Here is a 57813-nt window from a genome sequence, read left to right on the forward strand (position 1 = left end):
ACCCAACTGCAACAACATCTCAGAAGCGCTCAAACTAAGCCTGGGTGCTTACTTTAGGCCATATAAAGACTTTTTCAGGCGACATACATGTGAGGGATCACTACAATATCTAGGCGGAGGTTTCATATAGACTGTCTCCTTTAGTTCACCATGAAGGAAGGCATTCTTCACATCTAATTGGTAAATGGTCTAGGAATAAACAATAGATATGGCCATAAGAGTTTGAACTGTGGTGATCTTAGCAACCAGGGCAAATGTTTCTTCATAATCAATCCCATATTCCTGACTGTATCCTTGGGCAACTAACCGGGCCTTATATCGATCAAGAGAACCATCTGATTTCAGTTTGATTGTATAGACCCAACGGATTCCAACAATAGAAACATCTGGAGGAGCTGGCACAATATCCCAAGTATCATTCTCATGGAGGGCTTGAATTTTGGCATCCATAGCTTCTTTCCACTGAGAACTTCTAATGGCTTGCTAATAAGATCTAGGGATGTCTGTGGAAGAAAGTACAACAGTAAAGGAACTATGATTTGAAGGAAAACCATAGCAGTCAGGAGGTCGAGAGATACGGGTAGAACGACGAAGTGGAATAACCAAACTACTATCTGAAACAAGAGGATTTTGGGTCAAGGTATCACTTACAGAGGATATTTGAGATGAATGCTCTGGACCGGGTGGAAGGGGGGTTGTAGGCATAGGAGCCGGGACACATAGCCGCTTACGGGTGAAGACAAGAAGATCTCTCTCAGTTGAGGAAGTAGTAGTGTCATTTGAATCAAAGTCCTGCAAAACAGAGATGGAAGGAGCAGACAATCTAGCAACCCCAACAAAGAAGGAGATATGTTCAAGAAACACAACATTCCAAAAAATCCAAGTACGACGAATAGCAGGATCATAACACAAAAATCCTTTGTGGTCAGGACTATATCCCATAAAGGCACACATAGCAGACTGAGCAGTTAATTTAGATCGTTCACGAACAGGAAGATGAACAAAACAAAGGCAACCAAAAACGTGAAGGCTAGAGAAATCTGGGGGAAAACCAAAAAGTTTTTGGAAGGGAGAAGTGTTGCCTAGAATAGAGGATGGAAGAAAATTGATCAAATACATGGCTGTACTGGTTGCTTCTACCCAAAACGAAGTTTGAGTACGAGACTCCTGTAGTAATGTCCGCACAACACTGAGAATATGTCCGTTCTTCCGTTCAGCTACACCATTATGTTGTGGAGTGTCTGGGTAGCTATGCTGAGACTGAATTCCATAACTCCTCAAGTATGCTAGGAAGTCTCCATCTCTATATTCTCCCCCTGAATCTGAGCGGAGGATAGTCACATTGCACTTGAATCGATTTTGCACCATAGTATGAAATAATTTAAAAGCACCAAAGACTTCTGATTTGTGTCGCAGAAAATAAATCCAAGTATATCTGGTACAATCATCTATAAATAATATGAAATATTAGTACCCCAATCGTGAAGTAATAGAAGGAGACCAAACATCACTATGTATTATCTCAAAAGGTTTAGTGGCATGTTCAGATGTATGAAGAAATGGTAAAACATGACTTTTACTCAAACAACACGTAGTGCAAGAAACATCAAAAGTATCAATAGGGGGAATTTTATTCTTAATCAAACCAGAGAAACAAAAATTTTAATTTTTGGGGATATGGATAACCCAATCGTTTATGCCATAAATCCCAAACATTATTTCTATAACTCAACAGAGAATCAGATAAAGAATAACTAAGTAAAGCTGAGGATGCCCCCGATTGAGATTTCTCAAACTCTAGTGCAAACAGATGGCTTAGCCTACGCCCCTTCCCTTTCACCTTCCCAGTGTACCGGTCCTGTATCAAACAACCATCATGAAAAAAAGTGAGAACATTTCCTTCATCAACAAGTTGGCTAACAAAAATCAAATTAGTAGTAAGGTTGAGTACTAAGAGGGTTTTGGAGAGAGGAAAGGATCTGGTTGGTGACAGTTGAAGGGATAGATCATTACTACCAATGATGTCTAATTTTTCACCATTAGCAGTAATAATATGTTTATGGTGAGTTTTAGTGGAAGGGATTGGGTGATTGAGGTAGGCTCCTGTCATATGGTTGGTGGCACTTGAATCTATAATTCAAGCATGTGAAGGGGAAGAACAATATGTAGAGGACTTACCAGACAAGCCAATAGCAGAGAAAGCAGAGGAAATAGCGGAAGATACCAGTTGCCAAACCCTTTCCTCATCCATGACACCTGTTGAATCACCTTTCACTGAAGACTCACCCTTGGTAGATATGGTGACTGTTGCTGGTCCATCTGTTGCCTGATAGGCCCGATGCTAAGTCTTTTTCTCAGAGCCCTTAGCTGGTCGGACTAGACAGTCTAGAATAATGTGACCATGTTGCTTGCAATAGGTGGCTTACATTCATAGCATTGGGTTTTGGAGAGGTCCTTGGAGGTTGGCTTCTTACCCCCATGAGCAACAAAGGCTGTTTCAGCCCCAACTTCAGCCATATTCCCATCAAGCCCGGTTTCACTGAGAAGTCTAGTCTCTTCCCTCAGAAGTTCCCCTAAGACAGAATCCATATCTGGAAGTGTTCCCCTGCTCAGAATGTTGGACCTAATTATCTCATATTCAGGTCTAAGTCTCATCAAGAACTGGGTCACCTTTCTCTTCTCAAAGTGCTTTTGAAGATATTTCACACACTCTACTGGATCCGAGGGTTCAATGCGGACAATCTCATATTCAGCCCATAAATCAAGAAAACCAGAATAATACTCCTTTATCCTCCTATCTCCCTTGGCTGTAAGAGAATATTTCTGATTCTATTTGATATTGTTTAGATACGTTGGGCTGTTGATAAACTTTTTCTAGATACATATACATCTTATATGCTGTTTTCATTCTCCTCATAGGTATAGATATATGATAATCAATAGAACTCAGAATCCTAGAAACAAGTTTACCATTATCCAACTATCATTGTTGTAAGGTTTTGGCCTCGGTCTTAGCCGGTTTGGTGACCGTTCCATTCAGATATCCTTCTAAACCCTTTCCCTCAACATAAAAGTCGAAGTGGAACTTCCACATCCCATAGTTCTGTCCATTCATCTTTACAGGAATGATATCACCTCTGTTTGAAGCCATTTCAACAAGAAAATAGCACAAAATAGGGTTCGACTGAAGTTTAAAGAAACTAAACTGAAGTAAAACTTGATCCAAAGACTAGAAATAGGTTGTAATCAATCTAAGAGAGTAAAAAAACTGAGATAAAGATCCCTTACTTTCACCGGAGATTGTTCAAGATCCAAAACAAAGAAAAACTGAACACAGTCTAGAAAAGGAAAGTCTGAGTGCAGCTGCCAAGAAGAAGAGTCCAGATCTTTCTCAAAACATCACGGATCTCCGTAAAAAATTCAGAATATGTTGAGAGGGGCTAGGCGACAAATCCTTTCAATTCTTGCTGCAAGCGGAGATCAGACGAGAGAGATCCAATAAAATCTCTCTCTGGATGCGCAGAAAACAGAAAAGAGGTTCCTGGAGAGATCAAAACAGTCCAGAACCACTTGGCAGAGATGTAGGTTCTCAATAGATCACAAAAACAAAGTGGATCAGAGAAAAGGAAGATCAAAGAGTAACCTGCTCTGATACCATGTGAACTGAATTCAGAGCAAGAAGAAAACTGATTTAGGGGTGTCAAGAATAGTTGACCCCCACCCCAAAGAGTCCCTTTTATATTAAAGAGATAAAAGGTATGTACAGTTACAAGAATGCCCTTACAGGGCTGAAAGATAAAAAGAACAAATAAAATAATAGAAATTATGATACTGTACAACAAGGACTACTCTAATAATGTACATTAAGATATATCTTCACATATATATCAATGAAAAGCTGGTGATTCTTTTGTTTGGCGTGATCCCCCAAGCTGGTTAGACCTTTCAGTTTGCATACCTTAAGTTTGTTAGTGCTAGTGTTATTTTCATCTATCAAAGAAAAATATACATCAATGAAGAGAGGGCTATGGCCACCAGTTTTTCCCCTAAATATTTTATCTTATCCTTCTACTTTTTTCTCTTATCTTATCAAATTCTGCCATTATTTTACTGTTTTCCTTACATAAATCAAATCTGAATTGCTTCTCTCCATTGATAATTGGTACGCAAGCAGGTTCAATGCAAGTTGTGTATATTTTATGTATCCAAGTAGATTTTATGTATCAAATCTGAATTATTTTGACCATGAAAGTTTCTATAATAGCTTGTTTTCTGTCTGGGAATGAATAAGAAAGTCATGTGGTCTAGAGAGCCAAGAACTACTGTTTTCCTGCACTTGTTTCATTGAACAAGCAATGTGTCATAGGCGTTTCATTACACATGTTAAAGACCTGTACATGTGAGAGTAACTGGGTTTGACAGTCATGAACACCTGTCATTATCATACACTGATTACATAATGCAGCAAGTGTGGAGGAAAAGTGCAGCAGATATGGATTCTCTTGCCATATGTATGAGAACATAATGCAGCAAGTGTGGAGGAAAAGTGCAGCAGATATGGATTCTCTTGCCATATGTATGAGAAAGTCTTAAATTCGATGTGATAACATGTGTTTTCCATCAGCCAACGGTCATAGTGTTCTTCTGCATTTTTTGTAGTTTACTGGTATTTTTCTGCATTTCTGCAATTTTCTAGTGTTTTCTGCACAATTTATGCATTTTCTGCAACTTTTTGGTATTTTCTGCATTTGTTTTGCAATTTTTCTGCAAAAGCTATGCATTTTCTGCATTTTTTTGCAATTTTCTGGTATTTTCTGCATTTTTTGCAATGTTTTGTTGTTTTCTGCCTAATTTCTGCATTTTCTGGTGTTTTCATGCATTTTCTGCAACTTTCTGGTATTTTCTGCATTTGTTTTGCAAATTTTCTGCAAAAGTTATGCATTTTCTACTATTTGTTTTTGCAATTTTCTGGTATTTTCTGCATTTTTTGCAATGTTTTGTTATATTTCTGTATTTTTCTGAATTTTTTGCAATATTTCTGTAAATTTTTGGTTTTGTTTTGCATGATTTCTGCATTTTCCTGGTGTTTTCATGTTTTTTTGCAATTTTCTGGTATTTTCTGCAAAAATTATGCAATTTCTGGTATTTTTTTTTGCATTTTTTTGGGATTTTTGGACTGCAATCCCCTCAGAAATTGAATTTGCAGCCCCCTCCTAGTCTACTAGTAGCCCCCCTATAAACCGCATACTGCCCATGAATTTGGCATCAATCCACGGGTAGGATTCAGTCCACCCCTAGTCTACTAGTAGCTCCACCTAGGGGTGGACTGATTGGTAAAACCCTTTTTTTTTCAATTTCTTGGAGTTCAGTACATTGGGAACCAGAAAAGATAGAAGGCCAAATTTAAGAATGTTAAGGAGTAGTGGCAAGTTATTAAAACAGAAAACTGTCTCGTTTAAAGCTTGAATATCTTGTTCAAAACTCTAAAAAGAATTTCTTTATTTTCTTTTCTTTTTAGAAATCTATATTTGTCCCATTCAATGATTGTGTAGCTGTGGCACTTTGTCATCAGATACGTCATGTTATTCCTTTTACTAAAAGCATTATTGGTCAGGTGATTTTGTAGGAAACAACAAGGGCCCTTCCAATGAAAAGGTGTAAACATTTTCTAGTTAACAAATGAATATAACATGTTAATATTGACACATGAAGATGAAGGGATGGGAGATCTATCATATGGATGGCTGAACCATGCAAGATGGTTGGGCGAAATTTCAAAAATTTCTTTCTCCCATCCGAGAATCCTATTCCCTAATTTAGAAAACTGCATTTTCAAGGTTCGCTCTTGAAACAAACCGAACCAAATCTGAAACCAGAAGGAAGCAAGTAGGGATGTACTTGATGCGGAATAACAATAACTCCCAACGTAGGTGCTCACGCCCAAAGAGGTGACCAAAACTCGTCTCCACTGGAGATGACAGCGTATGATGAGGCAGGATCAACAAAGTGGTTCTTCAGCAAGAATCACGCAAAGGGCTGGTGAGCACGACTTTAGATTGTTTCTTCTAGCAAGAAACAATATCAAGAACTATTCTTGATCAGATCCAAGAGTGGAGATCGAATTGGGTCGGGGCGGCGTGAACTGGAGGAGAATTCTATAGATTGCTGAGTGTATAAATTGGTGAATTCGCCCCCTATTTATAACCTTCTTTGGATAAGCTTCCTAATCCAATTAGGAAAAAGTTTCTTGATCCAAATCTGATATTTGGATATGGACTCTTAAATGGATAAGACTTATCTTTTACCTAATCCTGATCATATTATAAATCAGAATTCGCCCCTTTTAATTAACTGACTTAAGCCTAGTTCAAAATGGGCTTTAGGCCCATTTAGTCACATAGCTCACTTTCCCTTTAAATGTTGGTTAGCTTGGTTCTCTTTGTATGGCGTGGGACCCTAGCATTGATCTACACATCAACCACATGGGCTTAGCTCAGCCTCTGTTACAAGGCCTGGCTGAATTCACTGCAGAACATAGTGAACCCCTGAGTCCATCAGTATGAGCTTTTAATGGGCCCAAATTTACACTAAATGATTCTTGGGTCCAGCCACCTTATTAAGGCCCAAGGACTGTGGGCAGATGCTAGATTAGCTCATCAGGTATTACCCTCAATGGTCTTATACTTGACCTCTCAGTCCATAATGATCAAACACTACCCGACAAGAGAGGACCTCTCCCTCGACTGCAAGGTACAATGTTGCACTCTCTACTCACATGGATCCCGAGAATTAAAACCTTTTGCAAACATTTCGTGAAACCATAATATATATGTATATCTCTATGTAAATATACTTTGCAAAACAAATCTCAACACTTTGAAATCAACTGCCGGTAGTTTAGGTTTCCATCAGAGAGAGTGCATTCCCCAATCATTCACTTTGTCCGGCAAAGGGGCTGATCCTGTCATTATGATCACCCACTCAGGTGAATTCTCAAACTGTCCCAATATACCTAGGTTTTGACCCCCGCTAAGGATCTCACTGATTGACATATCAAAGACAGCCTAATCCGACACCTAGTGCAGTAGCATAATCGAGTCTAGGGGTCAGGTGTAACATTCCAGTTTTGCCCATCTGCCTCCAAGGTCCAGGGCAATACTAGAATTTGGTCCGGTTTTAGGTTTCAAGAAAACCCACACTGCATGTACCTCAGGTCTCATCCTGGCAGCTGAGATAAGCCACACCAACCCACTTGGCGGCACATCAGTGTTAGCCTTGGCAGGATAAATCTCCCTAGATCTATCCAATGGCTGTGAAGGTTCTAAACTAACATGAGTCTTATAAGTGTCTAGTTTAAGGGTATTACACAGAAACACACCAAAATAACATGAATCAATTATGCACTTTATTCATTTACAATAAATGTCAATAAGTACATCAATTTGATTGGCATAGTTGTCAAGGCGACGCCTAGGCGGGCGCCTAGACGACTAGGCGATTTTCCATGGGCGCCTCGCCCAAACGCCTTGAATTTTGTATACTAGGCGCTCGCCCAGAGACTTAAGCGGGCACCTACATACATCTACTATCTTTTTTTTTTTTTTAATTTGTTATTTTATTAGATGTTTTATTCTTTTAAAATAAAACCGGTTACATACTATCTTTATTTTATTATTAAGACAACAATACAAAGTGTTTTTTTTCTTCTTCGGTTACATGCATAAGGGTTTCTTCAATTCCATTGGAGAGGGAGGAGAACCGAAGACTTCATTCCCCAGCCCAACTCCATCGCACCTCAGCTTCAGCAGGTAAGTTTTTTTCTTCTTCTTCCAACCCAGCTTTTGTCATTTTTTTCCTTTTTTTTTTTCGAAAAACAGGGACTCCGCCCCTAAACTCCCTTCCTCCACAGCTCCACTCATTCTTCTTCTTCTTCTTCTTCTTCTTCTTCTTCCACCCCTGATTGTTCTCAGTCACTAGTCCTAGTCTTGGTCCCCTATTTGTTTTTTGAAAAAACAGGGGCAATGCCCCTATACTCCTCTCCGCCCTTGACTGTTCTCAGTTGATAGTCTCAGATTCTCAGTCCCTTTTTTTTTTTTTTTTCTGAAAAAACAGGGGTCTATACTCCTCCCTGCCCCTAATCCCCTATACTTCTTCTTCCCTTTCTTCTTCCACCCCTATACTCCTCTCCTCCCTTCCTAGTTCCTGCACTTATTTATTTATTTATTTTTTTCAGTTAATAGTTAGTGTACATGCTTGCTAGTTAGTGTATAGTTAGTGTACTGTGTACATGCTTGCTAGTTATATGAAATTTATAGTTTTATACTCATTTGAATGATTTATAGAGTTAATAGTTAGTGTACATGCTTGTTGGTTAGCACAGAAAACCAATAAAATAGCTTACAAAAGCATAGATAAAGTAAAAACTCAAAAAAATTAATATTTAAAAATTCCAACGCCTAGGCGACGCCTAGGTGCCTCGCCACCCTGTGGTTGCCTAGCCTCGCCTTGGCGCTTTGAAAACTATGCTGATTGGAGCTAAGGGCATAACTGTCTAACAGGAGAAAGTGGACCGAGGTTATTTAATTTTATTAAATTCTCATCTGTTATTAATTAGAAGCATGTATGAAACTAAGATTTTAATAATAGTTGTCATGAAACAAGCTATTAGAGCAGAAATTTTAGCCTTATTGCAGGGATTGAGATTTGAGAGTAATGTAGTTATTGGGCTCTGGAGGCCTGAAACAGGAGATTTACATGGTGTTGTGGAGCGCTGGATGAGCAACATTGGCAAATGGGATATCACGTCACAAAAGCTAGAGCTCTTGCTTCTACAGTGAATAGTTCGAGGTGAAATCAACTACTCCTGTGTTTTAGCCCAAGGCTACGCCAATGGGCATAGTGGATTTTTCTTGCAATAGTTCTTTCACTTTGATCAGGTGTATTAGTTTAGCAAGATTTGGTATGGACAGAACATTGTTATAGCATCTAATCCATGGTTTCTGATGTATTTTTAAAGGATTTAATTTTTTGGGTAGTAGTTTTCTACGATGGTTGGGGGTTAATAAGGGGCCATGTTTGTATTTTGACATCATTTCACTTATGATCAAGAAAGTTATTTTTTTACTGATTTAAAAAAAAAAGTCATTGTCTTTGTTGTCCTACTTAATATATGGCGTGAATCTTTTTCTTTTGATCAATAGCAGAAATTTTATTAAAGAACAACAATTACAACATCCAAGAGGAGAGAAACTCTCTTAGCCATCCCCAAGAACAACATCTGCAAAGGAGTTGGCACTCCTTTTAACCCACTGAAATCTCACTTCCATGCCTCTGGAGAACCATTTGATTTTTTTTTTTCCTTTTCATTTGCAAATTCCCACAGTCCATTCTCTTATTTTTCTAACTAGCCAATAGCTAAGTTGGAATTGCCTTAAATTATCAGTCTGAATATTTTAATTCTTTTGCTCTTTCTAACCCTTCCAAAGTAGCCAAAATTTCAGTTTGAGAGAATCTCCTACACCAATTGACTCAGAGAATAGAGCCAAGACCTGTCCTTCATGAATCTTGAATACACTTCCAATACTTGAAGGCCCGGGGTTGCCTTCACTGCTTCCATCAAAGTTTAATTTTGTGAACCCTTCAACTGGTTGAGACTACATTGGATTAATGGCAACTTTCCTTTGGTGCTGATTTGGATATATAGCATGAATCTTTTGCATCATCTTCTCTTTTTGAGAAAGGATAATAGAATTTCATTTTACTAAAAAAAAGGAAAAGAACATAGAAATGATGTCATTTCTTCTATTATAGATATCTGATATTTTCTTACCATGAAAAACTAATTTTCTTTGGTATTCCCATGTTCTTTCAATACAGCTAGAATTACTCAAATTTACACTTATCAGCATTTCATACTCACCCTGAATTGTACTCATGAATTAGACTAGTGTCTTGTTTGTTGGAACTGTTTTTTGGGAAAATTTTTTAAAGTATCCTCAAACAAGACACTAGTCTAATTCATGGTTGAAATATTTGTCACTGCTCTATTCTATTTCTGCTTTTTCAAAATGGACTATTTATAATCTATTGGGTGAAGGGGGATCACGAGAATTGGTTAGGCTCATTAGGTTTAAGGGTTAGTTTCCCTCTTAGTCTCATATCGACTATTTATATTGCCCACTGCTCTGTTATGTTTTACTTAATCTCAATGTTTTTAAATCGTCGTTGACCTTGGACGGTTGGACTGTTCGGCCCGGAAACTGTCCAAGCAACCGGTTCCGTTTCACCCCTAACCCATTCTTGGGCAAAAAACCGCTGATCCGGACGGTCGAACCGTCGATTTGTTTGACCCGGACAGCGGTTCTGACCCAGGAACTCTCTTCTTCGTCAGAAAACATACGTGTCTCAGATCTGAGTTTGTGTCTCAAATCTGAGGAAGAAGAAGAAGAAGAAGAAGAAGAAGAAGAAGAAGAAGAAGATCCGAGAACTCAGATCTGTGTCTGTTGCTGCTGCCTTGCCGTCACCGTCGCCGGTGAGCGTCAAACCACCACCCTCTTCCTTCTTCCCTCATTCCTTTCCTTTCTCTTCTTTTATTTTTTCCTTCTTTTTTTCTCTTTTCTTCTTTTTTTTTCTTTCTCAGCTGACATCTCTTCTCTCCTTTCTCAAATCTCATAACTCGTATAAAATATTTGCCTTAATATGCAAGCCATCTGACCGTTCAACCCGGACGGTTGAACCGCTGACCTGGAAACCGGTAGTTAGAACGGTTTCGTTTCCGGGTCGGTTTTTAAAACCTTGCTTAATCTTTCTGAAATGCTTTTATTTTGTAATTTAGAAATTTAACTTTTGTTATTGAATATATGATAATAATTTGAGTAAAAAACATATGCTTTTCGAAATCATTAAAAGCCAAAAAATAACACTACATCAAAATGAGAGTTTCTTTGATTCTTGTTTCTGATGTTTGTTAGTCGGTTCAGACTTCAGTGTTGTGTCAGAAAATCCCAAATTGTCAAACCATAAGGCGTCTCTGGCCTCCAGTCTCCACTTATTGTGGATCATGGCCCCGCTTATTAGTTGGTTCATCACAATTAGGGTGTCAAATGAACTGAATTTGGTCCAATCTGATCCAGTCCAATGTGGCCAGGTCTAATCCAATCTAATAAATATTTTGGACCATTTTGGATAGGTCCAATTTAATGTCTGGATTGTCCAATCTGTTCAAATTTGTTCTAATTTAGATTAATTCTTACCTAAACCTGATCTATTGACACTATATTCTTATCTTCTATCAATGGATCAGATATTAGTTCAATCCAACCCAAATGGACCAGGTCTGTCTAATCCATCCAAATTAATTATGGTTTGGACGGGTCCAATCCAAAACCTGACACCCTTAATCACATCCGTTCACCTTGTATTTGTGGAAGCCACAGAGAAGTTTTTGGATGAACAAAGTGACAAGTGACAGCAGGCCATCCATGGGAGACATGCCATTGGAACCTAGAGCATGCGTTGCAGCCCAGAAAATAAAACAAGTGATTGACGGGCAAATATATTTAGGGGTTTAAAGTTTCTTGTTGAATGTTCAATGTGACATTCCTTGGTGAATTCATTCAGTTATCGCTGCAGATTGCATTTTGTAGAATTTTCAAGTTACCAATATCTCCTATGTTCCATGTACAGGAAACAGAATATCTCACAACTTGGCTAAATTTGGTTGTATGGTTGACAGGCCCACTACTTGGTCTTCTGTGCTTTATTTCTTCGTATTGGATGAAATTTTAATGGAATAATATGCCCATGGGCTTTTTTCTCAAAAAAAAAAAATACAGCTTTTTAATGATATATATTTCTTCCCATCATAATGATCCATAGAATTAGATATTTTAATATGGAAAATACTATTAACTCGCATGCATCCTCCCCTTGAAATGTAATGAATCGTCAATTATTTTGTCACTAGCACAATGACCTATCTCCCAATTTGTAAAGGGAATATGACCAGAGCTGGGTACCTCTTTATGATGCTATCATTTGCTCTTTCATCTTGTTCTCCTTTAAGCATAAAGATGGCCGTTGAGTTTTATTTTAAAAGTTGGGAAAATTCCTTATCAGTATCCTGTACTTTAGGGGTTGTATCAAGTTGGTCTCTGAACTTTAAAACGTATCTCTACAGTACAGTATCATGAACTTTCAAAATGTGTCTAATAAGTCTCTATTGTTAACAGTCTGTCAGTTACTTTTATTGTCTTCTACCTTGAGACTGACCAAGTTTCAGTGATGACTCAAACCACCTTTGCACCTTGATGATTTGGTAATGCGCTCTCTCTATTCTCTTTTCATTTCTTCTTCTTCTTCTTCTTCTCTCTCTCTCTCTCTCTCTCTCTCTTAGGGCTGGTCATGAGGGTCCTCGAAAGAAAGCCTGACATAGTGGAGAGCTTTCAGTAAGTCTTCTTAGAAATTTCCTTTGTTCCCTGTAGTTTTTTTTTTCCTGTCCGACCAGGTAGTCATGGTTATAATAGAGAAAAGAGGGATGGTAGTAAGGACTATAGGAGGAACGGTAAGAGAGAGAGAAGAGGGAAGAAGAGGTGACGACATGGAATTTGACAATGGAGCAACATTTCGACAAGTAGCCGCAGGGAAGAAGAAACAGGAGAACAAAGTTTCTTGGTTGGTGAGTCATATCCATGGAAGTTGTAGTCCATTAGAATAATTAGCAAAGATTTCAAAAGTGGAAGCCCTATTTGAAAAGGGGGACGTCGTGGTGCTCGTGGATGTTGTAGGATCAACATGTGATATATCCATGGATGAGAGCAAGGAGCTGATTGCAGAATACATTGGGGATCCAAGTCTCCATGGGTATTGATTTTGTTATATAGCACAGGATTAAAGATCTGAAACATACCTATTTAATTATTTAACGGGGCTGTCTTTTAGTGATAGGTAATGTAGCTTTCAACTTCATGGTGTTTGCTCCTTCAATGCCCGGAAAGCCAAGTTGCAGTAATTGCACAGGATAGGCAAAGACTGTGTTTTTTATCGTAATATGCATTACCATACATTCAATGATTTGAAGTAGTGGGCTGGTGAGTACATCTGCTTGACAACATGACTGTTCTTGGTTTTGTTTTTCCGCCACAGTGTTGTTTTTCATCTGTGGCCGGAACTTGGTCAATTTCTGGCACCCTTGTCGGTTTGTTCAAATCTGTTCATGGCACTGTCATCAGTTATTGGCACCATCATAGTAATGGCACAATAAACAATATCTTCTTTTAAGGGTAGTTTTGATATTTTAAAAGTTTTAAGTGGCATATGACATTACGTGATACAGATAACTGACATATCATTACCGACATGGACCTATACACAACATTCTAATGTTTAGCATACTGTATATATATATATATATATATATATATATACATGTTTTGAAGTTCAGGGACTGACTTGATACACTGATTAGGAATTTTTCCTTAAAAATTTGAAGAATAAAAAAAAAAGGTAAAATCAACCACAAAAAATATAACATTGGGTCTTAAAAAAAATTATTTGATGTCACATGCAAATGGATTGTGATGAAATTGTTAACGAACGCTAACGGCAGGAGCATGCATGCCCCAATCTTGGTGACAGCCGTAATTACAAGGAGATGTTTTCAATGCACAATAGAGTACTCTGAGTTGGGATCTGCTCGTCAGTCCTCACACTGACCTCACATGTATAGTGTAGTGTGGTGTGGTGTTCCCAATACATAGTGTAGTATACTCTGGATGGTGTGAGGTTGTATCAGTGAGCATATCCAAACTCCCAATCCCCATAAGAAGTTCGGATTTCCTTGTATAATCCCTCCTCACACCCATCTCACAGTATACTGCAGTTGCACATGATGGACCTCTGTTTTTTCAGGAACACCTCCCATGGTATATGGTGAGGTGGGGGTGTGAGGAGACACTGACAAAAGCCACTGACAGCTGCACAGAAGGCGTAGCCACTTGGGAATAACAGAGTGCAATAGCGCAATCACAGAGAGAAATGTTGGCGTTTTGAGACAACAGAAAGAACAGTGGCGTTATAGAATTGTTATAGTTGGACCTCTGTTTTGCTCAAGTAACATGGGAAAAAGAAAAAACACAAGACATAAAGACAATCCATCTGTATAAATTTCATTATAATTTCAGTAATTGTAACAATTCATGCCCAAAAAAGAATCCCCAGAAAAATAAATCAATAAATGAATCAAATATAATCCCCTGAATCCAGCAAACCCAGTTGATCTATTGTTCTCAGAACAAAACCATGCCCACCAAGATCCCAAGCACCACCATCAAGCCACCCTTTAAGCTTGTAGCACTGCTTGTTGGAGCCACTGCAGGGGCCTCGATTTCAGACGGAGATGCAGCCGGAGAAAAGCTAATGAACCCACTTCTCGGAGAAAGCACAACCACAATCAGCTTCTGCCCCTTCTCGCAGTGTCCATTAGCTCCGCTGATGAAATAGAAAGGCCCTGATCTGTCAAGCACAACCTTGGTGTTTCCATCCTTGTATTCAGCGATGGGGCTCGAAACGTTGCAGCTGGCGTACGCCTCCTTGGTCACTTGCAAAACCGAGTCCTTGTTGGCATCGTACTTCCACACTGGATCAGAGCAGAGAGCAAACGTGTTATAACTAGAGTAGCAGAAACAATGAAGCCAGATGAGTAAAAAGCTTGGAATAGAAAGATGGAATGTTACCGAGTGAGTCTCCGATTTGAAAACGAGATGCTCCGGCCCATCGGTTTAGAGATTCGGGTTCAGAGGATGGGATCTCCCATGCGTCTGTTTTACCGCCAACTAAGATCTCTCTAGCTTCTGAGAAGCTGAAGAGGAGACAGACGAGCAACATGCATGAAGCTAGAGGTCTTGAGAAAGCCATTGATAATCAACCTAGGAAACACGGTCACAGAGAAAAAGAGTAAAAACTTCAATCAAACACCAAAGAGTGAGAATGAGAGAGGGAGGAGAGAGCGACCGAGCGAGACTTACTCAGACTCAGTGAGGGTCCGTCCATTTATAGAGGGAAAGAAGAAAATAGCCGTTGGGCCCGGGTTTCTTTTTCAACGGTAAAAATGGGTGAACTGTGAAGCAGCAAAAGCTCACCTCGAACTCGAATGCCGATGGCTTTTTGATTTTTAAATAAATTTACTACAAGACTACCGATGTGTTTGTTTAGGGAAGACCATCATGGTGTCATTCTCTGTCTAAAGCCGTTGGATTGGAACTTTGACAACGAATACGGGGGCCTACAACTACATCTACAAGTCTACAACCTGGTTCGCTGTAGTTATTGAACGCATTATGCATCCTGTCAAAGTGTCAGCATACACCACACATCAAGAACATTCTAGAAGCCCAGCTGTCCCCGCTATCTGTCAATCCAGTGGGTTGCTTGAGTAGCACACAATGTCACAATGTCGTCCTAGATCTGCCTATTACCATTGAGGGAGATTCTAAACTTGTCATTGACCGTTTGCCCCACTGTCGCATATGGAACGTTGTAGCGCATGGATGTGAATTCTTTATGGAGATTAAGGAACATCATTGAAGAGTGTCATCGGCATGCGGATGAATCATAATATTAGGTAATGCCATGTTTATCATGAAACAAATCAAGCGATAAATTGATTAGCTCATCAGATAGTTAGTGATCAATCATTTTCTTTTAACGAGCTTCCATGGGATCTAGTGTTCATTTGCTTTTGTGATGTTTGGGGACGTACTACCCCCATCCCCTGTTTATCCTTTTGCATTTTATCCATTTATATTCATCTTTCATGTACAGTGGAATATGTAGTAGATACATTTTATCGTTTTGCATCATTTTATAATTTGTTTTTAAATTAGATGGTTTTGATTTATTTTTAGAATTTATAATAAGAAAAAGATTTAATAATTAAATAAAATTTTAAAAATAGAAAAATGCATTGAAATTACCTAACCACCACCGGAACCTGAGTTGCTATATATACAGAGAGAGAAGTTTTGTTACTACAATATACTTTGGATTTGATGTTTTTTCATTTTTTATAGGGTTAAAGTTATGAGAAATTAAAAGACAAAAGAGACTAATTTTGGCTCTGGCACAAAGTTAACATCTTGGACCATTGGACCATTAAACCCTACATGCAAAACCTGCTAGGTTGGTTATAGGTTTAGTTCCATTTTTTTATTCTATTTTTTTTTTTTATGGTCAGTTAGATTTCCCAATATCATCATCATACTCATCCAATTCACACTTGCTACATCATGAAAACCTAATGCACATAGATAATAAACAAAATTAGATTGGGTTTTTGTTCGGGTCATGGTTGAGCTGGTCAAGAGAGACATGTGGCTGCCCAGTCATCGCCCAGCCAGCCTAGCCACATCGGCATAGTTCGGCTGGTGGCTCTGCAACACGCTCATTCCACGACTTGGGCCAGGCTACGCTATTATTGTGGCCCCCCAGCCACGTTAGCTACTCGAGGTGCGGATAAGCATAACTACGAATAAAGAGGAGTGGGGAAGACAACTCCGTCGGGGATTAGGACTCTGCCCCGAATACCTCGGCGGGCAACCTCATCCCGACAACCCCGGAAGCCCAGTCCAACCAGGAGACGGATCTTCGACTATAAAAAGGTATTCCATGCTTAAGGTAAGAGATTCTAACTTCTGACACCCATACTACTATTCTACCCGGACCAACATCCTTATAGCTCGGCCCAATCATCCATCACTTCCTACTGACTTGAGCATCGAGGTACCTACCTGGGGATAACTCCTCGGACCTCTAACTTTTTCTTTCTTGATCACAGGTCTTGAAGCGCAGCCTCGTCCTTGAAGCTCGGCATTGCCCTGTTGGCAAGGACTATCTGGTTGCTCTCCTCAGTTCATGCACCACCTCGGATTGAGCAACATCAGATTGGCGCCGTCTGTGGGAAACACACAAAAAGCCTTTCCCAAAAATCCTTCCTTCCCTATCGCGTAATCAAGAAAGCGATCAAGATGCCCACTAGCCCGGACGATCAACAGGTCGATCCCCATCTTGGGAGTCTCGGCATCGCAGCCCATCGCATCAAGAAATTCCACAGCCTCCAGCAGTAGTTGATCCTGTGCAGTTCCGAGCAATGCAAGAGAAGGTCGGCAAGATCTTTGAAATGATGCAGAACCTAGGATCTGCGACACCACCCAACAAGACCGTCCCCCCTTATTTCCCGACGCGTACGAAGGATGATCCTCACCTTGAAGACCCCAAAGCGCGTCGGACGGACAAAGGTGTAGCGCGGTCCAACAAAGAAAAGCAAGATACAACAAGAAGGTCGCCCCCCTCCATCCACTCTCACAGCAGGACACACCAAATCACACGGATCCCCGCCAAAGAAAGGCTCGATAGACGAATGCCGCCTCGCGTGGTCTCCGTTGCCGAGTCTAGCTTCGTGAAAGACCGCACCACACGCCCTAAGAAGGAAAGGGCAACGCACACCGCACCGCAGCCCCGGACCATAGGGATAACGAGATTCGGGAACTCTAACAGTGCTTGGAAGAGTTGGAGCGCAACCAAGGCCAGAGAAGCACGGTGCCGGTTGTAGATCAGCCCGCGCAACCAATTGCGCCAACCACCAAAGAACCACTTTTCACTCAGGAGATTGTGGACGATGTACCTCCTACAGGATTGCGGGCACCTCAACTTGACAAGTACGACGGAAACATTGATCTTGTCGATCACATTGAGGCACTGGAGGCTTAGCTAATGTTGCACGGATCTTTTGAGGGCCTGATGTGCAAAGCCCTAGTGGCCACCCTCACTGGTCTAGCCCTAACCTGGTATTCCTCTCTGCCTCCACGCTCCATAGCGTTGTCGGAGTAGTTGGAAACTCAGTTCCGTGCATATTTCACAGCGAGTCAAAAGCACTGGAAAACCTCGGCCAACCTCATGCAGGTACGCCAGAGGAAAGCTGAATCTCTCAGGGACTACCTGGCGAGATTCAACAAAGAGGCACTACAGGTCAGAAACCTGAACCAGTTCATGGCTGTCACCGCTATTCAACATGGCCTCCTCCCATTGCCTTCAACTTCTCCATCTCCAAGAACCCTCCACAAACCCTGACCGCACAGATGAGCCATGCGTAGAAATACATCAACGCAGAAGAAGCACAAACACAGCTGCGGGACAAAGAAGAGAAGCTAGGAGAGATACTGAGGAGCGGAAGTCAGAAAGAACAAACTGAGACCATAAGAGGTAGGACCTCCAACCCAATTGTAGACCACAGACACCTCCACCGACCTATCGGAACTTCACGCCACTGAATACACCGCGGTCTGAAGTTCTGATGCAAATCCGTGACCGTAGTTACGTCCAATGGCCCGAGAAGATGAAGACACAAGCCAACAAGAGGAATCGCGACAAGTACTGTGAATTCCATAGGGATCATGACCACAACACAGAAAACTACTTCGACCTGCACAACCACATCGAGGACCTGATCAGGCGCGGGTACCTCAGCGTGTTCATCGACAAGAACGAGAAGCCCGTGCAGGAGGAACAACATGCAGAGAATGCTTGGCTACAACCTCGAGCCCCTCCTGCTAGTGTGATCCATGTCATATCAGGAGGAATCGCCACAGGAGGGGAGTGCAGCTCGGGGTGCAAGAAATATGCGCGACTATGCAAAATCGACAACCGCAGGCACAAAAAGAAACGCAACCTATCTATCACCTTCACCGACGTTGATCTCTGGGGAGTCCAAACCCCGCACGATGATACCTTGGTCATCACAGCCGAGGTTGCCAACTTTGAGATGCAGCGGATCATGGTTGATACTGGTAGTTCCGTTGATGTGCTCTTCGAGGACGCATTTGAGAAGCTTGGCATAGACAAAGAGCGCCTCACCCCCATCAACACTCCCCTAATGGGCTTCTTGGGGGAGTCCCTCTTGCCCACTGGAAGGATAACCCTTCCCTTCTTGATCGGAGATGGCGACATTATCGCAACGACCATGGTAGACTTCATCATGGTTCGTTGCCCCTCGTCCTACAACACCATCCTCGGCAGGTCGACCCTTAATGCTTTACAGGCCATGGTCTCAATGTTCCACCTCGCCATGAAGTTCCCCATCGAGTATGGAGTGGGCGTGGCACGTGGGGTCCAAAGAACTGTGCAGCAATGCTACTTGCTCTCTTGTCGAGGACCGTGTCCAGCCGCAAAAACATTGATGGCTGAAGCCTATGATCTAAGGGACGAGGTGAGAGCACAACATGGCCAACCTGTTGAAGACCTCATCCAAGTGCCACTCAAAGAAGAAGACCCCGAGAAGATAGTCCAGATCAGCTCTCTCCTAGATCGACCAACTTGTCGACGCAATGACAGGCCATGAACTCCTGAGCTTTATGGATGCCTTATTGGGGTACAATCAGATCCGAATGCACCATGATCACCATGAGAAAACAACTTTCATCATTGACCACGGCTTATATTGCTACAAGGTGATGCCCTTTGGCCTCAAGAATGCTGGCGCCACTTACCAACGACTGGTGAATGTGTTCAAGGATCATCTCGGCCGAAACGTGGAAGCATATGTCGACGACATGCTCATGAAGAGAAAAAAGGCTGAGCACCACCTTGTTGACCTAAAAGAAGTCTCCGATACCCTCAAGAAGTACAAGATGAAGCTAAACCCAACCAAATGCGCTTTCGGGGTCGGCTTGGGTAAATTCTTGGGGTTCATGGTGACACATAGGGGGATTGAGGCAAATCCAGAGAAAATACAGGCCATCCTCGACATGCAATTGTCCCGAACTCATAAAGACGTGGAACGACTCACCGGTAGAGTAGCCGCCCTTAGTAGGTTCATGTTTAAATCCGTGGACCGGTGTTTACCCTTCTTCAAAGCCCTCAAGCGACCGAAGGACTTCTAGTGGACCAAGGAATGCAAACGGTCCTCTCCTCACCAAACCGAGCCCAGAGGATGAGCAATTGCTCTACCTCTCAGCCAGGGATGAGGTCGTCAGCTCGGTGCTGGTTAAGGAGGAAGATCGGGTACAGAGGCCGATCTACTATACTAGCAAAGTCCTTAGTAACCCGGTACTCCAACTTGGAGAAAATGAGACTGACATTGGTCACCTCGGCCAGGAAGCTCAAGCCATATTTCCAAGCCCACAACATCAAAGTGCTCACTGACCAGCCCCTCAAGTAGGTTCTTCAAAGGCTAGAAGCATCTGGCCGCCTAATCGAGTGGAGCATAGAGCTCAGTGAGTTCGATGTTGAGTATGCACCCCGTCCCGCGATCAAGGCCCAGTCTCTAGCGGACTTCATTGCCAAGTGTACCTTTACTTTCGAAGACCCGGCCCTACCGCCACAAATATGGACTACTCCATGAACAGCTATTGGAGAGACACCCTTCAGCCTGACCTACGGGGCCGAGGCCATGGTGCCCGTGGAAATAGGCTCTCTGAGTCTTCAGATTGAGCTTTTTGATAAAGACCAGAACGACGAAGACCTCCGCGCAGAGTTGGACTTAGTGGAAGAAGCCCGGGACTGAGCACATGTCAGAATGGTGGCACAACAATAGAGGATGGTGAAGTACTATGATTCCAAAGTTAGAAGATGTGAGTTCAAGATAGGCGACCTCGTCCTCTACAAAGTCATCGCACCCGCACCCGGGAAAGGCAAGCTCAGGCCAAACTGGGAAGGCCATATAGAGTCACTAGAGTGCTTGTTCTGGGCACCTATAGACTTGAAGACCTCGATGGCTGACCAATATTGAGGAGTTGGAACACGGGGTATCTACGGATGTACTACCAATAATTTGATTATTAATGCAGAGTGTTTTATTTGAGCCACGTCTGATTGCCCGATGCGTCGCACACACACACACCGCACCAGATTGCACACATACCTCGCTACACATGCCACGCAACACTCCTGTAGCTCAGCACACCAAGCCGACCTAGCTAATCTTTGAATGGCCTGGGCCCATGACGCGTAGCTCGGCAGCGCATCGCCGACCAAGTAATTCAACTCGGCTGTCGACGGCCGAGCCTAAGGTGGAGAAGAACACCCCCACCCATCAAGGCTTGTGGACGGTCATTGAACTCCACTCGATCACCGACCATCAGTTAGAGAGAGTCGAGGAATGGCCAGCCCTAGAAGAGCCCCAAAAGCTCCCGAGACCAGAAACTGAGCATCCCAAACATGAGAGCTCAGAGCATACTCCAGCCCCGCTGGCCGGAGACTGAAGATCTCGGTCAACTCTAGACCTTGGCTGAGATAAGGCCGAGGAGCCCAACAGGAGAGAAAGTAAAAGAAGAAGATATTTACTCCCACAAGTTCAGAATAAAAAGTTTTCATTAAGTTAAAATAACCAATACAACAGTTCTAGCTTGGCATACCGAGTCATTGCAAAAGTAGGGAAAACAAAGAACCCCGCAACTATTCAATCCTCAGTGGGGGGATCAGTGGCATCGTCTTCCTCGCCATCTTCGCCATTCTCTCCATTCTCATCTTCGTCAGCCTCCTCTTCAAGGTTGTCCGAAGCAGGGGGAGTCTCCAAGTCATACACCCCCCAAGACTGCGCAATCTTGGCCAGCTCCGGACAGTGGTACAGTGCCCTCCTACGAAATACGTTGAACCTAGTCTCGTAGAAAACCGTGGCGTACTAATCCATCTCCCACTTGTGCTCCTCTGAGGCCTTGTACTACACCACTGTCACTTCATCGGCCTCTCACTTCACTCGCTCCCTTTCCGCCTTCAGCTTAGTGATCTCCTACCTCAGGCTATGAACCGTGTTCGCCTGCTCAGCTACCTCCTTCTCTAGCACGGTCGACTGCTCTCCTGCCGCCTGAAGCTTGACCAACTGAGCCTTCTATCGTAGGAACTCAGAGTGCTCCGTTCGTTCATTACCCATAGATGCTGGAGGCGGTCGACTAGAGCAATCGTCGAGCACGCAATCTGTGGACACAAGAGGCATTGTCAGCATAAAGAAATCTATTCAAAGCAACAAAAACAATCATTAACTCACCTGAGCCGTAGCCCGAATAAGCGAACACTCCAGGTGCCGCTCCCAGTGGTTGCGACCTCCTCAGATATGTAAGCCGTCATCATACCTCAGAGCAGTTGCTCGGGAACCCCTGGGGTTTCCAACCCATCCCTGGTATGGGCCGACCAATGCGGAATGTGGATATCCGAGCTGCTGCCCCTAACCTCGGTTTGCGAAGGAGTGGCAACCCGACGGACCTTCGCGAGATCTACAACAACTACACCCTCATCATCATTTCCTCATTTCCGAACTCTCTTTTGGCGACGAGACGCCCTCTCAGAAGACCTTGGTGAAGGAACCGTCTCAGGGGGAACTTGCGACGACGCACTAGCTCGGCTCTACCTTTTCCGGTGCTCCCTCGTGCGATGAATAATCTCTTCCTCGGTGCCATCTCAACAACTGCAGCACGGAAGCAGAGCTATTAGTACAAGGTCATGCAAGTAAGTAAATAAGCACAATTCAATAAGTACGACAAAGCAACGAAAAGAACAGACCGACCACCCCACGCATCAACTCGGCGAGCATCAACATCTCCGTGCATGTGTAAGCCACCACGTCTATCTCGTAAATCATGCTAAGAGATGACCTCACATCCCAGGTGAGCATCGATCACAGAGGCTAGGGCACTTTCGTTCTCAGCACCTGTAGTGCAGCAAAAAGGGATAACCCCCCCATGACAATGCACAAAGAAGAAACTCTCCTTCCAATGCTTCACAAAACTGGGGGCTCCGGCCAACACCTTGACGTTCTTCCTAGTTGAAAGGTGATAATACCCCTACTGGTGATGCTTTAGCTGAAGAAGGAAGCTCACCATGCCTAGGGTCAGCTCGATGTCACGAACGACACAGTAAGACATGAGGCCGAACAAAAACCTAAAGGAGTTCGGCATTAGCTGCATCGGAAATACTCGATACCACCCAGGCACCCCGGCAATCCCTTCATTCAGAGGAAACCTTAGCCTGGCTTCCAAACTGTGCTCACACACACATATCTTGTCGGGCTGCGGGCACCTCATTCAAAATTCCTCAGGGATATCGTACATAGCTCGGATCTGAGCCATATCCTCAAGGGTTAAGACACAGGGCGTGGTCCCAAACCGACGACCAGCCCACAAGGGAAGCTCTACCTCTACCCTCGAAGGACCAACCTCGGCCTTCTCAACCTTGGTAGACTCAGGCTCCTCGACCTCGGTAGCCTCAAACTCCCCCGCCCCCGACTCATAGTCGGAGTTGCTAGAACCAGAGGAAGAATCAGAAACAGAGGAAGAACGAGAGGATGAGGAAGACATCTTACCAAACTTGAACCCGAGGAACAAAAGCAGAAGCCAAGCAATGCAACAACGCCTCGTTGAGCAATCGAAGCAATCCCTCTCGCAAATGACAAAGGAGGAAGTCCCGTCCACCCCTTCTTATAACCCCTAAGAACACGAATTCCACGAACCAAGCGCTGCCCTAACAAAGCTCAGGAAGACCAATCGACGCGAATGTTATTGCACGTGCAAGGCCTTTGGAACCAAAGCAATGACCTTGACAAGAAACATTCAGAGCATTAATTGCCCCGTGGATGCCCAAGGTTCACCCAGGACCACCGGTCCGATTAACTCCCCAGGTCTCCTCAGGGTACAGACTAAGGGAGGCCACGCTATGCCTCGGCCGAGCACTCCACTCTTCGACTTCGGAATTGGGGGAGTGGTGTTCGGATTCCAAAATTTCAAGAGCAAGTTCCTTAGCCGAAGAACAGAAAGCTCGGCACAGCATTGCCAAGCATCAAACGCCTCGACACCTTCCTCAGTGCAGTATTGCCGCATCAGAGGGGCTCAGGCTTCGAAGCCTGACTCGATGCCTTGACCCCTTCCTTGGCGTAATGTCGCCGAGTATCATCGAAGCTCGGCCTCCACCGACGCAGTGGAGCCCTTCCTCGACACCCAGCTGAGCTAAACCCCCAACTTCGGAGCTCAGGACACCATGGCCAAGCATCACAGTAGCCTCAACACCGAAGCTCGGCCTCCACTAGGAATCAAAAAGCCCTTCCTCGACACCCGGCCAAGCTAAGCGACCACACAACATTTTAGCCGAGGAACGAAGAGCCCTTCCTTGGCTCCACTAGGAAGACGGACCTCAAAGCTCATCTCGACACCTTGGTGCCCTGCTGAGCTATACGACCACGCAACACTTCGGCCGAGCACTCCCCTTCCCCGGCTCCAGAACTGGGGAGTGGTGTTTAGATTCCGTAGTTAGAATTCTTGGAGTTCTACAGCCGACGATTGAAGGACTCTTTGGCCACAACCCACATTGCGTGGACCTCACATTCTGGCAAACACCGAGGAACATCAAATGGAGCAGATACTCAGCCAGACTTCAACTAGAATTTGACTAGGAGTTTCTCAGCCGAGGAACAAGGCATCCTGCCACGCTACACCTCGGCCGAACACCTCATGCCTTGACTTTAGAACTGGGGGAGTGGTGTTCAGGTCATGGATGAGCTGGTCCAGAGAGACACATGGCCACCTAGTCATCGCTCGGTCAGCCCATCCACGTCGGTATAGCTCGACCAACTTTGCAGCACGCTCATTCTGTGGCCTGGGTCGGGCTACGCTATTACTGAGGCCCCCTATCTTATCCCCCAGCCACGTCAGCTACTCGTGGCACGAATAAAATAACTACGAATAAAGAGGAGTGGGGAAGACAAACTCCGTCGGGGATTAGGACTCTACCCCGAATACCTCGGCGGGCAACCTCATCCCGACAACCCCATAAGCCCAGTCCAAGCAGGAGATGGATCTTCGGTTATAAAAAGGTATTCCATGCTCAAAGTAAGGGATTCCAACTTCTGACACCCATACTGCTATTCTGCTCAGACCAACATCCCTATAACTCTGCCCATCCATCGATCACCTCTTACTGACTTGAGCATTGGAGTACCTACCTGGGGATAACTCCCCGGGCCTTTGACTTTTCCTTTTCTTGATCACAGGTCTTGAAGTGTGGCCTCGTCCTTGTAGCTCGACACTGCATTGTTAGAAATGACTATCTGGTTGCTCTCCTCAGTTCGTACATCACCTCGGATTGAACATCTGATTAGATTTTCCACCCAAAAAAATGAAGTTTACCAACAATTTTGTTTTCACTTTTCTGAAATTTATCAAAAAAAAAAAGCAAGTTGGTTTTATTTCAAAATAATACACTTTTAATTTTTAAACCACAAAACGATGGGTTTTTTCAAGAAAATGTTTTTGGTGAACAAAATTAATGAAACCAGCTGGTTTGTTTTATTTTCCATAAATTTCTACCAATACGGATTTATTGAATTTCTTTCTTCTACTCAAAATGCAGTCGGAAAATGAGAGATAGGTTTAGTCCATTTGCATATTCAATAAAGCAAAACCACAAGAAACGCGAGAGTTCAATCTATAGAAATCTCATTATAATCTCAGTAACTATAACTCATGCCCAAAAATTTCCCGACAAAAATAACTGAATAAATCAATCTCCCTAAAGATGGAAACTTGAAATTTCCCACCAAACCCAGTTGATCTATTCCTCTTATCAGAACAAAACTATGTAGCCGCACCTGGCCCTGACCAGTAGTAGTACACGTGCACGTGGCAGGCTGCGGTGTTCAGAACGGACCCAATGAGGGTGTGTTTAGAACAGAGGTTGGCGCGTGACCCGAAGTCAATGGTACAGTCGCACATGGAGGCCTCAAATGGACGCATTCCTTAGAAAAGGACAGCATCCTAACCATCCAAGTCCACTTACCTCTGGTGGCATCACTCTCTCAAGGTAAATATCTAGAATCTAGAGCTAAGAACTTTAAGAACTCTCCAGTTTCCCTTGTGGTCTCATCAGAATGTTTTTACCTCAGGCATCGTCCACCTTGCACTACACCTGAATTAACTTGACTGTTGGAGTCTCTGCCTCGGATACTCACCCGAGGCCTATAACATTCTCTCTTCTTTGCTCCTCGCAGGACGGACCTACCAGTCCTCGGCTAACCTAGGCCTCGGACTATTCGGCCAACCTAGGCCTCAAACTACGCGACCACACCTTGACTTGAAAGCAAATTAACAGTATTGCCTTTAGCCCATTCTAGACATTAATAATTGGCACCGTCAATGAAAAATATCGTTAAGACTTCCTTTAACTTAACTCATTATAAGAAACTCAAAGAGTAACACCTAAGCTTTCAGCCGACATGACAATAACCGGAAACACTCAAAACTTGGTCACCATATACCAACTCCAAGCGATTTTACTAATCCACTAATCACCTTCAAATCCTATCCCATCACTCTCAAAGGCACTATCTAATACCTTAACACATGACATGCGACAACCAATCACGTGTAACACGTCAGCTATGCAATGAAACCGATGTAAAACCATATATAAATGGATGCATTGATTTTCCTAGTAATAAAAACCATTAACTTATTATAATAAGTGAAGCTGGTTTGCCCGAGTGGTTAAGGGGGAAGACTTAAGATCTTCTGTACATAAAGTACGCATGGGTTCGAACCCCATAGCCAGCATTAGAAAAATAATTAAAATTATATCATTTATATTTTTTGATAATTAAGGAGAATTTATAAGTGTTGAATTCCTTTTTTCTTTTTCAAACTATATGAACAACTAGGGGTGTCAATTGGACTGGATTTGGTCCAATCCGATCCAGTCCAATGTGAGTCCATTATAAATGGACCAGGTTCAATCCAATCCAAAGAATGTTTTGGACCAATTTGGACCAGTCCAATTCAATGTCTGGACCGTTGTTCAAATTTATTTTGATTTAGATTGGTTTCAACCCAAACCCGGTCCATTGACACTTATATTTTTATCTTATATCAATGGACCACATATTAGCTTAATCCAACCCAATCCAATATAAATTTGTTACGGACGGACCAGGTCCAACCCAATCTAATAAATATTTTGGACCAGACTGGTCCAATCCAATATATCTTGTTGATCCGTCTAGTCCGTCCAAATTAATTTTGGACTGAATGGGGTCCAATCCAAAACCTGTCCATTGACACCCTTATAAACAACCATCAGCTTCCCCTACCACCCATGCACCGCTGTCTGGTACAAAGAATAAAGTTGTGGTTTTTCGAAGGAGTACAAACATAAATAGTAGAGCGCAAAATCTTGTATTTTGTATGTATTTGTATCATACATATTTGTATTTGTATTCCCTCCAAATTGAGCCCTTAGATGAAGACCTCGTCTCGGTATCTTTAGACGAGGCCGAGCCCAAAAGAATAGTCTATATCGGGTCCTACTTTCTCCTAGAAAGCTTATTGAAACTGGTAAGTTTCCTTAGAACTAATGCCGACGTTTTTGCTTGGTCTGCCACTGACATACCCAGAATTGATCCTTCAGTCATTACTCACAGGCTGAGCGTGGATCCAAGCTCTAGGCCTATTCGGCAAAAAAAGTGGAACTTTGCACCGGAGTGATGGTAGGCCATAGGAAAGGAAGTTGTCAAACTACTCCAAGAGGTACATTACCCTAACAGGTTGTCCAATGTGGTTATGGTGAAGAAAGCTAATGGGAAGTGGTGGGCCTGTATTGATTTCACAGACCTTAACCGAGCCTGCCCCAAAGATAGTTTTCCCTTGCCGAGGATAGACCACCTCGTCGACGCCATCGCAGGGTATGAGCTACATAGTTTCATGGATGCCTTTTCTGGATACAACTAGATCAAAATGCACCCTAAAGACGAAGAGAAGACATTATACATCACCAAGCACAGCACATACTGCTACAAGGTCATGCCCTTCGACCTCAAGAATGCTGGGGCCACCTACCAGCGCCTCGTCAACAAAGTTTTCAAGCACCAAAGGGGAAGAAATGTCGAAGTCTATGTAGATGACATGGTTTTGAAGAGCCTGAGAGCCGACCAACATACCTCGGACCTAGCCGAAAGCTTTGACACCTTGCGGAGATACAACATGAAGCTCAACCCCAGTAAGTGTGCCTTCGATGTTACATCTGGAAAATTCCTGGGCTTCGTTGTTACGCAACGAGATATAGGGGCCGACCCGGAGAAGATTCGAGCTATCTTGGACATGGCACCACCTCGGTTGGTCAAGGAAACTTAGAGACTCACCAGCCGAGTGGCTGCCCTCAGCCACTTCATGTCGAAGTCGGCTGACCGCTGCTTACCTTTTTTCCAGGCCATCAAGAAATTGAAGGGCTTTTAACGGATGGAAAATTGCCAGCACGCCTTAGAAGAACTCAAGTCTTACATCGCCTCGCTGCCTCTCCTCACTCGGCCACTCCCAGGAGACGTGTTGTACCTATATCTCTGGGTTAGGGATGAGTACATCAACTCGGTACTGATTAGAGAAGATGGAGTGCAGACACCGGTTTACAACGTCAGCAAGGTCCTCTCCGACGCCTAGACACGGTACCCCGAGGTAGAAAAACTAGCATTCGCCCTCGTGGTGTCCGCCCTGAAGCTCAGGTCGTATTTCCAATACCACACCATCACAGTCCTGACGAACCAACCTCTTAAAGTCGTCCTTGCCAAGCTATATGCCTCGGGATGACATATCAAGTGGGCCATCAAGCTATCTGAGTTCGACCTACAGTACCAGCCGAGGCCGACAATCAAAGCATAAGCCTTGGACAATTTTGTGACAAAATACACCTTCAGCTGATCCTTCTGTTGATCCCCTAAAGAAGAACAAGAAGAAAGTCGTTAGCCAGCCGAAGGAACTTGGCCCACCTGGAAGCTATATGTTGATGGATCATCCTACTCTAAGGGAAGTGGAGTTGGCCTCATACCCCTCACCCTGGATAACACCGAAGTAGAGTATGCGTTGAGGTTCAACTTCTCAGCCTCCAACAATTAAGTTGAGTATGAAGCCCTCCTTGTTGGATTGCAACTCGCAAAAGACCTCGGCTTCCAACACATTGAGGTCTTCAACGACTCTCAACTGGTAGTGAATCAAGTCAACGGTGAGTACGAGGCCAGGGAGCAGAGTATGACCAAGTACCTTGCCAAAGTGCGCAAACTCGCCCGCCACTTCTAGCACCTCTCCCTACAACAGGTTCCACGATCTAAGAACATGAGAGCTAAGGCCCTATCAAAATTGGCAAGCACCTTTGGCGCAACCCTCTGCCGCACTGTCCATGTAGAGAGGTTAGCTTGTCCCACCATTGAAGAAGTCCAAATACTCCTAGTGCAGGCTGAGTCATCCTGGATGGATCCCATCATTGTCTCCCATGGTGCAACCCTCTTCCGCACTGCCCGACGACAGGAACAAGGCCAGATGAATATGACGGTAGGCCGCCCACTACACTTTGTTCGAAGGGAAGCTATACCGAAGATCTTTTACCTTGCCCTACCTCCGATGCCTCCACCAAAAGGAGGGTGAGTATGTCCTCTGAAAGATTCACGAATGTATCTATGGTAACCACTTCGGAGGTAGAGCCTTGGATCAAAAAGCACTAAGGCAAGGGTAATAGTGGGGAAAACGCAACTAAGGCCCCCTATTTAAAGGAAAATGGACAGCCCAAATCGCCTCCAATCCAACGACTACGCAGCGACCACCCTCGTAGTCCTATCCAGCGACCGATACGCATCGCACCCCTTGGGAAGACGAAATGACGCTGGGTGAGCTGACTGGTCACCTCGCCACGTCGGCCGGTTCACCCAGTATCTCCGAACCGGAGAACGTGCAACCCGACTTGCCTTGCTCCGTACCTCCTATGGGCGTGACACCACAACCCATATCGGGCACGTCCCCACCCCAGGACCCGTCATGGGCACAGTTTTGACTTGCCTACGCGAGAACCCATGGCACATACAGTCCACGCCCATCACCGGAACTCGTCTCCCTCACAGGTATGGTTCATCATCAGCGAGATCCATCCGGCGTTTGACTAAGTCATAGACTCATAGCCTCCTAACCCTCTATGACACCCTCGGTGTCCCCAGCCAAGGCCGACGCCTCACGAAGACTCACCTTGGTGCCGGTAAACAACAGGATAGGGGACAAGAGCTCCTCTCGCCCAAGCCCGACACGGGTGTCGAGGCCTCCAGGGAACTAGAACCTCCATGGCGCCCCTCAGGGAGAGGAGCAAAGATCAAGTCGATGCCACCATAGGCAACACCAAGTTCATCTCCAACAAGCCGAGACCGAGGCCCTTGATAAAGGAAGATTCTCTGTGCTCCCCACCAAAGACGAGGTATTTTCCTTAGGCGAGGCCGAAACCCTCATCAAGAAATCCCAGCGACGCCTACCAACAAAGGTAGCAAACTCTCTTTGGTTGAAGTCAATGCCCTTAGCTCGGACCCCACCACGACCTCAAGAGTGGGGGGCAGAGCAGAGGTCGGCGCTCAGAATGGACCCCACCCTAACCAACAGGACATGCGCACGTGGCAGGCGATAGCGCTCAGAATGGACCTAATGAGGACGCATGTAGAGCAGAGGTCGGCGTGCGACATGGAGCCAATGGCGCAACCGCACGCGACGACCTCATATGGATGCACTCCTCAAGAAAGGACAACATCCTCACCGTTCGAGCCCACCTACCTCCTGGCGGCCTCAAGTACAAATAGAGGGCAACTCCCTCAAGGTAAACATCTGGAATCTAAACCTAAGAACTTTGAGAGCTCTCTAGTTTCCCTTGTGTCCTCATTTGAGTGTTCCCACCTTAGGCCTCGTCCACCTTGCACTGCACCTAAACTAACTTGAGCGTCAAAGTCTCTGCCTCGTGTACTAACCCAAGGCCTTTGACGTTGTCTCTTCTTTGCTCCTCGTAGGACGGACCTACCAGTCCTTGGCCAACCTAGGCCTTGGACTACTTGCACCTTGGCTTGGAATCGAATTGACAGTGTTTCCCTTAGCCCATTCTAGACAGCAACAATTGGCGCTTTTTGTGGGAAATGTCGCTAAGACTTCCCTTAACTCGCTCTAAGAAACTCGAGCAGTAACACCTAAACTTCAGCTGACATGGCAAGAAACGCCAAAAACACTCAGAACTTTATCACCATGGACCAACTCCAAGCGATTTTATTAAGGGATTATAGCTGATAAGGGCAACTTTTGGGCCCTAATATCAATAAAAAATAACCTTTTTAATATAATTTCTATAATGTGTTAACTTTTTATTTAAAATATCAAAAAGGGGCAAAAACACTGCTCATCTTCTTCTCCCTTAAACCACCGAACAAATCTACCCACCTCCATCTCTCTCTCTCTTCTTCTTCAAATTCCTCTACCCTTTTGTTGTTCTTAAATTTCGATTTGTTTTCTTTGTAATCCATTAGGAGCGCATTCCTCAGCTTGATTTTCTAGAGAAACCAGCACTGAATCTGGCTAGCCCATTCCTCTACTTTTTGATTCTCCATCTCCAAGCTTCCAACCCCTCTGGTAAGCAAGTTGAATGGTGGCTCTTTGCTCGACCCAACTAATCTTCCCTCAAAGAAGTTCCATCAGTGATGAAATTACGCCATATTTCATAGCTTCCTCTGCGAACCTTGTTCATAGTGTAGGAATCGATGACGTGAGCAGCGTAGTAGGGATGTAAATATTCTGGTCTCTCAAAAGCCTGTTAGAGGTACCTGAAGCAGTTTTGGACACCATTAAAGCTTAAAAATCAGGATTGAAGGAGATCTGTTCGATGGTTTAAAGGAGGAAGGAGATGAATAGTCTTTTTGCCCCTATTTGATATATTTTTTTTAAATGTTAACCTATTTTAATAATTATTTTAAAAATATTGTTCTTATTGATATTAGGGCCCAAAAGTTGCCCTTATCGGCTATTACACCTGTTCATGGGTCGGGCTCAGGCCGGGCTTTTACTCTTCATAAACGTGATTTTGTTAGGCCCGAGCCCGAGCCCGGCCCGAAGCCCGACCTAATAGAAGAAAGAACTCACCGCCATTGACAGTGTTCACCGGTGTTGAGTTTGTGTCTGTGTGTGTGTGTGCGTGAGAGAGAGAGAGAGAGAGAGAGAGAGGATTCACCGGTCGGTGCTCAATTTGCGGTGAGATGCGATTTTGACAATGAAAGAGGAGTTAATTAGCTTATGAGAGAGAGAGAGAGAGAAAGGACTCATCGCCGCCGCTGCCGGTGCTTGTGTTTTTTGCCTCGCCGGTGTCTAAGATTTGAAAGAGAAGAAGTGAGAAGAGGAGAGAGAGAGAGAGAGAGAGAGAGAGAGAGAGAAGACTCACCGCAGGTCTACCGGTGAATGTTCGCCGGTTCTACGGCTACTTGAGAGTGTGAGGATGTGAAGAGAAGACAGGTTTGGCACTGGGCAGTTCGGCTAACAAGAAATGTGGAAAGAGATAAATGAGAAGGGTTAGTTAGGATATTAGGGTTTTTGGGTTTAGTCTATAGGTCGGGCCGGGCCTAGCTATTTTGACAAATCTCGAGCACGACTCGAATTTATTACGGGTCGGGCTTTTTGGCCCGAGGTCAAGCCCGCAGGCTCATTTGCATGTTCGAGCCCGTTCGGGGACCAGGCAGGCCCGTCGGCCACCCGGCCCATGAACCGGTGTATCGGCTATAATCCCTTTTACTAATCCACTAACCACCTTCAAATCCTATCCCATCACTCTCAAAGGCACTATCTAGTACCTTAACACGTGGACTCCCTTTAGTAGACATGTGACAACCAATCACGTGTAACACGTCAGCTATGCAATGAAACCGATGTAAAATCATATATAAATGGATGCATTGATTTTCTCAGTAATAAAAACCATTAATTTATTATAATAATTGAAGCTGGTTTGCCCGAGTGGTTAAGGGGGAAGACTTAAGATCTTCTGTACATAAGTACGCATGGGTTCGAACCCCATAGCCAGCATTTAAGAAAAAAAATTATAAGTATTTTATTTATATTTTTTTATAATTAAGGAGAATTTATAAGTGTTAAATTCCTTTTTTTTCTTTTTCAAACTATATGAACAACCATCAGCTTCCCCTACCACCCATTAACCGCTGCCTGGCACAAAGAATAAAGCTGTGGTTTACAACAAAAAGAAGCTACTGCGACCATTGAATTTTTGTGATTGCAAGTTTGCAACTGTAATTTTGTTCATTGATTGGGCTCCATTTGGAAGGAGTACAAATATAAATAGTAGAGCGCAAAATCTTCTTGTATTTTGTATGTATTTGTATTTCTACTCCTAAATTGAGATTTAATAATTTTATCCATTGGGCTCCATTTAGAAGGAGTACAAATATAAATAGTAGATTGTAAAACCTTGTATTTTGTATTATTTTATATGTATTTGTATTTATGGCTCAGTTTGGAAAGAATATAAATATAAATATACACAGTGAAAATGCATACAAAATATAAGGTTTTGCACTCTATAAATACGTAGAGTAAAACCTTATATTTTGTATTATTTTGTTTGTATTTGCACTGTATATATTTGTAATTATACTCTTTTCAAACTGAACCTTAGGCTGAATTTACAAGAAGTATAAATACAAATATGTAGAATGCAAAACCTTGTATTTTGTATTATTTTAAAAATACATAGCTTTTTGGATATTTGACTGGATTTTCATACGTATCGAGTACTAATTACTCTGTTTCTTCCATTAAGTGCAAGTTAATTGTTTCATCCTTGTTTTTGGCAATAAAATTAGAGAGTGAGACTACAGGGAGAGGAATTCCTGTCCAAAGATTCTATGATGGAGGCATATGGTTAAAGAGAAAGCTTTATCGTCATTGTTTTTAGGGGCAAGTATTATTCAGTTAAAACCCAAAAACTGAACTGAGAATTTCGATTTCAGTTTTTTAGGTTCAGTTCATTTGGTTTTTGGAAAATTCAATTTCAGTTTCAGTTTTCAGAATTTGATTAATCGAAAAAAAATGAATTAACCCAATTTCCTTATATAATGTGAATATGTAATATATTTACCAACAAAGTGCTTTTCAATAATTGTGTAATTTAGGCTCAGTTTGGAAGGAATACAAATATAAAATTAGTAGAGTGTAAAACCAAATATTTTGTATTATTTTTTTTTTTATGTATTTGTATTTTTAAACTGTATTTGTACTCTTTCTAAACTGAGCCTTACTTTCATTAGTATAAAGAGTTCAACTATGATGCCGGAAAGACTTATAACCAATCAACCAGTACCATATAAGTGGTAACCAATCAACTCAGTTTCAATCAAAATTCACAGGGTGTGTTTTGATTGGTCAAAGTCTTTCTGGTATCATATTTTTTCAGCGTCATAGATTTTCCCTAGTATAAAAGTAAAATAAAATGAGAGGACCACACCCAATTATATTTGGCTATCTTTCGCTAAGAGGTGTTTGGTACAATAGCATTGCATTGCTATTGCATTTGGGTTGATCAATACAAATTTGTGTGAGAGATTTTTCTAAATGAAATGTTTTGTAAATGTTGAAGTTGATCAATACAAATTGTTGCTTCTACTTAAAACGTCAAATTTGATGTTTCTTATACATGCATTTTCTAATTGAAATGACACTCATATATGATGTGACCACGTATTCTTCACAATTTTGTATTGATCAACAAAAAAACACAAAGACAACACAATGCACCATACCAAACAGCCCCCAAATTTATTCCTTTCTCCCTTCTTCTTTAGATTGCTTTCGCTTATGCATGTTGTTACTTGTTAGCCAAATAAGAACTCGACTATAGTTGGTAGATTGCTAGAAAGAGTTAAAAACGATGTAGGCTTATCTAAAGAAGAATCTTGGTAGAGACATATTGAATGGATGCAAATCATGGATTATCTATACCCCCATTCTAATTTTCTGTTTTTAATTTATTAATTAACAGTATTACAATATTTTTAATAATTACAATATTTTCATAATTATAGTATTATTAATTAATTAACAGTATTTTTAATAATTACAGTATTATTAATTAATCATCGAATATTTAAAATAATATTTTATTAATATACAGTATTTTTAACAATTACAGCACCAACAGTCTTAACCGTATTTTTAATAAATACCTTATCTTGATAATTACAATATTTTTAATAATTATAGTATTATTAATTGATTAACAATATTTATTAAAATACTATATTTTAATAGTTATAGTATTTTTAAGAAATACCGTATTCTTAATATTTTTAATAATTACAGTATTATTAATTAATTAACAATATATTAAAAAATAGTATATTATTAATGAACAGTATTTTTGAATAATTATTGTATCAACTGTATTCTTAATATATATAGTATTTTTAATAATAGTTTTTGTCTTAATTTTTATTGATTAACAGTATTTTACAAAATATAGTATTTATTAATTAACAATATTAATTATAGTATTTTATTTAATTAATAAATATTGTATTTTGATAAATATAGTATTTTTTAATAATTATAGTACTTTTCATAGTAATTATAGTATTTTAAAAATACAATATTGATTAATTAGGAGTATTTTATTAATTATAGTATTTAATAATTAAATTATTTTCAAAAATTACAATATTACAATATTTTTAATAATTACAGTATTTTATTAATTAGTAGTATTAATTACCCGTATTATTTATCAACATTAATTAGCCATATTTTATATATGATATACATATATATATATATATAAGTTTTTTAAATAAATATAGTATTTAAATTATAATTAAAATTTCTTTTTCTATTATTCTTATTGGATTAGTTCATTAGCTTTATGCCTACAGAAAACCATAACAATGTCATTATTATTGTCCTAATTGGATTGCCTCGTTAGCTCATAGGAATCTATATACTTAATACCTACATGAAACCATAACAGTATCATAATTATTATCATAATTGCATTGTCTCATTAACTCATAGGAATCTATATTCTTAATGCCTATAGGAAACCAAAACAATGGCATATGGAAAAGTTATTTGCTATAAGCTCTCTCAAAGGGTTAGAAAGCTTAAGATGATTATAGTAAAGAAAAAGCTTGACATATCTATGAAATAGAAAATTGCTCGATCTATGAGAGTTGTGTCCTTGCAAATCATTCACTTCAAGTAACATGTCTTCATTATACTTCAGAACAACTGATTTTTTTACGTCGATCCCAAAGGAAATTCACGAAACGATGGAATTTTGGAAAGAGAACTATAAGATGTAGACATTGTTTTGCACTTATGTGGATAAAGGAGAAACTTATTAAGTTTTTGAGAAAAAATCCCAAGTTTACACTCTGCTGTCAAGATGGACAAGTGAAATTACCATTGCTACCAAATACCCCAAGATATTTAGAGATACTTTTTAATGACAACAAATTTAGGGATCAGATATGAGACTATAATTCTATGTTGTCATTTACATCAATGGGAGGAAGAATTGATCATAGTGTTTTAGATGGAAGGGTTCTGTATTGTTTTATGATTAATGGAGGAAATTTTCACAAAATAGGATCATTACTTCCACAACCTAGTAGAAGACCTAAGTTTGCTCAATTGTATATTCATGATATAGAATATGAAGTCCAAAATAGAATGCATGCAATCAATAGCAATGGTAGTGCATCACATGTTGATCCATTAATTGTTCAAAGTTTACAGAGTATGCTTGATCTCATTAATCCATATGTGCAAGTTTTTTGTAGAGATAGAGATATGCTTTTTCAAGAGGAAGTTCATAATTTGCTATAAAAATCACAGAATCAAGGTAGAAAAGACAATATATAATGCCCACAGCAAATGAAATAGTGGCACTAATAGTCAATGATGGAAATGGAAATGTTGGAAATCAAGATATCATTGTCCAAACAAATGAAGGTATTTTATAGAGAATTGATGAGATACATACATCATATATGCCATTACAATACCCTCTATTGTTTCCACATGGTACTGATGGATGGAACTCAAACATATTATCTACAAGTGGGTCTAGGGTTTCAACGAGAACATTTGTTTCATTAAGATTACAATACAGAGAAATGGAAGGATTGACACTTTTGAGGGGAGAAAGTTGTTCCAACAATTTGAGAAGATTTATACTGCCATCATCTTTTACAAGAGGGCCACAATATATGATACAACAATATTAAGATGCAATGACAATTTGTAGATGGGCGGGGCCCCTAATATTTTCATTACTTTCACATGTAATCCAAAATGGCCTAAAATTCAAGAATAATTACTTTCAAATGGGTAAATATCTTAAACTACCCCTACTATTCATGAAATTGGCAAACTGTACTGTCACGATTTATATTCTTCAGTTTAAGATCTGTTCTTGTTGTAAAAGAGAAAAAGTAAGAGAGACAGGGAGAGAAGAAGAGAAGGAGAAAATGAAGGAGAAGAAACCTGTTCGAACCAAGAGAAGAGAATTGTTCTCATTCTCTCTTAGGTCAGCCAAGATATATAGTTTACTAAGATAAGTATCAAATCTCAATTATGCCCCTATTTAAGTTGGGACATCAGCACTTAACTAAAAGACACATCACCATATTAATAAAACCCAAATGACTATTCTACACTTATTTCAGTTGACACTAACACTCCCCCTCAAACTGGAGAGTATATATCATATAGTCGCAGCTTGTTACATATGTAATCCACTTGTGCCCGACTCAACCCTTTGGTGAACAAATCTGCCCATTGACTCCCTGTATTAACATATGATGTACTTATCATTCCACTAAGAACCATTTCTCTCACAAAGTGACAATCAACCTCTATCTGTTTTGTTCTCTCATGAAAAACTGGGTTAGAAGAGAGGTGAACTACAGCTTGGTTGTCACAATATAGCTTCATCGAAGCGGTAATCGAGTACCCCATCTCTTGTAGGAGATTTCTTAGCCACACTAGTTCATAAGTTGTATGTGCCATGTCTCAGCTTCTACACTACTTCTTGCCACCACGGTCTACTTCTTGCTCTTCCATGTCACCAAGTTACCCCCAAGGAAAGTATAATAACATGTAGTAGACCTTCTATCAGATATAGATCCAGCCCAATCAACATCTATATATCCCTCTATTTCAATATTTCCACCACTCTTATATAGCAAGACACGACCAAGAGCTCCCTTCAAATACCTTACAATCCTTTGGACCGCATCCCAATGTGGAACCTGAGGATTCTTCATAAATTGACTCACCACACTCACTGCAAATGAGATATTTGGCCGAGTAATAGTTAGATAGTTTAGCTTGCCCACCAACCTTTTTTACCTTCCTGGATCTTCAAACTCCTCACATGTATCACTGCTCAAATTGACATTCAATTCCATGGGTGGTTATGTTGGTTCGGCACCCAATAAGCCAGTCTCATCCAATAGATCAAGAACATATTTCCTCTGGCACAAATTAATACCATACTTGGACCTTGCCACTTCTATCCCTAAGAAGTGTTTCAATTTGTCAATGTCTTTTGTTTGAAAATGATCATGCAAAAATGTTTTCAACCTGTCAATCCCAGGCATGTCACTACCAGTAATAACAATATCATAAACATAAACCACTAACAAAATCTTCCCCGCATTAGAGTCATAGCTGAATACTGAATTGTTAACCTCACACTATTTCATGCCAAACTTCTTTACAACTTCACTGAATTTGCCAAACCAAGCACAAGGGGATTGTTTCAGTCTATAAATAACTTTCTTGATCCTACACACCTTACCATCCTCATCCTGAGCAACAAACTTGGGTGGTTGCTCCATATACACCTCTTCAAAAAGATCACCATGCAAAAAAGCATTCTTAATATCAAGCTGAAACAAGGGCCAATCTTGGCAATAGGAGAGAAGGTCTCTATGTAGTTAATACCATATAACTGTGAATAACCCTTGGCAACCAACTGAGATTTCAATCTCTCAACACTGCCATCAGGCAAATACTTGACCGTATATACCCACTTACAGCCTACAATATGCTTACCTGGGGGAAGAGTGGTGAGATCCCATGTATGATTATGAACTAGAGCAGAGAGTTCTTCTTCCATCGCCTAACGCCACCCTAGAGAGATAAGGGCTTCCTAGACATCCTTAGGAATAGGAACAAAAGATAACAATGAAACAAATTGTCGATGGGAAGGAGATAGGTGAGAAACAAAAACATAATTGGAGATAGGATGAAAGGTACAACCACGTTTACCTTTCTGCAGGGCAATGAAAAGGTCAAGGTTAGAAACAGAGGGTGATGGTGTTGCAGAAGTCACTTCTGGATCCATCGGTGGTGAAGAAGCTGGAGGGGCCGGTGCATGTCGATGCGTATACACTTGATGGATAGGTGGCCGTGTAGGAGGAAGTGGCACCAGAGGTGAAGACTTAGGTGTAGTTGGAACAAGAGGAATAAGGTCTGCAATAGGAACTGGAAGCGGAAGGAAAGAAGGGGAAGAGACATCTGACCCAGAAAAGAACGGAACCGACTCAAAGAAGGTAACATCGAGACACACAAAACAACGTCAAGAACTGGGATTGTAACACTTATACCCTTTCTAGATCCTAGAATATTCAAGAAAGACACACTCCGTAGATCGTGCATCTAATTTGTCCAATCCAGGACCAAGATTATGAACAAAGAACACATCCAAAAACCCGAGGAGTAAGAGGAAAAGGAGATAACATAGGAAACAGAATAGAGAAGGGAGATTGACCATCAAGGATGGACATAGGCATTCTATTAATAAGGAAGCAAGATTAAGCACATCATCACTCCAGAAACGTTTGGGTGCATTCATATGGTGGAACAGGGATCGAGCGGTTTCTAAGAGATGGCGATTTTCCGTTCAGCTACCCCTTGATGAATAAAACCATGTTGTTCTAAATATTGCTGAAAGGGTGTATAAAAATATTCTCGGCCATTATCGGAATGTAGGGTCTTAATATGAATATCAAATTGAGTGCAGATTTCAGCATGAAACTTTTGGAAAATATAAAATAATTCACTTCGTTCTTTCATAAGATAAAGCCATGTCATCATTGAATAATCATCAACAAAAATAACAAAGTACTTGTATCCATTGTGTGATACTATTTTATTTGGACCCCAAATGTCTGAATGGACCAAAGAAAAAGGACTCGACATACGATAATCGACTCCAGGACTGAAGGAAACCCGATGATGTTTCCATACTAACACGACTCGCAATCCAAAGTAAAAAGATGACTTAATGCTGGGAGAAATTGCTTAAGTGCTTTAAGAGATGAGTGCTCAAGTCTGCAATGCCACTGGAGAGGGGTGAGAGACGACTGAAGAGTTGTTGAAGAACCACCACCACCACCATCAAGGTAATACAATCCACCAGCTTCATGCCCTCCACCAATCTTCATCCCCGTCTTGAGACCCTAAAATACACAAGATGAAGGGAAAAGGTGATAGAGCAATTATAAGACTTGGTCAATTTACTAACAGACATAAAATTAAAAGGAAATTTGGGTACATACAAAACTGAAGACAAAGATAATGAACTAGTTTTAACATCACCAATACCACTTATGGAAGGAGTGAAACGTGTAGCAAGGGTGACAGTGTGGGTTGTAGAGGATGAAGAAAGTGAAGAGAACACACTTGGAGTCTCAATCATGTGACTGGAAGCTCCAAAGTCAATGATCCAATGGGAGAGTTTGGATGCCAGACAAGACATACCTGAGTTGGCAAGTGTAGTTGTACTCGGCTGAGAAGTAGCCTGGATCAACCGCTCATATTCAGTACGTGAAATAATCTTCATCTTATGTCTGGAGGCATCTATAGATGAAGGAGTCTGACCGGTCTGTTGACTCCCTTGTTCCATATCACCACTTGCCACTACATGATTAGCCCAAGATGACAGTGGGCCATGTAGATCATAGCAAAATTTAACAGCGTGCCCATCCATACCACAATGTGTACACTTTCTCGGACCATGATTACAAACTCTACCACGAGCTCCCCCGGAATCTCGGCCTCCAACACGCCCACCACCACGACTGTACACGTGTCCACCTCTACCACCATGGCCTGGCTGGCTCTGATGAGCTACTCCTCTACTACCACGACCGCCCCCTCTAGCCACTTCAAGGGCAGTCCTATCAGATATCATGGGGTTCTCTGGAGGGCCAACAAAAATCCTCCAGAGACGGGTAAACACCTCCTTGAGAGAGGGTAGGGTAGACCCACCTAGTATCTGAGCCATCACCGGTTCATATTCAAACTTCAGCTCCACCAGAAATCTGGTTACATCAAGTTGCTCTCTCTGTTGTTGCTAAATTTTAACATCAGATGTATGGGAGTGATACACACTCAACTCATTCCTCAAATTTCTCAGACTAGCATAATACTCTTCAAGACTCAGGTTACCCTATTGCAGACTAAAATACTCTTGATAGAGCTGATATACTCTGGTGGTGTTATCCTGCCCTGAATAAAGCATCCTTGCATGATCCCAAATTTCCTTGGTTGTGTCTAAGAGCAAGAAGTTTACACTAATCTTAGGTTCCATATTGTTCCATAGCCAAGTCATAATCTGTGCATCTTCTTACTCCCAATCACCATACTCCTAGGAACCTACTATTGCATACCCACTGATCTGAACCTACCATTGCATGCATACCCACTGATCTGAACCACACATCTGAACCTACCACGAACCTACTATTGCAGCCCTCTTCGTTCCATCGATTAGAGGGTTCTCTACCAATCACCTGAAACCACAACTTCACACCCAAGTGAATACATTAAAACCTCCAGAGTGAACAAATGGCAACTCCTTTTTAGCCCTTTTAAGAAACTCCAAAAAAAAAAGAAAAAAGGAGGAATAAAACTGAGAGATCATGAACAAATCAGGATTGACTTAACCTGGGTGCTCTGATACCATGTCACGATTTATATTCTTCAGTTTCAGATCTGTTCTTGTTGTAAAAGAGAAGAAGTAAGAGAGACAGGGAGAGAAGAAGAGAAGGAGAAAATGAAGGAAAAGAAACCTGTTCGAACCAAGAGAAGAGAATTGTTCTCATTCTCTCTTAGGTTGGCCATGATATATAGTTTACTAAGATAAGTATCAAATGTCAATTATGCCCCTATTTAAGTTGGGACACATCAGCACTTAACTAAAAGACACATCACTATATTAATGAAACCCAAATGACTATTCTACCCTTATTTTAGTTGACACTAACGTGTACCCGTACTGTTTACATATTGTCTTAAAGTACCCTTAAGTTTTCTGACAATTTACTAGCTCTACCCCTGCCATTAATATCTATTAATGTTCCGTTGAAATTCATACACATGTGACACCATGTGATGTATAAATTTTCTTTAAAACCCAATTGTGCCCTTCGTCCCTCTCCCTTCTTCTTCACCATCCCTCTCCCCGGTGGCAGCTATAGAGAACCACTCCCTGTTGCTCCGCTGCCATCACCACCATTGTCGTCATCTGTATCTGACCACTGTTAGCATAATGAACCCAGGGAGGCCATTACATGTCACTGGACCACTACTGGAGAGATTATCCATTGTTGCAAAACGGTGATGAAATAGGGGCTGGAGAGAACAAAGGAACGGAGAGAGAGAGAGAGAGAGAGAGAATTAATGATGGCAAAATGGGTCATGGCGAGTTCAGATCTAGAGGAAGTGAAAAGGGTTGGCAATGAGCAATATAAAAAGGGGGAATTTTGTAAGTTCTTTGTTGATCAATTGGGATTCCATTGGCAGTGATGTACATCTTGTCGAAGCCACTATTGATCTTCCTGGGTGAATCATTGGAGATCGCATTGGCAGCAGCGGTGTTCAGCTACGACCTCAGAGAGCATAATGGCCCCCAATGCATACATATCGATGGTCGCAATAGCTCCGTACATCAGCTACGACACCACCTTCAGAGAGCTTGTATTTGTTCAAATTTTGAACTCACCTTGTGGATCTTAGCCGGTGATGCACGAGCTTTTATCCAATCGAGCTTGATAAATAGCAAAGAGATAGAGAGAGATTTACCCGTTGAAGCTTTTTGACCCCTTGAAGAATTCTGATATGGGTTAGTTGTAGTAAGATACTCCAAGATTGTTGTACAGTACATAGCAATTGTTGCCCCTACTCTTCCATTAGCTGCAATCCTGAACTTCAAGAGACGATGGATACATCCAACAGGGAATTGTAAGCCTATTCGACATCTTTCCCATAAAAAATATTAGAGTTTTCAATGATTTGGGAATGGAAAACAAACTCAGAAGCAGTTGCTGAGAGGGGTAGAAATAGAGAGAGAGGTGAAGAGTAGCAAAGGAGGAAGAGGACAAGGAGGCAGTGAGGAGCCCAGCTCCTGTACATAGTGATGAGCGAAAAGTTTAAGTACATGTGGATAGGCTTCAGCGTGCAAGCTTTCCATGGTTTTTCAATAGAATCAACCACCTCTGATCCCTGACCCCTTAAATGAATCTCTTGGACTCTCTCCCTCTATTTATTTATTATGGCAGCTCACCCTCACGGGATTTTGAGATGTTTCAGAAATATGTCTTTGTTGGGTTTGAATCTCACTTGCCATTCCTTAAAAACATGGGCCTGAATCCTATGGATTTAAATCTCTAGCGATGCAACTCAATCAGCAACAATATTTCAAGGTATTTACGAAAAGAATTAATCATTTTAGTTCTCATTGTTGTGCTTATACACTACACTACCCTTCTCCGAAAGCTTTGACGTGTTTTCTTTCGATACTGTGTTGTTGGAACTAAAGTGTGAATGGAGACCCATTGAGCCGAAAGAGCAATTCTAGGTGGAAGTTGAGAGAGCAAAGGCAAACGGTGAAACAGGGGATGGAATTTGAGGAATAGTGGAGGGAAAATTCAACATTTCGTTTCTTTCCATTAGCACTTTACAATAATGTCAATTGTCAGAAAACTTAAGAGTACTTTAAGACAATATGTAAACAGTAAGGGTACAATTTGTCAATTTCGTGAGTAGTAGGGGTAGTTTAAGAGATTTACCCTTAAACGGAATACCATGGCAACGAGCGGAAGATAGGCCTGATTTGGTTGCTAGGGTCTTCTATATTAAATTGAAGCAATTACTTTTGGACTTAAAGAATGATAAACTATTTGGAGAAGTTATTATAGGTATTTACATATTTAATTGAATTTCATCATAAAAATGTAATTAAATTAATTATCATGTAATAATTAATTTTTCTTTTTAAATTACAGATGTCCATGTAGTTGAACTTCAAAAGAGAGGGTCTCCACGTGTTACATACTTAAAACCCTGGCAAAAGAAGATATGCCTGTAACAGCTGATGATATCGATACTATGATATGTGCAGAAATACCTGATAAGGAAAATGATCATCTTCTTTATGAAACAATGGTCCGGTGTATAATACATGGTCCGTGTGGTGACCATAATCCAAATAGTCCATGTATGATCGAGGGGAAGTGCTCGAAGGGTTACCCAAAACCATTTTGTTGTGAAACCAATGTAGGTAAGAATGGATTTGTTGCATATCGAAAGCATAAAAATGGGAAAAAAGTTATGATAAATGGGGTTGAGATTGACAGTCGATGGGTCATTCCATATAATCCATATTTATTATTTAAGTATAATGTGCATATCAATGTTGAACAATGTGCATAAAAAAAAAGTCATTAAGTACTTATATAGGTACATACAAAAGGACTCAGACCGAGCTTTAACCGAACCGAAAACCAGTAACAGAAACCAAACCAAACCTATCGATTAACCAGTTGACTGGTTCGGTTCATTGGTTTTTCGATCTTTTTATTTTTACAATATATATTATAAAAATATATATAAATATTTATTTATAAATATAATGCATATTTATTAATTTATAATATACATAAATATATATGTATAATATATAGAAATATATGTATACCAGTCGGTTCGGTTAACCGCTGGTTTTCTATATTGGTTAACCAAAACCAAACTGATATCTTTAGTTTTTTTACCAATTTTTCGATTCGGTTTTTCATTTTTTTTTCTCACCCCTAGACCGAGCAACTGTAGTATTTGAAGAAAACAATGTGCCCATTACAAGTGGTAGAAGTTAACAATATCAACAGGTGGATGACAATATTGTGATTGTTGTTACATATCTTCACTTGAGTCATGTTGAAGGATATTTAAATTTGAAATGCAAGAACACTTTCCAACAGTTGAGTGATTGCAATATCATTTCCTAAATCAATAGAATCTCATCTTTTCAAATTTTGATGACCTCAACGCAATTCTTGCTCGCTCAGTTGTTAAAGATAGTATGTTGACAAAATGGTTTGAAGCAAATTAGAATCAAGAACCTCAATGGTGTTAAAGAGTGAAAAAGAAGAAAATGACAAACATGTATAGGGAAAGTATATTATGCACATGCAAACTCAAGTAAAAGGTATTATTTACATATGTTGCTTCATAAAATAAAAGGAACATTATGTTTTAAAGATTTAAGGATAGTTAATGGTGTTGTGTATGCAATCTTTTAGGAGGCTTGCTTTGCTTTAAGATTGCTTGATGATGATAATGAATGGCATGAAGCAATATCCGAGGCATCATTATGTGCATTGGCGTCACAATTAAGAAATTTATTTTGTGAGGTTTTAATGTTCAGTGAAGTTACAAATCCTTCAGAGCTTTGGGAACAACATTGGGAAGACCTCACAGATGATTTTTAAGTAACCATGAGAAAACATACTGGTGATCTTACATTAGAATTAGATTCACCTATGTTGAAAGACATGACACTTTATGAGATTGAAAATATTTTGAATAAAAATTAAAGGTCTTTAAAAGAATTTCCACCCATGCCAATGCCATCCGACCAATACTTCCAACTCTTGTGCAATAGTTGATTCGCGAAGAATTGAATTATGACAGTGCAGTGGAAGCTCAAAACTTTTCTACATGGCATGAAGGCTTAAATGCATATCAAAAATCAGTAACAGTGCGGTGGTCTATTTTTTGTTTATGGGAATGGTGGGACAGGGACAACTTACCTTTAGAAAACAATAATTGCCAAGCTTAGGGCTAAAAATAAAATTGTTCTGTCAATTGCTTCTTCAAGGTTCAATATCACTTTAAATTTACATGAATCACCATGTTGTTCAACCAACCAGCAAATAGATTTAGCTAAATTGATCCAAAAAATAGATTTAATTATTTAGGATGAAGCTCCTATGACAAATACGAATGCATTTGAAGCGGTTGACAGACCTTTTAGCAATATAATGAAAAGAATGTCAGCAATTGCATAAGATACAATTTTTGGAGGGAAGTTGGTTATTCTTGGAGGTGGTTTTCGCCAAATCTTATCAGTTATCAGGAAAGGTGGAAGAGAACAAATTGTTGCATTTGCGATTTAAAGATCACACCTATGGGATCGTTGTCAAGTTTTTACACTTTAAACCAACATGTGTATTCTGTCTCTAAATATTACAAAAGAATAGCGTCTGCAATTACAATAATTTGTAGATTAGGTTTTACAGATTGGAAATGGTAAGGTGTTGGCTATATTTCTTGTTAAAGGTAAAGAGCCAAATTGGATACAAATTCCAAAAAGTTTCTTATTGACAACAATAATGGAGGAATGCAACTTTTTCTTGATACGACATATCCATGATTTGAGGAGAGATATACTGATTGTCATATTTACAACAGCGTGGTATGTTGGCCCCAAGAAATATTGATGTTGATAAAATAAACTCAATTGTGCTCATAAAGCTGCTAGGAAATGTGTAAACATAGTTAAATGTTGATAGGTTAATTTCAGTGAATGATGAGGATAACAAGAAAAATATGAATCCTTCGGATTGTTACACTCCCTTAATTTTCTTGGACTTCCAAATCACAACTTGGAGCTTAAAGTTGGGGCCTTGTTATACTTTTACAAAATTTGAATCTATCAATTGGCTTGTGTAATGGGACCCACTTAATTGTTCAAAAGATGGGTAATCGGGTCATTGTAGTGAAAGTAATTATAAAGACTAATGCAGGGAATACCATATTTAATCCAATGATTACTCTTTCACCCACTAATAAAGAGTGGCCATTTATGATAAAATTGAGACAATTTTCTTTATAGTTGGCATTTGCCATTTATGATAAAAGTTAAGGGCAAACAATGTAACATGTAGGTATCTATTTTCAAAACCTATATTCTCTCATGGATAGTTATATGTTGCTATATCCTGTACAACTTTTCCATCTGAATTAAAAATTTTAATACAAAATAAAGGTGGTGAACTTGATGATTTCACACAAAATATTATTTATCAAGATATATTGTTACAACAGGTATCATAAATATGTATAATAAAAAAATATATAATCTTCTTAAATTATTTAAGTTGTACTTTTATTGCATTATTTATTTGTTGATTATTAATTGTAACTTTTTCTTTTAATTTTAAAACGAGGCCTCCTTTACCTAAAGTTTACCCAAGATTCAGCCATCGATTAGTTATTAGAAGGCTAAGGAGGGAGTTTAATGAAGAAATATTGATTGAAGGCACACCAGTGAAGGATTATTGTTTTAAGAAAATCCAACTTGCATCAAAATTAATGGACTATAGTTTCAACATACCTCCTCAGTCTATAATTAATGTCATTATTGGTACTCTTGGACTAAAATGGAATGGTGTAATTGATAGCATATACTTGCACAAAATTCCAAATGATCCATTGGTGTTGACGACGGATCTATTGATGGAAGAAGAGCGCGATATCAACCAGTTGTGGATTGAGTTCAAACAAAGGCCGAAAGAAGAAAGGGCATCTCTCTTAAATCACTGTACCACCAAACAAAACCTATTCGATCAATTGCAGAGAAAATGTTTTTTAGTGACAGTAAAAATTTTTTACTATCCATTTGTATCCACATTACCAACACATTTATTAGAAATGGGCTTGCAATACATTGTAGAACAGATACCATATGATTTTCAGGACTTATTGGATTTTTTGATGGATTTCGATGATGAGGCCATGATGATTGCTACTTAAGTCATTCTAATCATCAAGATACTTAGTAAATATCACATCATTTTGTTTTTCTAATAGACAATGCATTAGTGAACAATATTGTTTTGTTAAATTAGCTACACTTTTTAAATGGATTACAAATTATATATATATATATATATATCCTCATGAAGATTTTGTCTTAATGGATACTAGTTTATAACTTTAGTTCTTTCACTCATGTAAAATCAATTTGATTGCTCTTACAATATGGAATTTTCTTATTTATTTAGTTACCTTAACAGAATGGCATTTCACCCAACTTTAATTTCTAAGATGAAATTTTCAAAGAAATATTGGGACCTAAAAGGTTGCTTTATTAGAAAGTTTGATGTTCATTCATTTGGAAAGGGCAATAATATTCAAAAAGTGTGCATATTGAAATTTGTTGATTCCTAGGTAAGTTTTTATGCAAATAGATATTAATTTTTATTTTATTTACATGGACAATAATAATAAATTAAATCACATTGTAATTTGTAGGGGGGTGACATTAAAGTCAAAATGTTTGTTGCAGAAATTGAAAAGTTTTGGGATGAATTAAATGAGGAAGTAGTATGGTTTGAAGAATTGCCTACAAATTCCTCTATATAAATATAACTTTGTTACATTTGATCATATTGTGGAATAAGTTGGCAAAAATGTTTTTATAAGTATGTTTTGTTTTGCTCTTGTCTTGGACATTTGATCATATTACAATGTATGTTTTACATTTGGTATAACATTTTCATTTATTATAAATGTTATTGGAGCAATTATTTATTTGGACGACACGGCCTTTGTGTATCCAAACTCGAAAGAAAAGGAAATTCTTTTATTAGACCAACAGTAAATTGATGTAATATGTTCATGCATACTAATAAGTATTATTTAATTTAACATCATCTTAAATATGATTATTTGTTTTTGTTTTTGAAAGATCGGTTCCAATGAGGTTCACTTTATGGGATAGATTTGTTGATATTATTGAATCACGTGCTCCAGAAATAAAAGAATGATTTACAATTATTATTGGAAATTGTGTAAAAGTGGTGCATTATAGAGGTAACTTTATATTTTGATAGATTTAAAAGAAAAAATAATATAACATGACAAACTATAACGACTATAATGAATACGAGATTGTCTTTCAATTCCTTCACTTCAAAAGAAGAATTACTTCGACCATGGTAAATAACATTTAATAATAATTGATATAACTGAACTATTTGTACGAGTTAGTTTAATATTTGTTTGTTTTACAAGTTTGATGACAATGAAGAAGCAATCAAGATGGTTCAACATTATTATAAAATTTGGAGAGTTTAAAGTAGCTTTTTTGGGTAAATTACAAAGACCCCCCCCCCCAGTACTATGGGGTCTATGACAAAGACCCCTTGTACTATGACTGTGAGACAAAGACCCCCTTCCGTTAGCTTTTCATTAAAATCCGTCGTTGTAATGTTTTTAAATCCCCATACTACCCTTGTAATAACTATTGATTGAGAAAACATTATTCATCTTCCTCGATCTCAATACACGAACAATAGTGGTGGTAGTTGTTGCAGTGGGCGGACTTCCGTTGAAGTCCTCCCTCTCAGTAGAGAGCCGAAGGAAGGGGAAGAGTCCGAAGCTACCCACAACCTAAGCTTTCGGGTTGAAGACAAAACTCAGCAGAAGATGAGGAAGAGGGTCCTACAGAAGATTCACACTTTCTTTGGAGGTTCCGATGAGGAAAGCAATGCATTTGTCTTGGACAGGGTCACAGACACGGAGATGTTTTTCCTTGATTCCAGGTACTTCTTCTTTCCTTAGGGTGAGGGGGCTTCTGGTAAGGCATTTGGATCAGGGAAGTACCCGTGGATTTCGGATGCCTTGAAATCACCTGATTACTGTGTCTGATCGTTCCTTGCGAGGTCTACTGGGCTCCAGACTGTTGTTCTTGTCTCCACAGATACTGGAGTGGCCAAATTGGGATCAGTCGGATCCATTTCTGAGAATTTGGAGGTGTTGCAGGCAATAAGGTCCATGTTCTCAAAGTCCGTCGCCTTCCCTATCCAGGTCAAACAGTTACCAGTTTCCAATGAGAAGAAAGATAGTAGTGCAATTGCATCAGATTCCTGGATCGCGGAATGAGCGAATGAGTTCCCAAAGATTTTTGGTCAGGATCTGAACCCAATTCGGTCCCGTTCTTTGTTGAACCCATTTCAGGCACAGATGCAAGCACAGAGACAAATTGATTTCACCAGGACAACTTCAAGGTCTTCTGTGATTACTCAACAGAGTGCCATAGAATTAGAGCAATCAGATGTTGAGGCTTCATGCAAGGAAGACCGTCCATGCCCAGTGGACGAGCGAAGGCCCAGGAAACGGGGCAAGAAGCCTGCAAATGGAAGAGAGGAGTCTCTTAACCATGTTGAGGCTGAGAGGCAGCGCCAGGAGAAGCTTAATCAACGACACTGAACTTCAGAAGAAGCTCAAGGACATGGGATCAGAGAGAGAAAAGTATGGCAACCAGTCAAGAGACACTGTAGCTTCAGAAGCCTATTATGTTGGAGATAATCGGAAGCAAGGCCCAGACATTGACATTCAAGCCCTTCGTGATGAGGTTATTGTAAGGGTAAGCTGCCCATTGGATGTTCATCCTATATCAAGAGTCATCCATGCATTCAAAGAAGCACAGATCACTGTGGTGGAATCAAAGATCTCTACTAGAAATGATACCGTCTTCCACACAGATCACTTACAAAGGAGAAGTTGATTACTGCTGGAAATGATACCGTCTTCAAGGTCTCCTGTGAATTTGCGAGTACTCGACAGAGTGCCATAGAATCAAAGCACTCAGATGTTGAAGCATCATGCAAGGAAGACCGTCCATGCCCAATGGACGAACGAAGGCCCAGGAAACCGGGCAGGAAGCCTGCAAATGGAAGAACCATGTTGTTCGTGTATCATGAGGTCGGGGAAGATGAATAGTATTTTCCCCCAATTAATAGTTATTACAAGGGTAGTATGAGGATTAAAAAATATTGCAATGACCGATTTCAATGGAAAGCTAATGGAAGGGGGTCTTTGTCTCACGGTCATAGTACAAGGTAGTCTTTGTCACAAAACAAAGTACAGGGGGGTCTTTGTAATTTACCCTTTTTTTGTATAGAAATTACATTAATGAAGTCTATTATTTTGTTACACTAATACATTAGTAAATATCTATTTTTTTTCTACATTATTTTATTGGATTACCCATGTTAGCATGTCTCTCCTTTGAGTGAAGTTATTTATCTATTTTTTCCATTTGTTGTATTTTTTCCTATTATTTTTTGTTTTAAAAATATAAAAAAGTAAACATAAATTGCCATCGATAAAGCTGTACACTATTATCATGTCATCAATAAAGTTTTACACTATTATCAATATATTATATTATTAAAGGAGGGAGAGAGAGGGGGGGGAAAGAAATATTATATTATTAGAGAGAGAGAGAGAATTAAGTGTATTATTGAGAGAGATAAATATTACATTATTAGAGAGAGAGAGATTATATTATTAAAGAGAAACAGAAAATATTATATTATTAGAGAGAAAGAATTAAGAGTGTGTTAACGAGAGATAGAGAGACATTGGATAGTTTATTAGGCTCCCTAGAGAATGGAATTTTAACTCAAGAGAGCAATAATGCAATATGTTATCAAAAGAGAGAGAGAGGGGGGGGCATTTGGTATTTTAGGCCCCCCCTAGAGAATAGAATTGCCATTCAAGAGTTTTAAAGAGACTCATGATCAAAGTATTAATAAAATATTAATAGACTATTAACAAAATATTAGTAAAATAGTAATAACATAATAATAAATTAATAACAAGAAACAAAGATATGGATTTTTAAATATAATAATGTATAAATATTTTATTTATACAATGTAAAGTAATAATAGTATAAATTAGCAAAATATTGATAAACTAATAAGAAAATAAAACAAATAATAAAGTATTGAACCAAACAACAACAATCAAATTCCAACTTGGTTCCCAATTGAACCAAACATGCGTTAGAAATAGGTGACTCTAATTCCAATTTTGTTTCCGATTCCAATCCTGTTTTTAAAATAATAATTATTAATAAAACTTAGTAAAAATTAAAAATAGATTTATCTTATAATAAAAGTCAAGAAATTTGGTTTACTTCAATTGTTAGTTAAAAATATTTCAATTTCACATAAAATCAAACTTAATGGATTCAAATTTGAATCACCTTATGTGAGATCTGACTGGATCTTTGGGTCGGATTGGATCCAGATATGCTCCATATATAATAAGATATGTAGTGTAGCATGGCTATCCTTTCTCACTGCCATTTATCTATTTGGTTTCCTTAAAACTCAAAATAAAAGTGTTTAATTTCACTTAAAAATCAAATTTAAGGAATACTAATAAAAATAAGAAATTTAAACACTGATTAAAAAATTTGTTAGTTTATGTTTTACTAGCAAGGACCCTTGCCATGCATGGAATTTGTCAACAAAAAGTGAAATAATGAAAACTGATAAGGAAGGAACGCTATGTTGCTTAAAATAATTAACTTTCTTTTATTAATGCTATGATTTAGTAATTTAGATTAATTATATTTAATAATTTTTAACAAAAATAATAAATTATTTCTAATGATTAAATGTTTTAATTTTCTACTTTATTAATAAATTATTGTTCTATTTTATTTATTTTACTTTATTAATGATTAAATGTTTTAATTTTTTGTTAATGTTACTTAAATATTTAAAATACTTAAATATAAACAAATATATAATGTTAAGTTATAGCCATAATTAAATTAATCTATAGATTAGCTTTTTTAGTCATAATTAAATTAATCTAAACCCGAGCTCAAGGTTTAAGACTTCGAGTTGGGCTTTTATTAATTTTAGTTATTAGGTATCAAATTATAGTTTTCTGACAACTAACCAATTAATAAGATTTGAATATGAATAGGGATGGCAATGTTCCCTGTCCTAATGGGTACTCAACATCGGGTCGAGGATGGAGATTGTCTTGGTAGGGATGGCAATTGATAGTGATACCCAACCGATTATAGGGACAAAGATGGGGGAGTGAATTCCTCGTCCCATCCTAACCCCCCGATTATATATATATAATATTGTTTATGATATTTTTTATGTCAAAATACATTTAAAGTATTTTTATATTTAAAAAAAAATCCCTTATTTTAAGTAAATATATTTGATGAAAACAATTTTAATTTAAAAATTATGGGGATTTAAGTTCCCAACAAAGAACCCATCTCCGTTAGGAATCAGGGATGGAGGGTCATATTTATCCCTGATGGAGGTCGGGGTCAAGGACAGGGATTTGTTTCAAAGTAGGGATCAAGAACGGGGAGTATGGTCCCCACCCCATTACTATAGTTTTATAATTAACATGGGCGAGCCTATCCCTATCCCAAACCCGGACAAATATTATTATGTTTAGGGTGTGGTCTAGGTTGGGCTACGCAACCTATAAAATAGTTAATACACCATCAAAACCTAGCTTGAGATCTTTTATGTTTTTGGTTCATTATGCTACACAATGAGGGTAGCTCAACGACAACCCCCCATATCTCCTTTGGGTTTATATTAATAATTTTTTTAAAATTAGTTAAATAACCAAAAATAATCTATTAATGCATGCATGGGTTGTGCTTAGATTTGATTCAGTCTAATTACAAATTTCACGCTCTTAGGGGTGTAACTTAAGGGAAGGGGTTAGGTTGAGGATCAACCAAAGCCTAACCTAAAGTCTTAAACCATGAGCTTGGGTTTAAATTAATTTAATTACGACTAAAGAAGTTAATCTATGGATTAATTTAATTATAACATTTAATTAGTAATGAAGTAAAATAAATAACATAGAATACTAATGGATAATATGAAAAAATAATTATTTATCAAGTAATTAGTAGTAATTTATTATTTTTTTAAAAATTATTAATATAATTAATCTAAATTACTAAATTATTTTTTGTAACAAATTACTGAAATTATTAATATAATTATCAATTTTCGTTGTTTCACTTTTCCTTGATAGATCTCGTGCATCGCACAGATCCCCACTAGTAAATAGAAGAAAGAAAGCATACATCTCATATAGTTTTGGTTGTTCCTTGGTTCTTGATGTGGGTTAGCTTGGCCCTACCCACATAGGGCTAGAAGGCCTAGCCCACTAATGCCTGCTAACGTCAGCCACAGTAGGCGAGAGCCCTGCTGCCTTCGTACAGAGCCAATCACATAACTACCTGGTGTACCGCCAGGGCCTGTAGTCTGACCTCGTACGGCTCTCATCCGAGGCGTTCATCTTCACCTACCACCAACACGCTCAAGTATAAATAAGAGGTAACTGCCCCATGAAAAGGGGTTGGAATGGAGTAACTCCAACATTACTCACTCATTTACTTCCTACACCTACATTGTCTACCTAGCATTAATTTAGGGAGATTTGGTGCATCCAAGGACTCTCTCCAAGAGCACCCTTGCACTCTCCCCTACTTCACATCTCTTACTAACTTGAGCGTCGGAGCCTCCGCTTCGGGTATCCACCCTAAGGCCTCTGACACTTCCTGTCTTGCAGCATCTCAGATCACCGGGACCCCACCTCGGTTAGCAGTCCTCAGCTACCATAGTCCTCAGAAGTTACACTTCGCCTCGGTTTGCTGTCCTTGGCTTCGGTCAACCTCTTTTAAGGCCTCAGGATCATCGGCTAACGCTCGGAACTTGAAGGGTGAATTTACATTGTTGCCCTCGGCCAACCCGCACGGCAACAATTGGCGTTATCTGTGGGAACCTGGTTGCTAAGACGACCCCCACTTCAGGATAAACAATAACAACACTCTAAGATCCAAAATCCCTTTAAGCTCGGAAGCCATGGAGAGGACAGCCAGGAACAATCCGAACCTGGTTACCTACGAATAGTTTCAAGCCATCCTCGATCGCTTGGAACGCCTCACCCAAAGAATGGAAGAAGTCTGCCACCGAGCAGGAGGTCCCTCTCAAGGCGACCGCCCCGCGAGAACATCGAGGTACTGGCCTTCAGCCACGATAATCCGCTGGTCGTACCGTCAGAATTGGGCAATAATCGCCTCTCCGACTCACCTCAAAAGAATGTCTGTCCTCCTAGCCGAAGGGAGAGTGTGCCTGCTCAATCCGAAGACAGTCATCAATCTTCGGACCAGCACCACCGCCAGCGTAGGGAGGTCACCCAGGACAAAGGCGGGCAGTTCGGCCGCCGAGGAGTTCGCTCCCGAGGCGAGAGCCGACGCCACCCCACTCCACCTCCCGTCTCAGACCTCAGGGACGTCTTGAATGACCGTTGCGCCCGCAAAAGAGCGCGCGACCCCGTCTCAGAGTATTCAGGAGTCCGAGACGACACCCATCGGGTCTGCGAAGACAGGAGCAGGGTCCGTGCCCGTGCTAAACCAGGGATTGCCGAGTTACAAGCCAAGATCGGAGCCATCAAGGACGAGCTCCGCCAAGTCAAGGAGAGCCGAGTCGACGCCTCAACCGGTCACACCGACTCCGCCGGTTGCATGGACACATTCACCCCTGAAATCATCTCGGAGCCTCTCCCCCACACTTCAAGGCTCCCACACTGGAGACATATGACGGAAGCACCGACCCCGATGACCACTTGGAGGGTTTCAAAGTGCTCATGATACTATACAGTTATTCTTATGCCCTGACGTGCCGGACCTTCCAGGTTACCTTCAAGGGGGCCGCTCGTCGTTGGTTCTCCAGCCTTCCTTCTTGATCATTTAACTCGTGGGAGCAGTTTACAACTCTGTTCCTCGCACGCTTCATCAGCAGCAGATGATGCCAGAAGAGCATAGTCTCTCTAATGTCGATCAAACAGGAGCCGGGTGAAAGCTTGTGGTCTTACATTGACCGCTTCAAGAAAGAATAGCTCGAACTGCGAGACCTCGACCCTATGGTCTCCATGCATGCGGCCATCAACGGACTTCACCCCGGCTCGGCTCTCATGAAATAGAGTCTCTCATTCGTCAAGGACACCTCAGACAGTTTGTTGGAGGAGAGGCTGGCGCATCGTCATCCCAGCAGCAGCACCATCAAGTGTCAGGCATCATCGACATCATCGTCGAGGGCACGGCTTCGGGTGGAGCCTCGGCCTTGGCTCGAAAGGCCTATGCCAGGCAACTTAATATCTAGGAGCCTACCCTGAAGAAGAAGAAGAAATACCCGGACACCCCGAAGAGGCAAAGATGTCCACATTCCCTCGTCTTCACTGACGAGGACTTAGAGGGGGTTATTGTCCCCCACGACGATGCCCTTGTGGTCGCAGCCATCATCTCCAATTTTATGGTGAAAAAGATTTTGGTGGATAGCAGCTCGTTAGCCGATATCATTTTCTACGACACCTATGAGAGAATGAAGCTCGTGCCAGAGAAACTCCAGCCAACTGACACTCCCCATGTTGGCTTCTCCATCAGCATCACCAGGCCGGAAGGAAAGATCACCCTGCCCATCACGGTAGGGATAGTGCCACACAAGGTGACTTGGATGCATGAATTCCTAGTGGTGAGGGTCACCTCTCCCTACAACGTGATAATGGGAAGACCAACCCTTCATGCACTAGGGGCAGCCATGTCCGCTTATCACCTGGCCCTCAAGTTTTCCACCAAGCATGGCGTCGGAGTCGTTCGTGGGAACCAACAGATCACCCACCAATGCTATGTGACGGCTCTAAAGGGAAGAATAAGGAGGCCTTATCACTAGAAGGCCTCAACCCCCGAGAAGAACCAACGAGTTGAGGTCAACCAGCCGAGGACCTCGTCTTGGTCCCCCTGGATGAGTTAGCCCCAAAAAGGACAATTCACGTCGGGTCCAACCTCCCCCCTGAACGCCTATCTGAACTGCTAAGTTTCCTCAGAACTAACACCGATGTCTTTGCTTGGTCCACCGCTGACATGCCCGGAGTTGACCCTTATCATTACTCACAGGTTGAGCGTGGACCCAATCTCTAAACCAATTCGGCAAAAGAAGAGGAACTTTGCACCGGAACAATGGAAGTCTATAGGAGAGGAAGTTGATAAGTTACTCGACGCTGGCTTCATCTGTGAGGTACATTACCCCAACTGGCTATCTAATGTGATTTTGGTAAGGAAAGCTAATAGAAAATGGCGGATCTGTATTGACTTCACAGACCTTAACCGAGCCTGCCCGAAGGATAGTTTTCCTTTGCCGAGGATAGACCACCTCGTCGACGCCACTGTAGGGTATGAACTACTTAGCTTCATGGATGCCTTCTATGGGTACAACCAGATACAGATGCACCCCGACGATGAAGAGAAGACATCCTTCAGCACCGAGCACGGCACGTATTTCTACAAGGTAATGTCGTTCGGCATTAAGATTGCAGGGACCACTTACCAGCACCTCGTCAACAAGATTTTCAAGAATCAAATGGGGAGGAACATCGAAGCCTACATAGACGACATGGTGGTGAAGAGCCTGAAGGCCGAAGCGCACACCTCGGACTTGGCCAAAACCTTTGAAGCCAACCCAAGCTCAATCCGAGCAAGTGTGCCTTCGTGGTTACCTCAAGGAAATTCTTAGGCTTTGTCATCACTCAAAGGGGCATTGCAACCAACCCAAGCAAGGTACAAGCCATACTAGACATGGCACCCCCTCGGTCAATGAAGGAGACTTAGAGGCTCACCGACAGAATAGCCACCCTCAATTACTTCATGTCGAAGTTGGCAGACCGCTGCCTTCCCTTCTTCCGTGTCATTAAGAAGCTGAAAGATTTCCAGTGGACGAAGGAGTTTCAGCGTGCCTTCAACAAGGTT

At 40.7% G+C, this 57813-nt stretch overlaps 2 protein-coding genes, 2 non-coding genes and 1 pseudogene across 4 annotated transcripts; 4 read left to right on the forward strand and 1 right to left on the reverse strand.

The window, feature by feature from the left end:
- Positions 1-14140: 14140 nt before the first annotated feature.
- Positions 14141-15036, reverse strand: LOC104586508 (early nodulin-like protein 15). Its single transcript, XM_010243770.3, has 2 exons — positions 14733-15036; positions 14141-14635 (listed from the first exon to the last, which is right to left on the reverse strand). The coding sequence occupies exons 1-2, from the start codon at positions 14911-14913 to the stop codon at positions 14286-14288; spliced, it is 531 nt and encodes a 176-aa protein (XP_010242072.1). The 5' UTR covers positions 14914-15036; the 3' UTR covers positions 14141-14285.
- Positions 15037-18388: 3352 nt separating this feature from the next.
- On the forward strand, positions 18389-19390 carry LOC104586531 (uncharacterized). The gene has a single exon (XM_010243798.1). The coding sequence runs from the start codon at positions 18389-18391 to the stop codon at positions 19388-19390; it is 1002 nt and encodes a 333-aa protein (XP_010242100.1).
- A 7108-nt stretch (positions 19391-26498) lies between these two features.
- On the forward strand, positions 26499-26582 carry TRNAL-UAA (transfer RNA leucine (anticodon UAA)). The gene has a single exon. It is a non-coding gene; the product is annotated as a tRNA-Leu (tRNA).
- Positions 26583-32793: 6211 nt separating this feature from the next.
- On the forward strand, positions 32794-32876 carry TRNAL-UAA (transfer RNA leucine (anticodon UAA)). The gene has a single exon. It is a non-coding gene; the product is annotated as a tRNA-Leu (tRNA).
- Positions 32877-46543: 13667 nt separating this feature from the next.
- On the forward strand, positions 46544-50724 carry LOC148790483 (transcription factor MTB1 pseudogene; annotated as a pseudogene).
- Positions 50725-57813: the final 7089 nt, after the last annotated feature.

This window comes from Nelumbo nucifera, chromosome 7, assembly GCF_055504915.1.
Source record: "Nelumbo nucifera cultivar China Antique chromosome 7, China Antique-T2T, whole genome shotgun sequence".
Taxonomy (NCBI): Eukaryota; Viridiplantae; Streptophyta; class Magnoliopsida; order Proteales; family Nelumbonaceae; genus Nelumbo; species Nelumbo nucifera.

Coding starts and splice junctions, on each gene's coding strand:
- LOC104586508 (XM_010243770.3), bottom strand. CDS start 14,913: ATGGCTTTCTCAAGACCTCTAGCTTCATGCATGTTGCTCGTCTGTCTC. Junction 14,636..14,732: donor TCAAATCGGAGACTCACTCG/GTAACATTCCAT, acceptor GCTCTGATCCAG/TGTGGAAGTACGATGCCAAC.
- LOC104586531 (XM_010243798.1), top strand. CDS start 18,389: ATGAAGACACAAGCCAACAAGAGGAATCGCGACAAGTACTGTGAATTC.